The 69,851-nt window shown below is 45.3% G+C and overlaps 6 protein-coding genes across 15 annotated transcripts; 5 read left to right on the forward strand and 1 right to left on the reverse strand.

The window, feature by feature from the left end:
- The first annotated feature begins 3,000 nt into the window (after window positions 1-3,000).
- LOC136538287 (B3 domain-containing protein Os03g0619600-like) lies at window positions 3,001-7,411 on the forward strand. 7 transcript variants are annotated; one of them, XM_066530270.1, is made up of 9 exons: window positions 3,001-3,582; window positions 3,711-3,993; window positions 4,370-4,509; window positions 5,025-5,445; window positions 5,535-5,740; window positions 5,976-6,087; window positions 6,223-6,330; window positions 6,412-6,644; window positions 6,989-7,411. In XM_066530270.1, the coding sequence occupies exons 3-9, from the start codon at window positions 4,375-4,377 to the stop codon at window positions 7,238-7,240; spliced, it is 1,467 nt and encodes a 488-aa protein (XP_066386367.1). In that variant the 5' UTR covers window positions 3,001-3,582; window positions 3,711-3,993; window positions 4,370-4,374; the 3' UTR covers window positions 7,241-7,411. The 7 variants fall into 7 exon arrangements, with proteins under 7 accessions (XP_066386367.1, XP_066386368.1, XP_066386362.1 ...); XM_066530271.1 differs by having other exon boundaries at window positions 6,226-6,330; XM_066530265.1 differs by having other exon boundaries at window positions 3,001-3,249; window positions 3,360-3,582; window positions 5,976-6,330.
- A 3,292-nt stretch (window positions 7,412-10,703) lies between these two features.
- On the forward strand, window positions 10,704-13,908 carry LOC136538288 (B3 domain-containing protein Os03g0619800-like). The gene is made up of 7 exons (XM_066530272.1): window positions 10,704-10,846; window positions 11,357-11,442; window positions 11,819-12,255; window positions 12,341-12,516; window positions 12,659-13,016; window positions 13,095-13,327; window positions 13,456-13,908. Exons 1-7 carry the CDS (start codon window positions 10,844-10,846, stop codon window positions 13,702-13,704), a joined length of 1,542 nt encoding a protein of 513 aa, XP_066386369.1. The 5' UTR covers window positions 10,704-10,843; the 3' UTR covers window positions 13,705-13,908.
- A 1,133-nt stretch (window positions 13,909-15,041) lies between these two features.
- LOC136538289 (DELTA-urthionin-Uf1a-like) lies at window positions 15,042-16,051 on the forward strand. The gene is made up of 3 exons (XM_066530273.1): window positions 15,042-15,288; window positions 15,448-15,519; window positions 15,870-16,051. Exons 1-3 carry the CDS (start codon window positions 15,042-15,044, stop codon window positions 15,977-15,979), a joined length of 429 nt encoding a protein of 142 aa, XP_066386370.1. The 3' UTR covers window positions 15,980-16,051.
- A 23,759-nt stretch (window positions 16,052-39,810) lies between these two features.
- LOC136536256 (uncharacterized) lies at window positions 39,811-41,503 on the reverse strand. Its single transcript, XM_066528613.1, has 5 exons — window positions 41,326-41,503; window positions 40,966-41,141; window positions 40,573-40,803; window positions 40,375-40,485; window positions 39,811-40,236 (listed from the first exon to the last, which is right to left on the reverse strand). Exons 1-5 carry the CDS (start codon window positions 41,501-41,503, stop codon window positions 39,811-39,813), a joined length of 1,122 nt encoding a protein of 373 aa, XP_066384710.1.
- Window positions 41,504-51,412: 9,909 nt separating this feature from the next.
- Window positions 51,413-52,302, forward strand: LOC136540924 (B3 domain-containing protein Os03g0620400-like). Its single transcript, XM_066532964.1, has 2 exons — window positions 51,413-51,949; window positions 52,063-52,302. The coding sequence occupies exons 1-2, from the start codon at window positions 51,413-51,415 to the stop codon at window positions 52,300-52,302; spliced, it is 777 nt and encodes a 258-aa protein (XP_066389061.1).
- A 4,086-nt stretch (window positions 52,303-56,388) lies between these two features.
- LOC136538290 (B3 domain-containing protein Os03g0620400-like) lies at window positions 56,389-65,986 on the forward strand. Of its 4 annotated transcripts, none has more exons than XM_066530274.1 (6): window positions 56,389-56,653; window positions 63,092-63,219; window positions 63,569-64,025; window positions 64,195-64,412; window positions 64,698-65,357; window positions 65,461-65,986. In XM_066530274.1, the coding sequence occupies exons 2-6, from the start codon at window positions 63,097-63,099 to the stop codon at window positions 65,707-65,709; spliced, it is 1,707 nt and encodes a 568-aa protein (XP_066386371.1). In that variant the 5' UTR covers window positions 56,389-56,653; window positions 63,092-63,096; the 3' UTR covers window positions 65,710-65,986. The 4 variants fall into 4 exon arrangements, with proteins under 4 accessions (XP_066386371.1, XP_066386375.1, XP_066386372.1 ...); XM_066530278.1 differs by having other exon boundaries at window positions 64,237-64,412; XM_066530275.1 differs by lacking the exon at window positions 56,389-56,653 and adding an exon at window positions 56,839-56,966.
- Window positions 65,987-69,851: the final 3,865 nt, after the last annotated feature.

The following is a 69,851-nucleotide window of genomic DNA, read 5'->3' on the forward strand; positions in this document are numbered from 1 at the left end:
ATCAGGACACGTGGTCGTCTGCAGGCGACTGGACGCCGAGGTCCAGCGTCCGATCAACACGATCGGAGCGTCCGGTCGGCCCGAGTTTTGCCCAGTGAAGGGGTAACGGCTAGTTTAGCCCTTGGGGCTATAAATATAAGTGGCCTTCAGCCATGGCTGGTGTAGAGCACCTAAGGGGACTTAGTGTCCATGCTTGTGAGTGCTTGGGAGCCCTCCATCATAAATATACTTGATAGTGATCATTCGATTGTGTGAGTAAGCGATTCTAGTGCGATTGCATCGTAAGGTTGCATCGAGTGGCACTAGGTGATCGAGTTGCAAGCCGATGGTGCTTGTTACTCTTGGAGGTTGCCACCTCCTAGACGGCTTGGTGGTGGTCTCCGTTGAAGCGCGCAAGAAGCTTGTGCGGCGCTCCAGAGAAGTGCTTGTGAGGGGCATTGTGCTCGCCCCGCGGGAGCCACGAAGAGCAACTCTAGTAAAGCGTGTCATTGAGCTACCCTCACTTCCGGGGTAGGTTCTTGCGGCGCTCGACGTGCGGGCTTAGTGGGTGATACTAATTAGCCGCCGAACCACCAAGTGAGCGGTCGACACAACGGGGACTAGCGTGTTGGCAAACACATGAACCTCAGGAGAAAAATCATCGTGTCAACCTTGTTCTTCCCGTTGGTTTGCATCCCCATTACACAAGCTTGCAATTACTTTTATACATATTAAGCTTGTGTAGTTGCTCTTGTAATTAGATAGCTTGTGTAGCTTGCTAATTACCTTCTTGCTTGTGTAGCATAGAAGTAGCTCCCTTGCGTGGCCAATTTGGTTTTAGTAACCTTGTTAGTCACATTACTTAGTTTGTGTAGCTAAGTATTTGTGCTCTCTAATTAGGCATTGGTTGCCTTGATATTGAGCATTGCTAGTGAGCTTAGTTAGCTTTGTGCTTTTGCTTATTAGCATGTGTAGGAGCTCCCTTGTTGCTTAAAGTACTAGTGGCATAGGTTTGTATAACCTTGCTCCTAGAATTGTTTAGGAGAGCTCTAGCTAGCCCGGCACCTTTGTTGCATAATTAGTATCTTTGGAAGATGCTAGAGAACATATATAGAGGGGTGTTGTCTTGGCTAGACCAATAGTTTTAATTCCGTACTTGTTTCGGTTAGCCAACGTGATTAATTTTAGAAAAGACTATTCACCCCCCCTCTAGTCCACCATCTCGACCCTTCAATGTGTCTGTTGTCAGGCTAACTCTTTCACAGCTGTCTTTCAAAAATTTCCTAAGTTTTTCTCTCTCATCATCAAACACTTTCACATAGGCTCTAGTGATTGCTCTTCTAGATGGCAAAACAAAACGTGGGCATGCTTTTGACATAAACTTTCTAAGGCTAGAACGTTCAGATAATATAAAAGGTTGCTCATCTTCTATTATCATCTTAGCAAAACTCCTCCTTAACTCCTTAGGATTAAATTTCCAAATAGATAGAGTACCAACACTACTATTGCTAGGGCTAGGTTGTAGTTGTAAAGTACCTTGATTATCTACTACAGGTTTGTGAGGATTCTTCTTGCATATTTTCAAATGAGCCTTCATGGAGGACATACCATTTAACTTTGTGTCACAGTGGAGTTGCTTGCCGCAGTACTTGCACTTGGCTCTCTCCTCCCCATTATCAAGTTTGATCTTGCTGAAGTGTTTCCAAACATCTGATCTTGGAACCATGGGCTTCCTTTTCTTGCTTTCCTCATCTCCCACTCCCTCTCCATCCTTGGACTGCTGCTGCTCATCCTACTTGTCATTCTCCCCATTTACAACTTCATTCTCATTCACTTGAACATTCAGATGCACCACTGTTTCTTCAGTGTCCCCCATCTACAAGACATCAAAACAAAAACCAACCATCTAGGTACTTAGTCAGGGTATAAACTAACTAACTAATCAACTCACATTGTCACAAAGGAACCAACAGCCATCTAGATCTATTAGGCATTAAGCAAAAACAAGAACTAAAGACTTACATTGGAGGACTGCTCTATTCTTGCGGCCGTGGTTGAGGAGCTTGATGACGGTCGACGGTGGCGCCGTCGTTGCTTGCCGCCTGGCGCCCTGGCCTGCTGGGTGCGCCGCCAGCCGCCTGCCGCGCCTCCGAAGGGTTAGGGTTAGGAGCGAGAGTGCGAGGCTCTACGTGCGGACATGCGGTGCGACTCGATTCGATGCGGGGAAGTGAAGTGGTACGGGATGCGGGGTGCCGTGGTGGACTAGCGGTGGTGGGCTGGTGGGCAGTGGGCCGGTGCCTGGTGGGTTGGCGTTCAGCGCTCAACGGCTCAGCGCTCACGGCCTTAGCCTGCCTTACGAGAGTTTCTCGGTACTTCAGTTTGGTATGACATAGAAACCGAAGCTGAAGGCGAACACCGTCACACTACTAGAAACAAAACTGAACTGAAAAACCGAACTACCGACTATTCGGTTCGATTTCGATTCGGTTTGGTGTTCGGTTTTCGGTGAAAAAGCACCCAGGGTGATTGGCGTGGGGGGATTCATGGTGCTAGGGTTGAAATAAGGACCTGTTTAGCAGGGCTCCTCTCCGGCTCCGGCTCCGGCTCCTCCAGAGGAGCCCTGCCAAACATTTTTTTGAAGGAGCCGTTTTTCAGTAAAAAACAGAGGAGCCGGAGCCGTTTTGGAGGAGGCTCCTCCGGAGGAGCCCCTCAAGAGGAGCCGTGCCAAACAGGTCCTAAATAGGGTTCTAGAATTCCGGGTATACATAGCACTTTCGGCGGTGTTTGATTCGCTGACCAGTGGGGTCAGCAGGTGGTGTTACGATTGTTGGTGCTGTGAACCCGGTTTACGTCAGTATGCTCGTAGACCAGTGTCTGATCGAGCTATCCGTCCAGTGAACCAGTGCGACCTCTATTGCTGACTAGTGGGCCTGCAGTGCGGCCGTTGCCGCAAGTTACTGTATCACGGGCTGACTTTATGGACCGGTGGACCAGAGCGGCTTGGAGTCAATGGTTCATGAGAACTGGGTGTTGGAGCGAAAGAGGAGAGGGGGAGAGCGAGCGGCATGCGACACCAGGCTCGGCGGGCCTGGTGGAGCAGCGGACGGAGGGAAACGGGAGGCCGGCGGCCGGTAGCGTTGAAGGACGGCGGTGCGCCGCCGAACCTCACCGGATGGCTCGCCATGCGCCGATCTTGGTGGGCTTCGACCAGACTAGTGTAGGCGAGGAGGCGGAGCCGAGGAGGGGAGGTCTCGCTGCCAAAATCCACAGGTGTGATTGGAACGATTGGATTGGACCTGATGGATCAGACCTGATGGGATTGTATATTCGTAACTTTTGTCAGACCTGATGGGTCATATCATATTATTGCGCACGCGCAGGTAATCTGACGAAATATTCTGAAGCATAAATGTTCTTCTAGATTCCTGACTCCTGACTGAGCTCACATGAGCATTCATATTCTGAGCTTTTGGGTTCCTCCCACTTCTCTCCACACAAATGGCCAGTAGATGTGTGTTGTGTTTGCAAGGAGTGACTGCTGGCAAGTCAATAGGAACGATTGGATACAGGCATGTATTGCAAATTACCATTTAATTTCTACAGGTTGTTTCATCTGGGCCACAGTATAATACATTTCGTTTCTTTAGTGATGCGGAAACTGTTAACTAATTATAAGTACATGCTCCATTTCGTTATTATTTAAAAAAAAAGTATACTATACTCCTTTTCAGAGAGGACATGATGGCAGCTTCGTTCTGTGTGTGGATTCCCTGCAATAATTCACTGAACTGTCATTCCATCAAGTCTTCCTAAAAGAGGGTTGATCACCTCTGCATCCAGCACTTGCTTTTACTTCTGTATCCATGTAATGGTGATGCCTGGCTTCATGGCTTGTGCGCGTGTATATATGTGTGTGTATCACTAGCTCTGAGGCTATCAGCCTATCACCATTCTTCGCCGGAGCTTCTATGCAGAGGCAAGGGTGTTTTCTCTTCTCCTTCGAGCATCAATAATGTAAGAGAGTGAAGAGCAGCTTTGATTTGTTCAGTTCTTTGCATTATATTTTTGTTTGATTTTGAGCCTGCTTTTGTCTGGTACTGGTAGTAGCATAGGGAACCATTTCTCTTGAGCTGAATTTTAAAATGGATTATATTTTGGGTGCCCAATTGCAACATCTTAGTGTAATGCAATTGCTTTATTAAACTATGCATAGACAAGAGTTGCCACCTCTGTAATGATTTCCAGGGGAAAAAAACTCGTTTTTTATAGAGCAAACTATATTTTTGATGTAGTGTTAAGATTTTTTTTTACGCTGGAAATGAGCTAGTGTGCAGCAGAGCAGAGTCTTCTTTTTAATTGAATATGTTTCTAATACGAACTGCAATTCCAGCTGACATGGCTAGAAGTGGTCCTTCCCTAATGAAGAAACCTTGTGATCATTGCAAAAGATACTTGGACCATCCGGATGAGAAAAATCAAAGTATGAGCTGCTTCCTCAGGCGTATGACTGCCAGTCCTAAACATATCATGGTAATACTTCTCAAGTTTTATATCTTGCTTTCCATAACTTGCATTTCCCAATATTTTATACCAAAAATGTAAATTTCGATTTGGTAAATGGAGACTGGATTTAGTACTTTGATTAACTTGATTTGGGGTAGGCAGGAAGAACTGAAGGGTGCTAGGCTGCTAGCTACTTCCTGAACACTGGGAAGAGTGACACCCCTACGACCATATGGTCCTCATAGTGAGAAACATAATTTAAATCACAGAAGTTCTTAAATTATTTTTAGTGTTTCATTTGATATGTCCAAGGCTTAAAACAGTGACAGAAACTCTTGTATGCCGTGTTAAAATAGCCAAAGCTTCAATTTCCCTTTTCTAAAGACATCATAAATGTAGTTTGCTCCATAAGAAAACGATATCTGTTTACTGATACATATCCTGTGTTCCGGACAAACATATCTCAGATTACATTATTTGTTTTCGGTTGACCTGGCCAGGACTTGCTCTATTTACATCAATTCCTTTCAATGTTACTACAGATTGTGCCAAACAAATTTCTGAAGCATTTTGTAGGAAAGTTATCCCAAACTATCAAGTTAGAATCCCCTAATGGCAGCGTATATAATGTTGAAGTTATGGAATGTTATAATAAGATGGTTCTCAGACATGGGTGGGAGGAATTTGTTGGTGCCCATCATATTGAACAGAACGACTTCTTGCTGTTCCAGCACATTGAAAACTCTGTTTTCAAGGTTCTGATCTTTGATTCCGATGGTTGTGAGAAAATCATTTGTTGTGATGGCATAAAAAGCATCCCAAGTGTTGGAGAAACAAGAGTAGATTATGTTGATATTTCAAGCAGCTCTCAGTTTGATACCATAGGATCGTCAGGGAAACTTTCCAGTCGACATGAGGAAACTTTGAAGATGACTGTAACATCCTCGTCATCTGGTGGCTCAGGTTAACAGTTTTAACTTATAAGTTACTTTCATATTTGCCTCAAATTTTACCTTACTTATTCCTATTGCCTGTTGCGTCAATTTGCACAGGAGAAGACATTCCATCTGAAAATGAATCTTTTGAGTCAGATGATCTTCAGGCACCAGGGGCTGATTATATTGTATCACATCGAACTTATCTATCTCAAGAACAAAAGGAGAGAGTAACTTTGCTGATCCAGGAGATTCAACCAAAAACTACTGTTTACATTGCCGTCATGCGGAAGAGCCATGTTCATCCCCCAGCTCCTTCTGTTGTAAGTTCACTACTGTTGAATAGCATGTCACCGCTCCCAAAAATTATTTCCTTTTTGCTGATGTACATGCTGCCGTAGGTATAAGCTAAATTTAACCCTCTTCAAATTCTCATGAGCCTTCTGACTATATGTGGACAAATGACACTTTTTTCCCTTTTGTTTACTGTTGAAACTATTATTTTTTTAGTAGTCTTGGTTGTTTGTTTACATCACATCATGTTCCATCTGTAATCAGGATATTATAAAGGAATACGCATTTGCATATTTTCCACATGGAAACGCAAATGTCACACTTCAGAGACCAGGCAAGAGCAAGAAGTGGCATCCCAAATTCAACACAACAAAAGGTAGTGTGTACAGGCTTCAAGGGCAGTGGTTAGACTTTGTCCGTGACAATGATGTGCAGGAGGGAGATATCTGCGCCTTTTTACCGGAAAAGTTTGGGAGAAGTTTTACGTTTACAGTCTATCTAATTTGCGCAGCAGCTACTTGTTCCAGGAGTGAAACTGGTTTTCAAAGGGCTGGCCCATGCCCTGGTGGATCTAGTCCAAATATGGCTTCAGAAGTTTATACTAAGGAGCCAACGGATGGTATTATTGCAAAGTATTAGAAAATCAATTGCATTTTGGATTACTTATTATTCACTTCTTATACCCTAAAACTATCTGCAGGAGAGCATGTTTCATCGGAAAGTGACATGAATGAAAATTTGCGTGAATCTCTGGAGAGAGAAGATTCTGGTAGTCCATCTCAGCCTCTCTACATTTTACCATCCAATAGCGGTCTATCTAAATCCCAAAAGAAGATTGTTGAAGAAAGAGTGCAAGCCATCAAATCTGAAGTTCCCATTTATGTAGCAATCATGAGGCGGAGCAGCCTTGGGATGTCTCGGACACCTACACTAGTAAGTTCAATTCTCTTCTAAATTCATTCAGTTATTATTATTCATTCTTCTAAAGTTAGTTACTGCCACCTTAACCTGGTTTATTGATGTTGACATGATTGCTGTTGTATGAATGCCAAACTATATATGCACCTGCTTTCATATATGAAAAACTTTTTGTTACAACATGAGTAATGTCTTATTCCTCCCTGTAAAAGACTGCGTATATAAAGGCCAATAATATAAACTTAGAATTAGTTCATTTCAAATGTTCGCCTCGCTGTCATTGTTTTTCTAACTTTCTATATCTGTGACACATCAGGAATTAGGTTTGCTTTTCTAACTTTGTATACATAACACATCAGGAATTAGGTTCGCGATATGCTACTGCTGTAAATCTCCCAGCTGGAGGGCAAACTGTGGTGCTCTGGTGCGGGAGAAATATATGGAAGGCCAATATAGTGACAACTCGTCAAAGGCATTATCTTTCTAGAGGTTGGCACAAATTTGTTTGTGACAATGGTCTAGGTTTTGGTGATATCTGTCTGTTTGAACTGAAGAGGAAAGAGAGGAAGCTTACCATGATGGTCCATATCATTCCCAGGAAGGAGCTTTAGTTTGTAGTATAATCTAGAAGAAAATGGTGACCTTTTCTTTGTGCTGGCACCCTTGTGGTTTATTTTTGTTATTTTGTAGTACTTTGAAATAATCCATGGTTGTCGTCGAATTATCTGTGCAACTCTTTAATTTGATGCACGCCATCAGTATCCATCCAGACTGGTTCTAGTATTTTTTAAGCGATGCAGCATCTTTTGCTAGTTAATTCTTATGGTAAAAAGGAAAATTAATGCAATACTGTTTGTGTTCCATTAGTAGGCAACTGCAAGCGTTTTCCTTGCTGTGCAAATTTATGAGTGCACGGTACACTGAGACAAGAAAAAAGAATATTCAGGGTAGTAGCCTGTTTTCATTAGTGACTCAAGTTTTTTTTCACAACTAGATTGCAAATTAGTTAGGCTAATTTGGGGTAGTAACGTGTTTTCAAGACAAGATTGCTTGCTGATGATGTGGTAATAGTGAGCTTGCTGACCGGTACAACAGCATTCACAATGGTCAGTGATGCCACCGCTCACTGTCGGAATAACAGTAGTGTCTGCTTTTGCTTCACTTGCAGTAGCCTCCATATACAACTTCTCAGAGTTGAGATCCTTGAATAGATGCAGCCTCCACAAGCACTGCCGCGTCCGCGAGGTTGATGTCGGTGTCCATTTCAATGCCCAGCGTCAAAGAGTTAGGCCTCGTTCGCCAGTCTGAATCTTTGTTGAAACTGACTGAAAACACTATTTCAGCTAAATTGTTGTGAGAGAAAAATATTGTTCCAGCTAAAAAAATAAACCGAACAAACCGAATATGGAGTAAGCCGAACAGAGGCTATAGTGTGCGGCTCGATATTGGTGACACCGGGAACAGCATCAATGTTTGTTGCATATGCAACAACGTGGCTTTTGTGCTCCTTTAGTGGTCAAAGATGAACTCACAGTGTCACAGCAGCTCACAACCAAATTGGTACTTCCTCTGTCTTAAAATAGATGTCAATCTCATTTCCTATGAAGTCAAACACGTTTAACTTTGACCAAATATATATAAAAAATGTTAATATTTATAATAAATAATTAGTATTATTAGGTAGATCGTTGAATATACTTTCATAATAAACTTGTTTGGAGATATATGTTACATGCATTTTCTACAAATAAAATCAAAGTTGAGAAAGTTTGACCTACGTGATCCCATAACGACTGCTATTTTGGGAGAGAGAGAGTATTGCTATGATCCTAAGACGACCTCTGCTCCTCCTGCTCCTAAATAACTATCGTTTTCGTTTCTCGGGAAACAACTTTGACTAAATATATATATATAAAATAATATTTATGTTACAAAATTAATATCATTAGATAGATCGTTTAATCTAATTTTATAAATAATATTTTAGAGTACCATAAATATTATGAAAATAGTCTTGTACCAGTACCATAAATATTATTATGAGCAGATATACTAGCACTGGAACATGACTACAAAGCGATTTTTGTGCTTCTCGTCAGGGATTTTTTTTTTTTTTTTGTTTGCTCTTTTCCGACGTAGAGACAACAGACAAGCTTGCTGGACCCAACGGCGCACCGCAGCTCGTCTCCTTGAGCCCTTCCTTACCACCCGCGGACCCGCCTTGGCGCCGCCTCCCTTAGACCCTTAGTCCCTTACGCTAAGCCCTTGCAAATGCCCCCCTGGCTTCTTGGAGGGAGATTCCGGGATTAGGGCCAATTTGAGCATGGTATGTATACGCGATTTCTCCACTCTCTGTCATGCTGTGATAGAAGGTGGTTTCTTAATGGAGGTTGGCCCAATTTTGCTCGTGGCAATGGCCTGCGCATCGGCGACATGTGTCTACTCGAACTGAAGACAAACGACAGTAAGCTTACCATGGTAATTCATATCATTCGCAAGGAGCAGTTTTAGGTTGCCGTATACGGAAGTGTGCCCCCCCCCCCCCCCGGCTGGCACCCTGGGTTTGTTGTGCCTGTTTTGTAATATGTAGTTGATCCATGGTTGTGGCTGATCTCTGGAAGGATTAGAGATCAATCTGTAACATCTGTTGGTAGGTATCTGTTGTTGACAACATATATTAGCGTGCAGTATAATATATGATCCTTTATTATGCTGAAATGCCGCCTTGCCTTGTACTTATATGTACATGTAGCACAGTTTTTTTTTTTTAATGTGTAGCACAGTTTTGTTTGCTTTTCAAGTTTGATTGCATGACAGTAGGTTGAACATGCAGCTTGAGTTTCAGCCGCAGTAGGTCGCCTACCCACACAAAACAGAAAGTGAAGACAGAGGAGCTGCAACATGTTTGAAAGCAAACCTATTTTTAGGCAAACAAATGTTATTAAGTTCTCAAAGCGGTTTTCACAATCCTCCTTTTCTTTTCTTGATCTGCTCTTTAAATTTATCAGTTACAACAAAGATACACTCCTACGTCCTAAGGCTTCTCTTGGTGACACCCAACCACCATACGTGCAGCACACAGCACCGATTTCGATTCTGTAGTCCGTCAGTGGTTGCCACGCACTTCCACCATCTTAAATTAAAGATGTTTTGATTTTTATAGATATATTGCTTTTACTATACATCTAGACAGGTAGATATTAAAAATTACATATTTATATACTGAAATACTTGTCAAATCCGATTAGTCCTTTGTTTGCATTGACAACACTCTGGATTTGCATGGCGTTCGAATGCAGTCTTTGGTCTTGTTTCTGCTCTACATCACTACATGTTTGCTCCTCCACACAATCCAGGTTTGTTAATTAGTATGTCATCTTTGGATTTGTGGTAGGCTCCACCAGACACAAAGAAAACATACAACCTGCAATAATACTAATCGAAGCAGCAGAGCAAATCACATGACCTTTTTACCTAGGCCTCGGCACCCACCCTAGCCACGTCGGCTGCCTCATTAGCCATGCATGTTTGTTTGGGTTTGTTTGGTTTATAAGCCATAGCTGAAAATACTATTGATTGATTTGGTGTGAGAGAAAAATACTGTTCGTTGACTGATAAGCCATGGCTTATAAGACAAATACGACTAAACGAACAGGTTAACGCCGAGATGTGACCCTGGACGTCAAAGGTCATGGCGTCTAGGTTGAGATCCATTCCTACAAATCTGTCCCTGAGGAGCTTAATAAATATAAAAAACATAAACAAGTCGATGTCTGGATTTGTGCCCTTTTGTTTTCTTTCCAAATGTAGTCCAGAGGACGCGGAATCGGACCGGCGCTAGTCAGCACTGTAGTGCCAGGCTCTCAGGTGAAAACCGGGCGTCCGGGTGGGTCCCACCTGGCCCGATGCGGAAACGAGAAAGGTCAAAGGTCTAATCGGTCGGTCCTGGTGGCGGTGGTTCGTCCGAAGTCGAATCCAACGGCGCGCCGCAGCTCCTCCGCCCCTCCTCTCCCGCCGCCTATATTCCTCCTTCCGTTCGTTCGTTCGTTAGCCCTTGCACAAGCGCGGGCGGCCCTCCGATCGGCCGGAACCCGGCGGCCCCCTGGAGATTATTACTGGATTGGGATCGGTCTGAGCTGCGGAGGCCGGCGCAGGCGCGCCCCCTTCTCGTTTCTTGGTGTGGCAGGCAAGGTGGTGGTGACCGGCCGGTGAATATGGTATGTATTGCATGCATCATACCGTCCTCTTGCGATTTCCTGTTCTTCTACTTCCCGGCTGGCAATGCAATGCGCCCACAGAAGTGTAGTTTCAATGCAATGTAATCTGGACTGCTCCCGTCGCGCAACGAGATTAATTAATAGTTAGTTTTTTTTAGAAAAAAATTAATTAATAGTTAAGGGTGATACCGTTTCCTTCGGTTTTGGTGTTCCTGTCCTCACTCAGGATGCGATTCGCGTTCGGGCGATTCGGATATTAATCAAATGCTATCAATTCCTCCCGTCGATGCCATTGCTCCCTAATGTATGAACCTTCTGCGCTGCTCTGCTGTTTGTAGGCGTCCTAATACTCTTTGAGGAATCAACTGATGTGACACCCACCTAGTCACCTAGATAGATAATCTTTTCAGCAAAGATGGGGGTTTCGCTAGAACAATTTGATTATTTGTGTTAGTTGCTGGCGTAATTGATAATTTGATGATGACAGCAAACGTTTTTGTGTTTGTGCAGAACATTGTGTGTGAAGTCTGTGGAGATATTGGTTACAGACAACTTCTGCTATGTTGCAGAGACTGCAAGCGTTATGCTGTGCACCAGTATGTCTCCTTTTATACTAATTATGCTTTATTTTATTACATTCCATTTTATGTTGCGCTTATTAATGGGTGTAAAAAACAGCATTTTCCCCCTTATATGACAAACCATGGTATCATCTTAGAGGTTAGGTCTACTTTTTACCCCGGAATTTTACATCATAAATTTTTTCCCAATCAATTTCAAAGTCGAGTAGACACAGACTATATGAATATATCCCTATCTTCACATTCTATTGAATTAGAAATGGATATTTGCAAATCATGTAATACCTAAATGGAAAACTCAAGTGCCTTCTGTAGTATGTACTGTAATTATGTTGTTAAAGCTTATTAATTTATGGTCGGCCTTTTCTTATTATGATTCGTCATTGTGTAGATACTGTTTGGACAACGTTGTCTTTGATGCATCGTTAATAGAATGGTTCTGTTATGAATGCCTACAAAGGCGTGGTGAAGTTACTTGTGTCAGATCTCTAGAGCAGGTGTCAAGTGAAAGGCCACTGAATCATGCACAGTTTGGTTCTCCAGTACACCATCTAACTACCAAGAGGGTGGAGTCAGTAAGGGATGCAGGGCCATATTCATCCAATGGTGGTTGTGAGGAACTATTTTCCTGCCCTGGCATAGAAACCATCCCAAGTGTGCGAGAAAGAAGTGTAGATCCCATTAATATTTCCAGCATTTCTCAACATGATAGGACAGAAGCATCTGCAAGCAGTGAAAGATCCACGGAGTGTCAAAAGGCTAGCTCCTGTCGACGTGGGAAAACTGTGAAGATGAGTATGGAGTCCTCATCATCATCTGAGGAGTCAGGTTATAGCATTATTCTAGTTGCTTGCATATTTACCTCGAATCGTACATCACTTGTTACTAAACTCTGTTGCGAAATTTTGTACAGGAGAAGACATTCTCTCTGAAAACGTATCCTTGGAATATGTTTTGGCATATAGATGTTATCTATCTAAAGCACAAAAGAAGAGAGTAATGGAGCTTATTCAGGAAATTCAACCTGAATTCACAGTTTTTATATCAATAATGCGGAAGGGCAATGTGCAACCCCCGGGTCCTTTTCTGGTAACTCCACTACTATTGAATAGGAAACTCATTTATATCAACATGAACTGTTTGTAGATAATAGTAACAATGTATGGGAGATTTACCTATGAGATTCCGGTTGTCATTAATCTTCTGAGCATCATGTTCCATTTGCTATCAGGGAATTACCAGGGATTATGCAAGTGCACATTTCCCAGATGAAAGCACAAATGTCACTCTTGAGGCGCCTGGCAAGAGCAAGAAGTGGCATCCCAAATTCTACAAAAGAGCTGAAAGTAGAAACTACATGCTTATAGGACAGTGGCTAGACTTTGTCCGTGAGAATCATGTGCAGGAGGGAGATATCTGCCTCCTTGTACCGACAAAAGATGAGATAAGGTGCACATTTATGGTCTATGTTCTTCATGAAACAACTTATTCTAGAGGTGGGGCTGGCTTTCAAATGGCTGGCCCATGCCCTGGTGCATCTAGTGCAAAGATGGCTTCAGAAATCCATATCGAGGAGGAACCTACTGCTGGTATTAGTGCAAAACATAAAAAAAACTATTAGCTCTCTAGATTATTCCATTTCTTATATGGTCTACAACTGTCTGCAGGAGAACATGTTTCCTCGGCAAGTGATACGCAAGAAATTCCTCATGAACCTGTAGAGGGCGGAGACTCTGATGATCCATTTGTTCCTCCATACATTGTACCATGCAAGAGTCCTCTATCTAAATCCCAGAAGAGAATCATCGAGGAGCGAGTGCAAGCTATCCGATCTGAAATTCCTATTTGTGTGGCAGTAATGAAGAACAACAACGTCGGTGTTGCTCAACGTTGGATGCTAGTAAGCCCAATTCTTTTTTTGTTTGGTCTTAAGTTGTTGTTTTTTTATCCTTAAGCTTGCTGTTCCTGTCATCTTAACCTTATTTTGTTTTGTAGCGTGTTGCTAACTACTGATCCATAATGCTTCAGGAATTAGGTTCACGATATGGTTCGGTATATCTCCCGACTAAAGGGCAAACCATATGGCTCCAGTGTGGGGGGAAGACATGGAAGGCAAAAATGATGTTTCATAATGGTAGAAGGTGGTTTCTTAACGGAGGTTGGCCCAATTTTGCTCGTGGAAATGGCCTGCGCGTCGGCGACGTCTGCCTATTCGAACTGAAGAAGGAGAGTAAGCTTACCATGGCAGTCCATATCATTCGCAGGGAGAAGTTTTAGGTTGCCGTATATGAAAGTGTGGCCCCCTGTTCTTTCGGCTGGCGCCAGGGCCTTATTGTGCTTATTTTTTACTATATCAAGTTAATCCATGGTTGAGGCTGATATCTCTGTAAGGATTAGAGGCCAATCTGTAACATTTTTTTTTTTTGAAAAAAACACCAGTCTGTAACATCTATTGGTACCTATCTGTTGACATTAGCATGTGGTATATAGATAAGGAATGGCGTGGTTATTATCATATATGCCGAAATGTCGCATTGCTTTTACTAATGTACATTTAGCAGACAGTTTTGTTTGATTTTCATTGCATGCCAATACACTGATAAATCAGTGTATCTTGCCTTGTTGTAATCGTTTGGGGAGCACCCAACCAAAACTGTAGTTACGATCACGCTGAGGGTAGCTCTGATCAAAATCCGACAACAGCAGGCTCTTTCAAGTGCAGTACAATTGTTCCCGACGATTGAACATGCAGCTAGCTAGAATTTCAGAGCTACCCTTGGCACTTACAAAAAGTGAAGATGGTTGTGTTTGAAAGCAACTCATTTTTAGGCAAACAAATATGATCAAGTTCTGAAAGTGGTTTCCACAATTAATCCTCGTTTTTTTTATTGAATCTGCTCTTTCAATTTGGCAATTACGATAAAATATAGTACTCCTATATATGTCCTACAGTCATGTCCTACATACCTAGTTCTGAGGGGTTGAGACATTGGTTTCCATTTACTAACAGAATACCCTTATGTTGTAATAATGGGATAAAAAACTTGTTTAGTACACACAGTAAAGATAATACAACGTACATATGTTGTTTAGTGAAGTGTGTGCTGTCTCTTCATTGCGCTGCCGTGAGCGCTCCTCTTGGTGACACCCAACCACCTTACGTGCCGCACGATCAAGGGGTTGAGAGGCACACGTACGTACACAGCACCCATTTCGATTCGATCTGCGTCTCATCAAATCCATAATCAATTTACAGTCATCCCTCCCATCCATACGCGCGCGCGTGCCCTACTGCGGGTTCAGGCACGTACACAGCACCCATTTCTGCAGTCCCTCAGCGATTGCCACCCAGTCCTGTTGCCACCTGCGTACCACGCATCTATTCTATCGAGCAAATTAAATGACAATACATCGACCAACTACTCCTACTACTAATAATAATCTGATGATGCATTTTTTTTTTATCAGCGGAACCATACATACTAGGTAGCATCCCGGCTCTATATAAATGGATCCAAGCTAGGCTTCACCTAAGCAGTCAGCAAGCTTTTCGCTCCACTCACCATCAGTCCATCACATTACTCACATACGCCGGCCAGCCGCATCCATCATCCATGGATAAGACTAAGAGCTTGGTTATCATGGTGCTTGTCCTGGGTCTAGTTCTGGAGCAGCAGAGCCAACTAGTGCATGCTAACAGCTGCTGCCCATCCAGGACTGCAAGAAGAATGTACAATGCATGCCGCGTTCATCAGGGCGCTTCCAGGGAAACGTGTGCAAGGCTCGCACGCTGCAAAATTGTTCAGGGGAAATGTAAAGACCTTCATTACATTGTTGACCAGTCCCCCTACTCGGACTCTGGTAAATTACCAAAATTCGATTCTTTTAATTTCTATATAGCTCTCTGTGTTTCATGCATGCATATATATTTGCCGTAAGTAAATATGGGAAATAATACATACTCCTATATATAATTCCGTTTTCATGCATATGGATCATTGTTGTTGTTTTGTGTTGCAGAGGTAGCGAATGTTGTGCTTGAATTCTGCAAGTCGGAATGCACATCGTCTGTGTGCAACAACATCAAGACTGGTATGGCAAAGCCTTTCATTTCATTCACAGGGCAAAAACACTATATAAATGGAGTACTTAACTGTTGCACCTGACATGCATCCTAACTCGGCAATTAATTGGACGTAGCTGCAGGTTTTTGTCGTTCCCTACTCGTCCTAAAGAAAATGTAAAAGAATATTTATGAAAACATATATTCCATGAAGAATTTAGTGATACTTATTTGGTATGTACATAAATATTTATTGATACTTTTTATTAAAAAAAATTGGTCAAGCATAAAATAGTTTGATTTGATATTATGTTAAATTATATTTTTTTCCGGACTGAGAGAGAAGTACAATTGATATCTTTATTTCTTTTATTATCAGCTGTCCTCCAAGAAGATGCTAATGATGATGCCGTGGACCGCTGCGGCGAAGCATGCCACGGCTTCTGCACCAACACCAAGCACGTTGACACTGCCACCAATGTTTCTTAAGCAGCTTAAGACCGTCTCCAACGAGAAACTCATATGGGTATCTAAATTTAAAATGGGTAGCAAGAGATCCAAAATCAGCCTCCAACAGACACTACTGGAAACGGAATCTTTGTCGAGTGCAAACTGCTTTGGCGAGCGTAAAAAATCGGGCACTCGGCAAAGAATTACACTCCGCAAAAAGTTTTTTGCCGAGTGCCGGGCACTCGGTAAAAAAAAGCTCTCGGCAAAGGACTTATTTATCGAGTGCCAGACACTCGGCATAGGCTGTCCCGTGTAACGGTGTTCGACCACGTCCTTCTTTGCCGAGTGCCTGCTGTTAGGCACTCGGCAAAGAAGGTTTTTTTTTAAAAAATTCTTTGTCGAGTGTTCTAGATCTGGCACTCGGCAAATATTTTTTTTGGAAAATACTTTGCTGAGTGCCCCTGACACGGCGCTCGGCAAAGAATTTTTTTTAAATGTCTTTGCCGAGTGCCCCAGTGAAGGCACTCGGCAAAGAGAAATTTTTTTTAAAAAAAATTCAAAACCCTTTTTGCCGAGTGCTGGCACTCGGCAAAGACCCTCTTTGCCGAGTGCCATGTCTCGGCACTCGGCAAAGTTTTTTTTGTTTTTGGCCTCCAAATTTTTTATGCAACCCTTTTAAAGCACCAGAAACTCCTAGTTAGAATTTGGGGATTTTTTTTGGCTTTTTATATATTTAGTTACTTTATTTCGTTTACTTGAATTTTTTCGAAAAATATAAATTTGAACTGCACATGGTACGAATAATGGAATTTAATGATTCAAAAAATGATAGTCATGTTACTGAGTGTAGTGTGAGGCTGTATCCAGGAATGGACCCGAAATTTCGGAGATCTTGTTCACGAAACATGACCGCGAACTTGCGTACGAAGTGTTTTTAAATTCTATAAAAAGCAAACGAAGTCCGAAAATCATGAAACTTGTTGAGATATCGTGATATCATATGTGGAGGCTATGATAAAAATTTAAGAAGGTTTGGTGCACGTTGTCACGTACGATGCTTACAAAGCAGCTGACTACCAAAGCCTGTAAAAAACTCGTCACCGACATGCATCACGAGGTGCGCATCGAGACCATCATAACCTACTACGGGTCGAAGCTTGGAGAGAGAAAAACCAAGAAAGACATAAGAGAGATGCAGCTGACCCAGGAGCAGTACCTTGAGGTAAATGAAGAATATCAATATTAATTCATTTTGAGATTAAGTTGGTTTAATTTGATCTTCTTATATGTCCAATACTTGATGACGTGTAGATGATTCCCTAGTGGTGCCAAGCGTATCCTGAGTGCTGGGCGATGATGATGGAGAGGTGATTCACGGAGGAGTACCTCAAGATGCACAGGGATGCCCGGGATCATCGTTTGCAGATGCAAGGTCCAGCACACCATCGAGGCAGCCGTAGCCTCGCCGGATACAAACAAGCATGGGTACGCAAATTCATTTATCTATTGTGACGCTCAGTTCTGCCTGATTTCTAATCATCATGCTGTCTTTCTCGTAGTCGACGTCACATAGTGGCCAGACTTGCTCGGACTTCCAGGCATGGTGTATGACCCACAAGGGCAAGGCGACGTCCGACGTCTCCTTCAACCCGGAGGACCCACCCGAGGCATACACGAACCCGAGCGTCCACTCCCGTATCAGTGAGTACACTGAGGTGACGAGGTCGCTCCATGGGTCAAACCACGATCGAGCACCCAGGACTTCGATGGAGAGGCCGTCATGAGGGCGGGGCAAGGCAAGAAGCATGGGCGGTTCTGGCTTGGCGACGACGTCATCGACACGGCCTCTACTCCCTCTCTCTCCCAGATCCGAGCACGGAGCACGAGCGAGAGCTCGGCCATTCGCACACGGCCGACCGCTGCACAACACCGGGTCAACGCACTCAAGGTTATTCCTGTTTTACTCGTCATACATTGATCTTTACACACCTTAATTAGCTTTGCATTACTAAAACATTAGAGTGAAATATTGCAGGCCCGATTGGAACAAGAAATGAGACAATGTCAGGAGCTGGAGGTCGGGCACCAGATGATGGCGACCCAGCTGGAGGCCGAGCGGGCCGAGCAGTAGGCCCAGGCACAGAGGCTGACGGACATTACGGAGTTCCTACAAGGGCTTGGGCAACGTGTGGGCTTCTCTCTGCCAGCTGGGCTGTTGGTTCCACCTCCACCTCTGCGTCCTATAGCTCCAGCTACTCCTGTGAGTATGAAAGTTTTTTACTTTCGCTTGTGCTTTGCTTGTATGGCCTCTACCTTCCTAGATTAGCTATCCAAATAATCTTATTTCACATGTAATCTTTTCTTCTTTGTGCAGTCTCTATCTGATGGTGGTTCGAATAATCCACTTCATGCACCTTCGAATGATGGAGCTGGGCTTTCACCACAGTCGCAGTGGCCGAGATGAGTGCACATTGTATTTTTTTATTTGTTATTCACTTGGTGATGGACTTGTGATATACTTGTGATGCACTTGTGGACTTTGATGGACTTATAGATTTATTTGGATGGACTTGAGCACTTATTATTATATATGTGATATATATTGTGATGGATGTGATATGTGCGGATGGATGTGTGGATGAATGAGATATATATGTGATGGATGAGATATATGATTGAATGAATTTATTTGTCATGATGAAATGTAAAAAAAATTAAAAATTACCGTTTTGGGTCACTTTGCCGAGTGTTACACTCGGCAAAGGACCCCGTTGCCGAGTGTCATGGTCACAGCACTCGGCAAAGCTAGAAAAATGGGCGCTTGGAAAACCATTTTTCCAGCTTTGCCGAGTGCCATGACCATGGCACTTGGCAAATAATTTTTTTTTAAAAAAAATTCAAACTTTGCCGAGTGCCGGTAAGAGGGCACTCGGCAAAGAATTTTTTTTAAAAAAAATCAAACTTTGCCGAGTGCCGGTCAGAGGGCACTCGACAAAGAATTTTTTTTTAAAAAAAAAATCAAACTTTGCCGACGGCAATGGGGCACTCGGCAAAGATTTTTTTTTAAAAAAAATTCTAACTTTGCCGAGCGCCGGCCAGGGGGCACTCGGCAAAAAATTTTTTTTTTTAAAAAATATAAAAAATCTTTGCCGAGTGCCTGCAGGGTTGGCACTCGGCAAAGCCACCGTCCACGGGGCCGGCGCCGTGACGGTCGCTTTTCTTTGCCGAGTGCCCCCGGCGCTCTCGGCAAAGCCTTTGCCGAGTGCCCCCGGCTCTCTCGGCAAAGCCTTTGCCGAGTGCCCGTTAAAAGACACTCGGCAAAGAGGTCTTTGTCGATCAATTTTTTGCCGTGTGTTCTTTGCCGAGTGCCACACTCGGCAAAGACTTTGCCGAGTGTAATTTGGCCTTTGCCGAGTGCCTCAGGCATGCGGCAAAGAACCTAAATCCAGTAGTGAGAGTACCTATACAGGAGACTTATTTTGGGTTGCCTGAGAGGTACAACCTAAATATAGGCATCCTCTCTCTTGAAAACTCATTTATAGAAATGATTCTCTTTTGGGTCTTATTATTGAAGAAGATGCCGAATAAGTATTGAACATTTTGCCTGTAGCACTACCTAAAGAACGAATGAGTCTTGTATTTTAGGTGTTGTTGGAGATAGCCTTAGTTAGCCAATGGTGTACCTAGTACCGTGTAACAGTTGTGAGTTTTTCTCAAAAAAGTGTGTTCGTTCATCTCTAGAATTATGTAGTATATATATCTGGACAATAAAACGGCGTTGTTCGCTGTCAATATCTATTTCTCTTTAAGTCACCGTCGAGTAATATTTCTTGTGTTCACTACTACTCGATCAACTTAGTGTTGCTGCACAGCTGGTATTTGAGAAAAAAATGTGTTAAAGTTCATTGATAAATTTGGAGTCTCAGAATGAACTGTGGTGTGTGTGTGTATATATATATATATTATTTTTTATTAGTTTTCAATACTCCCTTAGTCCCAAAACATATGACCTTAACTCTTAAGGTGGCCTTGCGAACTGATCATAGATCAGATGGCTAGGTTTCTTATGGTGGAACCTATCCACCCGGATTTAAGTCTACGACTTGGCATGTGTGCTTACATTTTTCTGAATCTAATCCAGGATTTAATGACGCTATGCTTTTAGTAGTAGGTGACGTCCCCGTCGATAGCGAGGCGCCAGTGGTGACTTCGGGAATCTCGAGATCTACAATCCTTTGGATGTGCTCGTAGGGGTAGGGTTTACTACGTGTAATTATAGGGGTGAGTGTGCATGCGTGTTGTGGATGTCTGCATTATACTGTGTAATTAAAAAAACTCTTAAGGTGGCCTTAGGGCACCCACGATAATGGTATAAGCCAATTACTAACTCTAAGTCAACCTCTCAAATAGTGCTAGCTTTTTAGCAATGACTCATAGTATGGTTATAGGCCCACATGACATTCAATTCTCATGTGATCTTGAAATATATGTATGAGCATAGCTCTTGATCAAGAGCTAGCTTTTCTCTCTCTTCTATTAAAATATGAATAAAATACTTAGAGCTAGCTTATGAGTCAGCTATTGTGGGTGCCCTTAGTAACATGAGCTAGTTACTAGCTCTAATACAACTTCTTCAATAATATTAACTTTAGCACATAGCTCATAACATGAATAGCTCATATGACAGTCTCCTATAATCTTGAAATATGTGCATGAGATTAGCTCTAATCAAAAGATAGTTTTCTCTTTTCTATTAAAATACAAAATAATAATATGCTTAGAGCTAGCTCATAAGTCACTATTAGAGCAGTCCTCTTAGGATTCCAATTTTGTTCCAAAATACTTGACATTCTTGCTTTTCAATACACATTTCTCTTTTCCCAATACATCTCTACCTCTCTTTATCTCTTTCCTTTTCTGCGCATCACACTTTTTCACTCCATTTTGATTCACATGTCGAGACCTACTCCCTCCTTCCTATAAAAGGCGTCATTCTCGCTTCACGAGAAGTTAAATATTTTAGACTTTATCAAATATATAAAAAATATAATATTTATAGAACACTATTATTATTAGATGAATCGCTAAATTTATTTTCATAATTAATTTATTTAGAGATACAAATGTGCTAATGTTTCATACAAACTAGTGAAACGTAAGAAAATTTGATCAGCACGAATCTCAAAGCGACACTCTATTTCAGTACATCTCTACAATCTCTACCTTTCTTTATCTCTCTCCATTTTGTTTTCTGCGCGTCACACTTTTTCACTCAACCTTAATTCTTGTGTCCAGATCTACTCCCTCCGTTATATAAAAATTGTCATTCTCACTTTCCGAAAAGTTAAACATTTTAAACTTTGACTAATTATATTAAAAATATTAGTATTTATGCAATATAATTAGTATGATTAGCTCAATAACTGAATATATTTTTTAATAAATTTATTTGGAGATACAAATATTACTAATATTTCATACAAACATAGTTAAATTTAATAAAGTTTGACCAACACGAATCACGTAGCGACACTCTTTTTTGAGTATGCATCTATTGGTTTGGTCCCTATTGCTCTCATGTGACGCACCTACACGCTTGAAACTACTCCATCTGTCCTCGAAAGAATAGATTTCTAGACTAAAAATTTGTCGTATACTCCGTCTATCCCCGAATATAAGGCGTGATTGACTTGGTGCTGTCTTTAAAAATATATTTTGACCTATAATTTCTCTTATAATATATAATTTATTAGAACAAAAGTTTGATCATTAGAAAGTATTTCAAAATACAAATATCATGTAACTACTTTTGTAATATAAACTTTTGATATAATTAGGATAATTGTTAGTCAAAGATAACAAAGTTTGAATTTTGAAATATGCGCATGCCTTATATTCGGGGACGGAGGCAGTAATAAATCAACTTCTAGACACTACTCCAATGGTTGATGTAGTGCTTGCACTAACTTTTAATATATTATTGTAAATAGCAAAATTCATTGTTCTAACTTCTCGGTAAGTGGTGAGTGCAGTTAAGTTAAAGAAGCTTAATAAGGGGTAGTAAGGTCTTTTCTGTTGTTTGCTAATTTGTCCTGAACTTGCTATAAATCTATCATATTTACTCAAATGCAGTTGTCTGATATTTTATTTTCTTGTTAGACAATTTTTACAAAACATCACATGTATACTGCCAAAACATCACAAAATACAGCATAGAACATTATAAAATACATCATAAAACATCACATGTATTTTAGCAACCGTCTGAGAACATTACAGAACATTAAAATACATCATAAAACATAACAGAACATCACATGTGTATCACTTCAACATCGCAAAAACCACTATAGAACATCACATGTATACTACGTGAACATCACAAAATTATAGAATATCATGTACTACGTGAACATTACATGTATATTACATGAATATCACAAAATACATGACAGAACATGACTGGCAAACAAGTCACTTGCCACAGAGACAGACCCTAAATCTATCACTAGTGCTTAGACGTGAGCGTCTGGCCGTCCGAACACCGCATAGCCCACTCTGCCTTGCTGCTGCCACTCGCACCATTCGCTCTTGCCCGTGACACGCACCCCGCCCGCAATGCTTGTTCCCTCCTATCGCCTGCCCCGCTCGTTGCGTGCCATGCCAACGTGGATTTGCTGCCTCCACCATGCTTCATGCTCGGAATCGCGCCACTCGCCGTGGACGCGCGCCCATCCGCCTGGTTGTGGCCACTACCGAGGCCTATGACGGCAATGAACTTCGCACCGGCAACCTCCCCATCACTCTATGGCATTGAACTCCACGCCGGCATCGAGCTCTATGTCGACGAGCCTTTTGCAACAGGATGTTTCACGCATTTCAGATGTATGTTTCATGTGTTTCATCTTGATGTTGCAGGATCCAGTATTTCATATGTTGTAATGGCTACACACGCATGTTTCAAGTGTATGTTCCATATATTTCAGTTGTTTTAGACGTATGTTGTAAATATATGTTCTAAATATTTCAACTACTTTAGACGCATGTTTTATGTGTTTCATCTGGATGTTGTAATGACTATATAGGTATGTTTCAAGAGTGTAGTGCATATGTTGCAACTGTTGGACGAATGTTGCAGAGATGAGACGTTAGGACGGGGTAAGGGGCGTGTCCGAGACAGAGTGCGGCGGAGGACGGGGTGCAGCGGGGATGATGGCACCGCGGCGAGGGGAGGAGCACGACACGGCAGAGGAAGGAGCACGACAGGCTTGATGCTAGGGCGCAGCTAGGATATGATCGAGGTGCGGAATGGGTCGCGGATGGCCGAACACGGGCGCTGGCGCGAGATGGCTCACGAGCGGCCGAACACGATTGCTAGTGCGGGATCTGATGCGAGTGTGGGGTGTCCGATGCGACTCGAGTGCAGGCGTTGGAGCTGTGTCTGGACGGAGGCTAGCGTCGGGATGTCCTGGTGCTAGCCACGCCCTAAATCTATTCTTCTAGGACAGAGAGAGTACATGAGAAACTGTCAGCCGGATGCATTATTTAGAATATCAGCCCTGATCGATTCCTACCAAAAATATCATCGACCTGTTCGCTTGGCTTATAAGCCGTACTTTTTCAGCCAACGAACAATATTTTTCTCTCACAATAAATTAGCCAACAGTACTTTCAGCTATGGCTTATCAGCCAAGTGAACAGGGCACATACACACGTAACGCACCTACGATCAACTGCCCTTTTTTATTCAAATTATTTTATAACTGTTATTAAATATAAATATTTCTCTTTCAAAAAAATCGATGGCTCAGATTTATCTAAGAGTAATCGGAGTACTGTAGCAAGCAAACACATATAGGCATATTAGCTAGTTTGGTTTCAGCTTGTGGGCAAGGTGAGTGATTCATCTCCAATGCGCAATCTCTGGTCATTAATTTTCCCTTTGAAAGGTCCTAATATGGCTAGATGGGGTGAATAGCTTATTTAAAAACCTATAAATCAACTAGAGTAATTTGATTAGTATGATAAATAGTGAAATGGAAACTTGCTCTAGCTCTACAAAGGTTTCAAGCCATCTATTCAATAATTCTAGTTGCAATGATTACTAGGCACACAACTTGCAATGTTACTACCCACTAAGAGCTCTCAATCTTGCTACTCTAAAGAGCTCCACTAGATGAACTTAAAATAACAAAGCAAGCTCTTAATTCTAATCATACTAAAGAGCTTGCCACAACTAGTTTGCAAGAATATAAATAAATGAGTAGGGTGATTATACCGTCATGTAGAGGAGTGAACCAATCACAAGGTGAATATTAAATCAATCACCGGAAGAATATCAAATGGCAAGAGACAACCAATTTTCTCCCGAGGTTCACGTGCTTGCCAACACGCTACGTCCCTGTTGTGTCGACCAACACTTGATGGTTCAGCGGCTAAGAGGTGTTGACAAACCTCGTCCACACAATTTGGACACCGTAAGAACCTACCCACAAGTGAGGTAACTCAATGACATAAGCAATCCACTAGAGTTACCTTCTGGTGCTCCACCGAGGAAGGTATAAATCCCCTCACAATCATCGGAGATGGCCACGAACAATCACCAACTCATGCCAATCCTCCTTCGTTGTACCAAGCCATCTAGGTGGTGGCAACCACCAAGAGCAACAAGTGAATCCCACAGCAAAACGCGAACACCAAGTGCCTCTAGATGCAATCACTCAAACAATGCACTTAGATTCTCTCCCAATCTCACAATGATGATGAAACAATGATGGAGATGAGTGGGAGGGCTTTGGCTAAGCTCACAAGGTTGCTATGTCAATACAAATGTCTAAGAGCATGAGCTTGAGCCGGCCATGGGGCTTAAATAGAAGCCCCCACGAAATAGAGCCGTTGTATCCCTTCACTAGGCACAACTCGGGGTGACCGAACACTTCGGTCAGTTCAACTGGACGCAGGACCCTAGCGTCCGGTCGCCCAATGCTTGCCACATGTCATCGGCTTCAAACACCGATCACCCAATCTCAACGGTCAAGTGATGACCGGATGCGTCAGTTAGAAAGTGACCGGACATAGAACCCCAGCGTCCGGTCGTTTCCAGTAAGGTTCCAAATGCAAAATTTCATGACCGAACATGTCTGGTCATGCTCGACCGGACTCACTCGGTGTCCGATCACTCAATGTTTCCTCTGTGCGCCTCATGTCAGCATACGTCAGCACTAACTAGGACTCAAACCATGAGCGTCCGATCAGTTTACACGCTAGCGTCCGGTCATAAGACCGAGACCATGTGCTTACTGCTGTCACTGACCAGACTCTGAACTCAGCATTCGGTCACTGCACTACCAGCATCCGGCCACTCTGTGAACCCCTGTCTTTTCTGTATAGGGCGCTGGTGGCACCGTCGGACTGTCTACACTCTATGGGCGGACACTCCACTGGTGAAGTTTCTAACCCTTGCTCAAATGTGCCAACCACCAAGTGTATCACCTTGTGTACATGTGTTAGCATATTTTCACAAAACATTTCTAAGGGTGTTAGCACTCCACTAGATCCTAAATGCATATGCAATGAGTTAGAGCATCTAGTGGTAGTTTGATAACCACATTTCAATACGAGTTTTACCCCTCTTAATAGTATGGCTATCTAACCTAAATGTGATCACACTCGCTAAGTGTCTTGATCACCGAAACAAAATGGCTCCTACTATTTATACCTTTGCCTTGAGCCTTTTGTTTTTCTCTTTCTTCTTTTCAAGTTCAAGCATTTGATCATCACCATGCCATCACCATCGTCATGATCTTTGCCATTGCTTCATCACTTGGAGTAGTGCTACCTATCTCATAATCACATTGATAAACTAGCTTAGCACTTAGGGTTTCATCAATTAACCAAAACCAAACTAGAGCTTTCACCCTTTGAACGGCCTCCCTTATTAACCACCGTAATGACTGGTCTTCAGTTCCCCCATACACGCCTCTCACATTAATTATAGGTGAATCAATCGATCACAAGCACTCATGGACTTATGGTGTTGCTCCTTAACAACTCATAGGATATATATGTACGCACTCATCATGGAAGTTCATTAGATGCTTTTGACTTCTGGCCTCCTCCTCCCTGTCTATCTTTTCAGCTCATAGAATAGATAGAAATGCAACTATAAAGCTACGATCCTGGATTCCTAGTGGATGATCTTCAGGTTGTGGGGATATATAATCTGTTCCTCAATTGCTATTCGGTGATCATCTGTTGTATAGTATCTTGGGACGCTAGGAAAGCAAATCATGACATCTTCTACAGATTCCTATCTGTCCTTAAGTGAAAAGCAGGGCACAAAAAATCTCATATACATAGTAGTAGTGCTAGCTATACATGTTTATACTGAACATTCATTTTGTCATCAAGTTCTTTCAAAAAAGATGTATAATCTACACTTTGTTTATGCACTTGAGTGTGTCTGCATCGCTTGGGGGTGTATGTTCTTAGCCCCTTGATCTCTGGTACGAAGATATCCGACCACTCACTAATGTTGCTGAGCACACACTAGCGATGCCGACCATGAACTGTCATTGCCGACCACACCCTATGGCTAGAGGTATAAGAAGGGAGGGAAAACAGAGCATACACATATAGCAGAGTGCCAGCTTTGGCTAGAGCACTATATAGGAGATGGTAAATCTAAACTATCTCTTTACTGAGTTGTAGTGGCAAACTATATATATAACTCTATCCATCTAGTCCTAGTACAGCTGTCATACTGCTATAGTTACTAGATCTAACAGCAGGGTTGACTTTGGCACCTGCCCCTGCTGTGGCTATAGTGCGGCAGGTGAGCCATTCGGCTTCTGGCCCTACAGCTACTACAGTGCAACAGTAGGGAGCCCTTTTCTGCGTCGCCTTCACCTGCTGCACATTCACACAAGAGATGCAGAAGATTATCTAACAATTTTTCCCCTAATCCTTTTGCTACCCTTGAACCCCCTCCATGTCGATCATCTTCTTCAGCTCCATGAGTCAAAGACGGCCGAGTGGCTTGGTGAGGACGTCCGCGAGTTGCTGACCAATTTCGATGAACTCGATAATGATCTGCCCTCCATCAACATAGTCCCTGAGGAAGTGAAACCTCATGTCGATGTGCTTGCTCTAGTCATGGAGAACCAGATTCTTTGTGAGGGTGATGTCAGGCTGGTTGTCCACTATCAGTGCTGGTGGGTGAGCTTCCGCACCGGTCAGCTCACCCAGTAGCCGGCGTAGCCACACAACTTGGCACACCGCTGTGGCCATCGCTACGTACTTTGCCTCATACGTAGACAGCACCACCACCTTCTGTTTCAGTGACAACCATAAAATTATAGCTGACCCAAGGAAGATGAGCACGCTAGATGTGCTCCGATGTGCTCCATCGTCCGTCGATGTCCCCCGCCATGTCTGCATCGTTGAACATAGTGAGCTATAACCTGCTTTTGCCTGTCTTGGGGAAGACGATCCCTTGATCCACCATCCTCTTGATGTAGCATAGCAGCCGCTTCACCGTAGCCTAGTGATCCTCTCGAGGATCCTCCATGAAGCGGCTGACGTAGCCCACAGCGAACGCAATGTCCAGCCTCGTGTGGACTAGGTAGCATAGACCACCGATGATGCTCTAATAGAGTGTTGCATCCACCTTTGCCATGGTGCTGGCCTTCATCAACTTCAGCTGCTCCTCCATTAGAGTCACGCACGGCTTGCACTCAGCCATGCCACTCCACTCCAACAACTTAGAGGCATACGCACTCTAACCGAGCATGAGTGCCTCCTTCCCCTATTTCACCTCGATGCCGAGGTAGTAGGAGAGTGCGGCGAGATTGCTTATTCAAAAATGAGCTACTATCTCATGCTTGAAGCTGTCGATGTCCTTTGCACGTGCGCCGGTGATGATCAGGTCATCCACATACATGCCGATGACAAGCTCCTCCTTCCCCCATCGCCGTGTATAGAGAGCGTGTTCGATTGCGCACCTCATGAACCCAAGCTTGTCTAATGTGGCATCAAGCTTAGCGTTCCATGCTCGTGGGGCCTACCGTAGCCCGTAGAGCGCTTTGCGCAGTCGGAGCACCATGTGCTCTGCTCCCTTGATGACAAAACCCAGAGGTTGCCTAACAAAGACCGTCTCCACCAGCTCGCCATTGAGGAAGGCCGATTTTATGTCCAGATGATGGACGCGCCAGTCCTTTGCTGCTAACAGGGCTAGAAGCAAATGGACAGACTCCATGTGCGCTACTGGCGCAAAGACTTCCTCAAAGTCAATGCCCTCGCACTAAACAAAGCCTCGGGCCACGAGGCACACCTTGTGCTTGACAATGGCACCGTGCCCATCCTACTTGACCTTGTACACCCACTTTAGGCTGATCGGACAACATCCTGGAGTTGGATCGATGAGCTTCCAAGTCTCATTTTCCTTGATCGCCTTCATCTCCTCTAGCATCGCCTATCACTAGTTTCCATCGTGCTTGGCCAGTGCGAACATGGGTGGTTCCTCTACACTGATGAGCAGCAGCTCTTGGTCATTGAGCAGCCGACCCGCCAGGCCTGAGGGCCCTATGCCACCGACGATGTCATCTAGCCTACAAAACTGTACCTCCTCACCTTCGTGGAAGGCATCCACAAACTCAGTGATGTCACTTGGAGGTGAGGCGAACTCAATCGGCATTGATGGAGTGCCCTGTTCTGTCAAAGTGCTCAGCACAGCACCTGGAGTGCTTGGCACCCTGGTTGTAGTGCTCGGCACTACTCCTAGACAGCTCATCACCACTCTTGGAGTGGTCTGCACCCCTCCCGGAGTGCTCAGCATTTGTCTTTGAAAGCTCTAGTTTGGTTTTGGTGAATTGATGAAACCCTAAGTGCTAACCTAATTTATCGAGCGATTATGAGATAGGTAGCATATTCCAAGTGGTGAAGCAAATGAAGATCATGACATGATGATGGTGATGCCATGGTGATAATCAAGTGCTTGGACTTGAAAAGAAGAAAGAGAAAAACAAAAGGCTCAAGGCAAAGCTATAAATAGTAGGAGCTATTTTGTTTTGGTGTTCAAGACACTTAGAGAGTGTGATCACATTTAGGTTTGATAGCCGTACTATTAAGAGGGGTGAAACTCGTATCGGAATGCGGTTATCAAAGTGCCACTAGATGCTCTAACTCATTGCATATGCATTTAGGATCTAGTGGGGTGCTAACACCCTTGAAAATGTTTGTGAAAATGTGCTAACACATGTGCACAAGGTGATACACTTGGTGGTTGGCACATTTGAGCAAGGGTTAGAAACTTCATCGGCGGAGTGTCCGCCCATAGAGTGCGAACAGTCCAATGGTGCCACCAGCGCCCTAAACTTAGGTAAACATGGTCACTGTAAGTGACCGGACACTGGTCTTTGAAGGATCGGCGCGTCCGGTCAGTAGCAGCAGAAGAACTGCAGCATCGGTCGTCGACCAGATGCTGGCGCTGAAATGACCAGATGCTGGTTGGCTACATCTGGTCACACTGACATGGTAATGCATAGGGGAAACGCCAAGTGACTAGATGCTAGTTGAGTCTAGTCGAGCATGACCGGACGCGTCCAGTCGTGAAAAATCGTTTCTGAATGCTTACTTGAAATGACCGGACGCTGAGGTCCAGCGTTCGGTCACTTTGAGCTGCTATGTCCGGTCATCACTTGACCATTGGAATCGAGCGCTTAGTATTTGAAGAGAGGGGACACATGGCACGCATCGTGTGACTGAACGCCGAGGTCCAGTGTCCGATCGATATGACCAGAGCATCCGATCACCCCGTGTTGTGCCCAGTGAAGGGGTACAACGGCTCTATTTCATGGGGACTTCTATTTAAGCCCTATGACTGGCTCAAGCTCACTCTCTTGGCCATTTTGCATTGACATAGCAACCTTGTGAGCTTAGCCAAAGCCCTCCCACTCATCTCCATCATTGATTCATTATCTTTGTAAGATTGGGAGAGAATCCAAGTGCATTGCTTGAGTGTTTGCATCTAGAGGCACTTGGTGTTCATGTTTCGCTATAGGATTCACTTGTTACTCTTGGTGGTTGCCGCCACCTAGATGGCTTGGAGCAGCGAGGATCATCAAGCAGAGAGTGGTGATTGTCTCCGGCTCCGATTGTGGTGATTGTGAGGGGTTCTTGACCTTTCCCCGGCGGAGAGCCAAAAGGTACTCTAGTGGATTGCTCGTGGCTTGTGTGATCCTCATCTTGTGTTGGTTGTATGGCACCCTATTGAGGGTTTGGCATGTGATGCTAATTAGCTCATGAACCTCCAAGTGAGTGAATTGCCACAACGAGGACTAGCTTGTCGGCAAGCAAGTGAACCTCGGTAAAAAATCATTGTGTCATCATTTGATTCCTAGGTGATTAGTCTTCATTGGTATTCATTCTTGTGATTGATTGGCTCCTTCCTCGACATGGCGGTATAAACAAATTACTCACTCTCTTTATATTATCGCAAACTAGTTGTTAAGCTCTTAGTGTAGCTAGTTATGAGAGCTTGTTAGTTTGGTTAGTGTGGCTCTTTAGTTAGCCTTTGAGAGCACACTAACTTAGTGTAGTGACATAGCTATTGTGTGGATAGAAACTATATAAACTAGAATTATGGTAGGTGGCTTGCTATTTTAGTAGGCTAGCGCAACACTTGCTTTGCCTCATATTTGTCTAACTGGTTTGTTAAGTGTTGTTGTAGAATTTTTAATAGGCTATTCACCCCCTCGAGCCATTAGGACCTTTCAAGTGGTATCAGAGCTAAGGTCACCGTGATTTGAGGCTTAACATCCTTCGGTGTAAAAATGGCTCAAATCAACAACACCAAGAAGCCACCTCAATTTGATAGCACAAATTACCCGTATTAGAAATCAAAGATGACCACACATATTAAGTCAATCAATAGAAAACTGTGGAAGGTGGTAGAAACCAAAACTGAGATTGGTGATCTAGAGAATCCCACTGTGGCCGAAGAAGTGCTTCTCCAAAACAATGACATTGCTCTAAGTGCCATTCATGATATAATTGATGAGATAACATTTGAGCAAATCAAGAATATTGAGATGGCTCATGAGGCTTGGAAGAAGTTGGAACAATCATTTGAGGGCACTCAAGCTATGAAGGGTGCAAAGGCATACATTCTCAAAGAGAAGTTTGCCTCCTTCAAGATGAAGGAGGATGAGAGTATGCCGGAGATATTCCATAGGCTTCAAGTGCTTATCAATGATCTCAAAGCACTTGGAGAAGAGGTGAAGGACAAGGACTTCTCACATAAGTTCTTGAGATGCTTACCTTCAAGATTTGGCACATTGGTCACTATTCTAGTGAGGAGTGGTTTGGACACCATGACACCAAACCAAGTGTTGGGAGATATAATGACCGATGATACATAGAGATGACGATGAGAAGTAAGAAAAGAAGGAAAAGAAGGATGAGAAGAAGGATGAGAAGAAGAAGAGTGTGGCATTCAAGGCCACATCATCCAAGGGCAAGACAAAGCAAGAAACATCAAGTGAAGATGATGGCTCATGGGATGATGATGATGATGAGAAGATGGCTCTCTTTGTCATGAAATTTGGCAAGTTTGTGATGAAGAAAGGGTACCGTGCTAGAAGAAAGAAATATTTATCCAAGAACAAGGAAGAGTCAAGAAGGTGCTTCAAATGTGGAAGCAAAGATCATCTTGTTGCTCAATGTCCATACAATAGCGACAATGATGATGACAACAAGAAGAACAAGAAGAAGGACAAGAAGGAAAAGAAGAAGGACAAGATGACCTTCAAGAAGAAGAAGGGTGGTTCATATGTGATCACTTGGGATAGTGATGCTTCCTCAAGTGATGATGATGATAGTGATGATGACAAGACCACCAAGAAGAAGGGACTTGCAAGCATTCCAATCAATGAGAAGCATTCTCTCTTCGACACTCCATCATGCTTCATGGCTAAGGCCACTAAGGTATAAATTTGTGATGATGGAAGTGATAAGAACATGATAACAAAAATGAAAATGAAAATGATAGTGATAGTGATGATGATGAACCTACTAAAGATGAATTATTTGACATGCTAGAAGATGCTAAAGAACACTTTGATATTAAGAGAAGGAAATGCAAGAGCTTGAATAAGGAGGTAAAAGCCCTTAAGAAAGCCCTTGATGAGCTCAAAGCAACTCATGAGAGGCTAGAGGAAGCCCATGAGAAGCTTGGCAAGGCTCACAAGAAGCTTAAAAAAGCTCATTCCTCTTTGCTTAATGAGCAAAATAAAAAGAAGCATGTTGAAACTTGCAATATAGGTTTAACTTGTGATATAATTGATGAATCATTATCTATGCCTATCATTGTTGCTCCCAATAACCCTTCTTGTAGTACTTCTACTTCCATCTCATCTAGTAGTGATGGTCTCACTTGTGATGCCTCACTAATGGTTGAGAATGAGAACCTCAAGAAGGAGGTCAATAAGCTCACTCACACCTTGGCTAAGGCCTATGGTGGTGAGGACCGCTTGCTTTGTGCTTGGGTAGCCAAAGAGCTTCTCTCTACAAAGAGGGATTGGGCTATACCCCCAAGAAAGGCAAGGCGGCATTTGCTCCTCACAAGACTAGTTTTGTGAAGAACAATGGTCAGTTTTGCACTAGTTATAAGCAAGTTTATCATAAAGAGCATGAGTGCAAGAACAAAAGCAAAGATGCTAATGTATCCTCAATTAAGATTAATTCTTTCTATGTGCTTACTAAGGGTACAAATGGTGTGAAGGCTAAGTTCATTGGTAAACCATGGATGGGCTCAAAGAAGAAAGCCATTTGGGTACCAAAGAGCTTAGTAACTAACCTTCAAGGACCCAAGCAAGTTTGGGTACCTAAAAAGAATTAATCTTCTTTTGTAGGTCAATTACAAAGCCAGAGGAAGGCATTGGGTTCTTGATAGTGGGTGCACTCAACACATGACCGGTGATGCAAGAATGTTCAACTCAATCAACACCAATGGCAATAATGGTTATGATAGTATCACATTTGGTGATAATGGCAAAGACAAGGTCAAAGGGCCTGGTAAGATTGCAATATCCAATGACATGAGCATATCTAATGTGTTGCTAGTAGAGAGCTTGAATTTCAACTTGCTATCCATGCTGAATTATGTGATCTTGGATTCAAATGCATATTTAGGGTAGATGATGTAGAGATCATAAGTGTAGATGGCTCTAACTTGATCTTCAAAGGCTTTAGATATGAGAATCTATACTTGGTTGATTTCAATGCTAGTGAAGCTAGATTATCTACATGCTTGTTCACCAAGTCTAGCATAGGTTGGTTATGGCATAGAAGGCTTGGTCATGTTGGAATGAAACAATTGAATAGATTGGTTAAGCATGACTTGGTTAGAGGCTTGAAAGATGTTGTGTTTGAAAAGGATAAGCTTTGTAGCTCTCGTCAAGCCAAAAAACAAGTTGGAAACACCCATCCCAAGAAAAGTATGATGAGCACTAGTAAAGCATTTGAATTATTGCACATGGATTTGTTTAGGCCAACACAATACACTAGCATCGGTGGTAACAAATATGGCTTTGTGATACTAGATGATTATACTAGATACACAATGGTATTCTTTCTAGTGGACAAAAGTGATGTGTTTACAACATTCAAATCATTTGTCAAGGGCATTCACAATGAGTTTGAAACAACCATCAAGAGAGTTAGAAGTGACAATGGTAGTGAGTTCAAGAACACTAGAATTGATGAGTTATGTGATGAATTTGGAATTAGACATCAATTCTTGGCTAAGTACACTTCACAATCAAATGGTCTTATTGAGAGGAAAAATAGAACACTCATTGATATGACAAGGTCTATGCTTAGTGAGTACCATGTTAGTCAATTTTTTTGGGCCGAAGCTATCAACATGGCTTGCTATTATAGCAACCGTCTCTATTGTCATCCATTGAAAGAGAAGACACCATATAAGCTCTTGAATGGTAGAAAGCCCAACATTACATATTTTTAGGTCTTTGGTTGCAAATGCTATATGTTGAAGAAAGGCACTAGATTAGGCAAGTTTGAAAAGAAATGTGATGAAGGATTCCTACTTGGTTATTCAACCACTAGCAAAGCATATAGAGTTTGGAATTTGGATAGTGGTACTCTTGAGGAAGTTTATGATGCTGAATTTGATGAAACCAAGGGTTCACAAGAAGAGAATGAGAACTTGAAAGATGTTAGAGGCATTCAACTTTCAAATGCCATGAAGAACATGGATGTTGGTGAATTGAGGCCTAGGCAAGTGAATGATGATGAAGATGATCAAGTGCAAGTGCTCTCTAACTCAAATGTGCAAGATGATACAAATCAAGTTAGTACAAGTGGCTCTCATGATAATGAACAAGATCAAGTGGCTAGTACATCATCTCAACCCAATGATCAAGCAAGTGCAAGCAATAAAGCTCCAATCCTCCAACCAACCAATATTGCAAGGGATCATCCATTGGACACTATAATTGGTGATATTTCTAGAGGTGTGCAAACAAGATCAAGATTAGCTTCATTTTGTGAGCATTTCTCATTTGTGTCATCCATTGAACCAAAGAAGATAGATGAAGCATTGAAGGATATTGATTGGGTGAATGCTATGCATGAAGAATTGAATAACTTCACAAGAAATCAAGTATGGGAATTAGTAGAGAGACCAAATGGATATAATGTGATTGGAACCAAATGGGTCTTTAGAAACAAGAAAGATCAAGATGGAATAGTAGTAAGGAACAAAGCAAGATTGGTAGCACAAGGATATACACAAGTTAAAGGTCTTGACTTTGAAGAAACATATGCCCCGGTTGCTAGATTGGAAGCAATTAGAATCTTGCTAGCCTATGCTTGTGCCCAAAATATCAAGCTCTATCAAATAGATGTTAAGAGTGCATTTCTAAATGGTTACATCAATGAAGAAGTATTGTTGAGCAACCTCCTGGTTTTGAAGATGATAAGAAACCCGACCATGTGTACAAGTTGAAGAAGGCATTGTATGGCTTGAAGCAAGCACCTGGAGCATGGTATAAGAGATTGAGGGACTTTCTACTCTCTAAAGGGTTCATGATGGGCAAGGTTGACACAACTCTTTTCATCAAGAAGATTGGAAAAGATTTATTTATGTTGCAAATCTATGTTGATGACATCATATTTGGATCAACCAATCAAAACTTTTGTGATGAGTTTGGAAAGATGATGGCTAGTGAGTTTGAGATGTCCATGATTGGAGAGTTTAGTTACTTCCTTGGTCTTCAAATCAAGCAATTAAAGAATGGTACTTTTGTGAGTCAAGGCAAGTATATCAAGGACATGATCAAGAAGTTTGGCATGAGTGATAGTAAAGTCATTAGCACACCAATGAAAACAAATGACAACTTGGATAGTGATGCAAGTGGAAATATGGTGGATCAAAAATTATATCAGTCTATGATTGGAAGCCTACTCTATGTGGCCGCATCAATGCCATATGTCATGTTTAGTGTATGCATGTGTGCAAGATTTCAAGCCTCACCAAGAGAAAGTCATTTGAAGGCTACAAAGAGGATATTGAGGTACTTGAAGCATACACCAAATGTTGGTTTATGGTATCCCAAAGGAGTAAAGTTTGAGCTAGTTGGTTACTTCAACTCGGATTATGCGGGATGCAAGGTTGAAAGGAAGAGCACCTCGGGCACATGTCAATTGTTGGGAAGATCACTTGTTTCATGGTCATCAAAGAAGCAAAATAGTGTTGCATTATCAACCGCCGAAGCCGAATACATATCTGCCAGTAGTTGTTGTGCACAAATACTTTGGATGAAGGCCACTTTGAGTGACTTTAGAATCAAGTTCAAGAAAGTGCTATTGCTATGCGACAATGAGAGTGCAATCAAGTCGACCAACAATCCGGTTCAACATGCAAGAACAAAGCACATTGATGTCTGCCACCATTTCATAAGAGATCACCAACAAAAAGGAGACATTTGCATTGAGAGTGTAGACACCGAAGATCAACTTGCCGATATATTCACCAAGCCATTGGATGAGAAAAGATTTTGCAAGCTAAGGAATGAGTTGAACATATTGGATTTCTCAAATATGTGTTGATGCACCCCCACTCCTATGGCATGCCTCTTATTCGAGTAATCTAAGGTAAAAGTTGATTGGCATGGCCTACATCCTTGCTAAGGACTTGTTTAGTGTATCTAGACATCTTTCACATTTAATAGGCTCATTCATGAAAATCAAATAAATTTGATGATTATATGGTACCACTATTGCTTCTATGCTTATTTTGATCTAATGGTAGCATATGATATGTTTGTGGGCTTGTAAACCTAGTGTTTGATATAGAAAATAAGCTCTAAGTGTTTAACTCAACATGGTACAAGATAACCCTTATTTGGAGGTGTGAAGAAGCTTGTCCTTGGATCAAACCAAGTTAAATATCTTTGGCAAATGATCTAGATTGGACCAAATTTGGGAAAATGATCCTCACCCCATTGATTGACATTGATAATCTCAACCTATCTATAATTTAAGCCTTTGTGGTCATTGATGACAAATGGGGAGAAATAGTGCACAAAGATAGAGAAAAGACAACATAAAGGGGAGAGAAATAAAGATACAAGCACAAAGATAGTGAAAAGACAACACAAAGGGGAGAGAAATAAAGATACAAGTGATAGGAGGAGAACTTGACATAAGGGGAGAAATATGACAAAGGAAAGGGATCAATTAAAATTTTAAGCACACAAGTAGGGGGAGCAAGCTCATGAACTTGTATGGTGCATTTGAATATGCATTTCATATGTTTGCTTGCATGGCACAAGCTTTAAATTTCAATATTCATGCTTATGTGGTGTATGCTAGTTATAGGTTTGAATGATGAAATGAAAATCTAGCATGCATAAGTTTATCTAGTGATTTCATTTCCAAGTGTTTCCAAGTGATATCAAGATAACCATGGTGCTAAGGATGGTATAATGGTGCACTCTGATTGGTATCACGCTTCAAAGGTCCATATTTTATACCTTAGCATCATTTGGTAGACATTGTCTCCTATATTTCCTATCTAAGCATATGTGCAAGCTACAATCCAAACTCTTAGCACATATGTAGGGGGAGCAATTGCTACCATTTGGGGTTCATAAAACTTGTCTATATCCTTTTACACATGGTAAATATGCTTGGGCAAGTAACATGGATTCAATTGAATTTCAATTCATATCTTTGTGAAAGAGTTGTCATCAATTACCAAAAAGGGGAGATTGAAAGCTCTAGTTTGGTTTTGGTGAATTGATGAAACCCAAAGTGCTAACCTAGTTTACTGAGTGATCATGAGATAGGTAGCACATTACAAGTGGTGAAGCAAATGAAGATCATGACATGATGATGGTGATGATCAAGTGCTTGGACTTGAAAAGAAGAAAGAGAAAAACAAAAGGCTCAAGGCAAATGTATAAATAGTAGGAGCTATTTTGTTTTGGTGATCAAGACACTTAGAGAGTGTGATCACATTTAGGTTTGATAGCCATACTATTAAGAGGGGTGAAACTCATATCAGAATGCGGTTATCAAAGTGCCACTGGATGCTCTAACTCATTGTATATGCATTTAGGATCTAGTGGAGTGCTAACACCCTTGAAAATGTTTGTGAAAATATGCTAACACATGTGCATAAGGTGATACACTTGGTGGTTGGCACATTTGAGCAAGGGTTAGGAACTTCACCGGCGCCCTAAACTCAGGTGAATGTGGTCACTGTAAGTGACCGGATGCTGGTCTCTGAAGGATCGGCGTGTCCGGTCAGTAGCAACAGAAGAAGCGCAGCATCGGTCATCGACCGAATGCTAGCGCTAAAATGACCGAACACTAGCTAGCTACATCCGATCACACTGACATGGTCATGCACAGGGGAAATGCCAAGTGATCGGACACTAGGTGAGTCCGATCAAGCATGACCGGATGCGTCCGGTCATGAAAAATTGTTTCTGGATGCTTACTGAAAATGACCAGACGCTGAGGTCTAGCGTTCGGTCACTTTGAGCTGCTGTGTCCGGTCATCACTTGACCATTGGAATCGAGTGCTCAGTATTTGAAGAAAGGGGACACATGGCATGCATCGCATGACCGGACGCTGAGGTCCAACGTCCGGTCGATATGACCGGAGCATCCGGTCACCCCGTGTTGTGCCCAATGAAGGGGTACAACGGCTCTATTTCATGGGGACTTCTATTTAAGCCCCATGGCCGGCTCAAGCTCACTCTCTTGGCCATTTTGCATTGACATAGCAACCTTGTGAGCATAGCCAAAGCCCTCCCACTTATCTCCATCATTGATTCATCATCTTTGTGAGATTGGGAGAGAATCCAAGTGCATTGCTTGAGTGTTTGCATCTAGAGGCACTTGGTGTTTGTGTTTTGCTGCAGGATTTGCTTGTTACTCTTGGTAGTTGCCACCACCTAGACGGCATGGTGTAGCAAGGATCATCGAGCGGAGAGTGGTGATCGTCTCCGGCCCCGATCGTGGTGATTGTGAGGGGTTCTTGACCTTTCCCCGGTGGAGAGCCAAAAGGTACTCTAGTGGATTGCTCATGGCTTGTGTGATCCTCATCTTATGTTCATTGTGTGGCACCTTACTGAGGGTTTGGCGTGTGATGCCAATTAGCTCGTGAACCTCTAAGTGAGTGAATTGCCACAACGAGGACTAGCTTGCCAGCAAGCAAGTGAACCTCAATAAAAAATCATTGTGTCATCATTTGATTCCAAGGTGATTGGTCTTCATTGGTATTCATTCTTGTGATTGATTGGCTCCTTCCTCGACACGGTGGTACAAACAAATTGCTCACTCTCTTTACATTACCGCAAACTAGTTGTCAAGCTCTTTAATGTAGCTAGTTGTGAGAGCTTGTTAGTTTGGTTAGTGTGGCTCTTTAGTTAGCCTTTGAGAGCACACTAACTTAGTGTAGTGACATAGCTATTGTGTGGATAGAAACTATATAAACTAGAATTGTGGTAGGTGGCTTGCTATTTTAGTAGGCTAGCGCAACACTTGCTTCGCCTTATATTTGTGTAATTGGTTTGTTAAGTGTTGTTGTAGAATTTTTAATAGGCTATTCACCCCACCTCTAGCCATTAGGACCTTTCAGTCTTGCAGTGGCCGGCACTAATGCAAGACCCCTCGGTTCCACTATGGGAGTGCTCGGCACCCATCCTGGAGTGGTCGCCGCCACTGTAGGACCTCCTAGCTCCACTCCTGGAGTGCTCGGCTCCCCTCCCGAAGTGCTCGGCATCCCTCCTAGAGTGCTCGGCTTTGTCGCTGGAGTGCTCGGCACCCCTCCTAGAGTGCTCGGCTACCTCTTCCCTAGCATCTCCACCACCATGGATGACTAAGTGCTCGACGATGAAGGTGTTGGTGAAGCCGCCAGCTTCCCCCATGCTCAGACTGTTCTAGTCCCAAGCTGCCTTCTCATCGAACACGACATCATGTGAGACAAGTACCTTGTCTCCATGTGGGTTGAAGAGCCAGTATGCCTTGGTACCCTCCGCATAGCCCAGGAACACCATCGGTGTGCTCCTATCCTCCAGCTTAGAGAGGATCGGCTTTGTCTTCCTGACGTGGCCGATGTAGCCGAATGTCCGGAGGAAGGACACACTCGTCTTGCGCCCATGCCAAGCCTCGAATGGTGTCTTGCCCTTTAGGGCCTTGGTGGGAGCATGGTTGAGGATGAACACCACCATGGTCACTGCCTCACCCTAGAACCTTACTAGCATACTTTTGGCCTTCATCATAGATCGAGCCATGTCGACCACCATCTGGTTCTGTTGCTCCACCATGCCATTCTGCTATGGTGAGTATGGCATGGTGTGGTGTCGTACCACACCCTGATCCATGCAATACGCAGCGAACTCCACCGAAGTGAATTCGCTGCTACGATCAGTCCTCAGCACATGGAGCTTCTTGCCACTCTCGACCTCCGTGTGCATCTTGAACTTCTTGATCACCGCCACCGCTTTGTCCTTGCTTGTCAGGAGTTGCAGCCACATGTAGCGACTGCAATCATCCATGAGCAAGAGGAAGTACTGCCGACCACCATTTGTGGCTGGCATGATCTGCTCGAAGAGGTCACCGTGGATGAGCTCAAGAGCGTCCTTCGAGCGATACTTGGCCACCTTTGGGAATGACAGCCTCCTCTGCTTCTCGGCTCGGTAGCTTTCACATAGCTCGCCTCCGTGCTCGATGTGGGGTAGCCCTCGGACCATCTTCTCCAGCTGACCAAGCACAACGAAGTTAAGATGTATGAACTAGGCATGCCACAACCACAGCTCCTCTGTGTGCCTTACCGCCAGGCACAATGGCTACTCTATCTTCAGGTCAAGCAGGTACAACTAGTTCTAGGACCTCTTCACCTTGGTGAGAAGTCGCTGCTCCCTGTCCCTGATCCTAATTACTCCGTCCTTGATCAGTACCTGGCTACCACGCTCATCCAACTGGCTAATGCTGATGATGCTTGAACGTAGCTGTGGGATGTAATATACATCTATTAGCGCGTGGTGCTCCCTATTCTGGCACTTGAAGATGATGGTGTTGCGCCCTTAGATAGCCACCCTTGAGCCATCACCAAACTTCACTGTACCGGTAACATCATCGTTGAGCTCAGAGAAGGCTGCCTTGAAGCCTGTCATGTGGTTGCTGGCACCAGAGTCTAGATACCACCGCTGCTCCCACTCGCCGCCCATACGTCCAGGGTGAACTTGGGTGCGTGGTTCATCGAGGTTGATAGCCTTTAGGGCCTTCCCAGGTCCTTCCACCGTCGTCACCTCTTCCTTCTCCTCGGCCTAGATGTCTTGTAGTGCACAGAATGTCACTATCAGGATAGTGGCCTCATCATCATCAGCTTATGTCAGATGAGCCTCAGTCGTCTTCTCCTGCTTGCGATTTGGGCACTCCCGTGCCTAATGGCCTATCTTCTCGTAGCACCGGCAGGCGTTGGGGTCGACCTGCTTCTTCTTCTCTAAAGAAGTCTTGCCGTGGCGCTTGCCATCGCCACTGTGGCTGGAGGAGGCTACCTCGAAGTTCCTTCGAGCAGCCCACTCCTCCTCTATCAGAAGCAGTTTGCCACTGTCCTTCGTTGCTATCGCTTGTTCCAGGCGCTCATTCACCGCTCGTAGACGGCCTGTCACATCCTCAATGGTGAGGGTAGACAAGTTCAGCATCATCTCTATGGAGAGAGTGATCTAGATGTACGTTGCCGGCACAGAGTGGAGGTACTTGGAGATCTCCTCCTCTTCGTCGATGGTGATGCCGTGACTCTTTAGCTTGCTGATGAGTGTCTGTAGACGGAGGGAGAAATCCTCAACCGAACTTGAGGTTGGCGTACTTCTGCTTCAGAAGCTGGGTCATCGCCTTCTTTGCGTGGTCAGAACTGATGCACATCGCTGCAATAGCCTCCCACGCCTCCTTAGCAGAGCTCTTCGCCCCTAATGGCTCCCTGTACTTCTCCGGTATAGCAGCGAGGATAGCCTCCAATGCTGACATGTCATCTTTATTATCGGTGCCTTTGTCAATAGCATTTCAGAGCCGTCGGGCTCTGAGCTTGACCTTCATGGTCACGGACCACTCTCCATAGTTGGTGCAAGTCAGCGTCGGCCAACTGGTGCCGTTGACCTCCCGCACCGTGCGAACAATGACCTCCTATCGTGGCTGGGCAGCCACAACAGTGCCACTGTTGTCACCCATCTCTAAATCGTGTGTCATCGCCAGCGGTTAATCAGGCGACGTTTGGACGGCTCTAATACCACTTGTTAACCCCTCGATCTCCGGTACGGAGATATCCGACCACTCACTAGTGTTGCCGAGCACACACTAGCGATGCCGACCATGAACTGTCGTTGTCGATCACACACTATGGCTAGAGGTAGAAGAAGGGAGGGAGAACAGAGCATACACACACAACAGAGACACCAGCGTTGGCCAGAGCTCTGTATAGGAGATGGCAAATCTGAACTATCTCTTTACTCAGTTGCAGTGGCAAACTATATATACAACTCTATTCATCTAGTCCTAGTACAACTGTCATGCTGCTATAGTTACTAGATGTGATAGCAGGGCTAACTTTGGCGTCTGCCCCTGCGGCTGCTATAGTGCAACAGCAGGGAGACCTTTTCAGCGCCGCCTTCACCTGCTGCGCATTCACACAAAAGATGCAGAAGATTATCTAACATATGTGTGTTTATTCAACAGTGGTTTCAATTTCTTCATTTTTTCCTAGGCTCCACCCTTGTTGTGTCGTAAAGCGTCTGTGCAAAGTTAAGGTCAATCTTCTCTCCTATTCTAACTTCAAGAATATATATGGTGTCGCCAAGTCACTGAATATGAAGAGTATATTTGTTCATCTGTTGGCTGTAATTTCTATCTGACATATATCATGCAAATTGCAGTGAACATGGATGGACAAGTCTCCCAGGTGAAGAAATCTTGTGCTTGTTGCAAAATGTACAAGGACCATTTGCATGTAAAGATGACGTGTTTCCCCATGCCAATGTCCGCTAATTATAGACACGGCATGGTGAGCCTTTCATACGTTTAAATTTCTTTGTGCCCTGAACCCTTATACATTTTCATTATCTACCATTTTTCATTTGGAGATAGATTTCAATCTTCGAAGTAGTATATAGTTGCCTACCCTTTCCATAAACTTCACTGAATCTGTGCGCTACACGAAACTAAAAGATTCTAGAACCATGCATCGTGATTAATTGAGCAAGTGGGAAATCAATTACATTCCTGAATTTCAAACTTAGTTTTCATCACTGAATTGCAAAACAATACAACAGAAAAAAATACTTAGACAATGCTTGCTCTGTGATGCTTGAATTGCTCTGTATAAAGATATATAAACCATGCATTATATTTGTTTCACTGTTCTTGGTGCAGACAATGCCTGCCAGGTTCATGAACCAATTTGGAGGAGAGATCTCAGAGAGCGACATCGAATCTCCTGATGGTAGTGTTTATGCTGTCAAGGGCACTAAGTACACGAACAAGACACTCCCCCAGTGTGGATGGAAAGCATTTGTCGATGCCCATCCCATAGAGGAGAATGACTCGTTGCTGTTCCAGCACATTGAGAATGACCCGTTTTAAGGTTCTGATAATCGATCCTGATGGATGTGAGAAAGTCTTTCCATGCAATGGGATCAGAATCAGTTCTAGTAACATCCAAGAACGAGATACGGATTGCGTTGATGTTGCAGATAGGTCCCATGACTGTGCCGACAAATCATCAAGAGTTCGGAAAAGAGTCTCTAGTTGTCAGAGGGATCAGGGACGAAGCTAGGAAAAAATTTAGGAGGGGCTCAACAACGGCAATTAGCAAGAAAAGAGATTCAGCAAATCTCAGCCCCTTCTACCTGTACATCTACAGCTGAAATTTTAGACGACGGTTCTACGGGGCTTCGCTTGCTCGCGAGCGGTAGGGGGGCTGGAGCCCCCCTAGGCCCACCGCTGGCTCCATGCCTGAGAGGGACTGTCCAAGTCAACGTAGAAAAGCTGCAAGGATTGCCACAACATCATCCTCTTCGTCTGAGGAATCAGGTTATTATGTTATAATAATTGTTGGCTGCCATATACCTGCATGAAGATTATTTCTTTTTGTTAAATATGCCTGTGTGTAATGAGCTTTGGTTTGATTTATCTAAAAGATCTTTTATTTGTTTGTTTGTTTTTTCTTAGCGGCTTTTACACTATCAAAATGGTAGAGTTCTCCTATTGCAATAAGTAGCAATAAGAACATACTACCAATCGTAGCACATGAGAATCCTCACTAGGAAATATTTGGTTGGAAAAAGGCCATACTCCGTATTAAATATTGAATGCTAAACACTAGGAGAACCCCACATCACTGGAAGTTGCAAATTCTGGTTGTGTAGTAATTATATTGGTTATGTGCAGGACCAGATTCTGATGGCACCGCTAAATATGAATGATCTTCAGGTTTTGATGATGATCCTAAGACAAATGCGGTGCCTTATTATGTCTTATCATGTATGAGTATTCTATCTGATGAACAAGAGGAGCAAGTAGATGGACTTATCAAGCAAATCCAGCCTAAAACTACTGTATTTGTGGCACTAATGAAGCCCGGCAATGTCAAGCCATGAGGCCATAAACTTGTAAGCTACGGTCTTCTCTTTTGTCAATTAATTAAATTGGTCTAATCCAATCCTACAAATGTTCAGCTTGTTTTGGTCAGCTCTCACTCTCAGCTGTATGAACCTATTGTAGTCTATATTCGAGTCATGTTTACTCATCCATGTTGGGGTTTAGTCCCACATCGTGTAGCGATGGTGGGGGAGCACAACATATAAGGCGGAAGAAGCCCCCACCTATCAGACTAGTCTTTTGGGTTGAGTAAGGCCCAAAGGCCTAATATGTTGTCAGCTCCGGTGGACCTGTGACCTATTTTTGGGCCATCTAGGGGTATGCCCATGATGGTAGATTATCAGTAGACGGTGCGTGTAATCAGGAACCAGATGGTTACAGAGGCATAAGACACAAGATTTATACAGGTTCGGTCGTCGTGTTGGCGTAATACCTACGTCCTGTGTCTCATTATTCTGTATTGATTGAGGTTTTGATGGATTGTCTTCCCTGAGGGGGACCCCTGCCTCTCCTTATATAGTCTGGAGGAGGGTTACAAGTAAAGTATCCTATTTGGTACTATTACAATATCTAGTACAATTTGTAATCTTGCCGTGCACGCCTCGATCTTACGGGTCGGGCCACCTCGGATGGTGCGGCCCATGTACCATCTTGTGGTACCTGGGGGTGTATCCCCCATAGCTAGTCCCCAAGCGCCATGTATTCTGATGCGACACGCTATTTTAACCTTCTCCGAACAGTGATGCTTGAGTTCTTGACATCTCCGACCACCGTTGTCGCCGGAGAAGTAGGTTGTCCAAAGAATGTATGGTGCACTTAAGAAGAAAGAAAAAGATTTCCGTCCTGGAAAGTGTGCCCACTTGGGTTTCTGTGAAGAAACATAAGGGTGTCTTGAAGCGTAGCGTCTTTGATCGTCAGAGGTGTAGTGGTCGAAAAACAAGCATATTCACCGCAAGGTGAAGTGTGCCCACTTAGTCTCTGAGCCTGATAGTAGGTGACGTAGGCACGTGGTGCCAGGGTCCAAAAAGAATTCCCAGTTAAGTTGAGAATCCAATCGTTGTACAGGTGATACGAGCTACACCGGCAGGTGCATCATACCGATGTAGTCCCCGAGCTTGCTGGAAGGTGAGGTATGAGCCTTGTAGCAAGGTCTAAAGGAGAAAAAATATCCCAACTGTATGCGAGTTGCCAGTTGCATGTAGTCGAGACGCAAAGTCCCCGAGCCATGGTCGGAGAGTGGTCAAGGCAGTCCCCGAGCATAGGTCGAGGAGCGAGCGATGAAGTCCCCGAGCTGTGATTGAAGAGTGATCGAGGCAGTCCCCGAGCGTAAGTCGAGTAGCAAGCGATGAAGTCCCCGAGCATAGCTCGAAATTCCTACAATATAAATATGTAGAATGGTAGTACATGATGTATAAAATAACAAATTATGGAGAAAAATCAGCGGTGAAGAAATAGGGCATGACGCTCAGCAGTCACTTGTAAATGAGCATGATGTGATAAAGTAGTTGGTGCTTTGTAAACATCAGTGTTAATTTGTAGTTTGTGTTTATACTTAATATAAACTGCCCGACCAGTTAGTATGTAGCTGAGTCTCCAGCCCTAGCTAGCCCGTTAACCATAACACGGGGCGTGGAGCCAGTACACGTGTAGGAAGAACAAAGCGTCGCTAAGGAGCCGCTGCCGACTACCCATAACGCAGAGGGCAGACGCTCATGCACGTGTAGGGAGGAGCCAGAGACAGGGCCATTTCTGGAGACATTGAGCATCAACATGACTGGTCGAGGATTTGCATTAAGTATAGTTGTATGTTATATTTAAGATTGTATACATGGACAAACATTATTTGAAGAACAATCGTGACGAGAATGTTGTGGAGAAACATCGTAATGAAAATTATATTAAATATAAATATTAGAAGTGTACTTATCTTTGGATAGAAATCTGGTCGGCGGTGATGAAGTTGTCTGGTCCTTGAGCTTTCCGACTTGTCATCATGACGGTGGTCACGATTGTCGTAGCGCTGTTCTTCACAGCAATCATTGTTGCGATGTGGTCTGGTGGTCGAGGTGGTCGGAGCTCAGTAGAGCCGCTCGGGACGTGGTCGACGTGGTTCGTGGTCGATGTGGTCAGAGCTCGGTGGAGCCGCTCGAGATGTGGTCGACGTGGTTGGAGCTTAGCGGAGCCGCTCGGGACATGGTCGACGTGGTCCGTGGTCGACGTGGTCGGAGCTCGGTTAGCAGCTCGCTTGATGGCTAGAATAGAGTTGATCGCATGTTGGAGTAGAACGGATGTAGTCAGATAGAGTCCTGCAGCGTATAGCCCTGCACGCCCACCATGACCGTGATCCTGAGCCGGACTGCGATGTCGGTGATAGTGTGGCACTCCTCGGATACGGCCTTTGCACCACGAGACTGCACACGCTAGTGCTTGGCCATTGTTGCAGGTCCTCCAGACGACGCGTCAGAAACATAGTGATGAGCGAGGTAGATAGAGAGACGCGGCCGCCGGATCCAGATCAAGACCTTGCTGCTAGCTTGTACGTGAAAGCATGCAGTATGACTCCTAGCCGGTTGGATCTTGTAGATGCGTATGTGCTCTTGATTGCTAACTGGTTGATTAATCGCCTTGCGTGTATGGTGCATACATACGTGCAAGTTGGCTTGCACGTGTCACCAGCTTGCTTGTTTTGTATTGGCTAGCATCCTTCGTATATGCATATGATGTATATGTGCATACGCCTGTACATGCAAGTTAGCCTTGCATGTTGCTGTAGATCACAGGCCTGGCCAGCAAACATATCCGTGTCGATCTCTTGGAATTGGATCCCGAAGCCATGCATGTTTGCTTACCGTGCAGATGCGTACATACTGGAGCCCTGCATGCCCATCGTGAGCCCAATGGGATCTCGACGAAGCGCCACCATGTAGTTCAGCCGAGGAGAGGATCAGATGGACGTTGGTATGCAATGGAGGTCGCTGAGTTGTAGCCGTAGTAGATTGATTCCGTCGCCGAGTTGCCGCCGTACGGTGGAATCAAGGTCTGCCATCTAGTTCACCATGGATCAGCGCGCACACCCCCTACCAGAATTGGCCTAATTTTCGAGCTTGAAGTTTTTGGGCATATGACGTGGCGAAGGTGAGGAGTAAACTGCTTCAAACCCGGAGGGCTGTGGGTAGTATCATATTCCATACGGCGATAGCTTTCGTGGGATGCAAGATCGTTGGCTCTTTGGTTAATGTGATCGTGCATATTGCGTTCTCTGAGGGAATGGCGGAGATCGTTATTGCCGTCATGGCGATCTTGATTGCTACGCTGGTTGACCCTGCGACCATGGTTATCACAGCGATTGTCGCGGTTGTCTCATCGATTATCGTCTCGGTTGTTGCGGCGGTTGTCATCCCGACCACCATCATGACCACCGTTTCTGCCTTGATGGTTGTCTGATGGGTCGTTGTTGCGCGAGCCACGTTGGTTGGGTGACTGTGGGTGACTTGAGTACTGGCGACTGCGGCTTGATTCGACTGAGACAGACGGAGCCCGAGCTTGGTTTGCAATCTCTGCGGTCTAGGCCATAGCAGTCGTCAGGTAAGCTTGTATATCATCACGAACTGTCTGGATTTCCGGGGTATTGGGTAGTCATTGCATTGTTGCCATAGCAACAGCTACATTGGCGCTTGGGGTCCTAAAGACCTGCTTGTCCCCTACGCTATCAAAGGCATTGTTAAGATCGCGTGGCTGGACCCTTATGCGTCGTGCCTCCTCTTCTGCCTTGGCTTTGGCTTGTCGGCGATTAAACCGGTCAATATTGCGCGTTTCACGTGCTAGGCTTTCTTGTTCTGTTTCGCCAACTACCGGTGGTTGGTCATTATTGACAACATTGATCAAGTCTCATTGCCTTGGTGGGAAGGATGGGAATCATGGGAACCCTAGGGCGTGGTCTGTGATATCCAGATCGTATTCAACTCCTTCATTGTCATGATGCTGGAGCTCGGTGTGGACGGAGCCATTAGATGTGATGCCGGACGGGGAGCTTAAGCTGCTCTCTTGAACTGTGTGGACTGATCCTTCTTGATACTCCTCAATTCGGACCATGTTGACGAAGTTGCGCAGGCCATAGGGCTGAGCCTAGTAGTTCTCCATCGAGGCTTCGCACTCGGAGAGCTGAAGACCCGTCGTGGGGGCTGGTCGGTGATGAACGGAGCACCCTTCAGGAGTAGACGTGACCACGAGATCCATACCAAGTCGTGCAGGACGACTGGCCTGAGCTGGTCAGGTAGATCTATTATGGGTAGTGGTTACCTGCTCATTAGGCTAATTTTGAATCAAACTTACTAGAGCTAGGGTTTCAGCAAGCTTGGTGCCGACCCGATCGATGGAGTCGAGCAGGTCGGTGTTGTCGATCTGCCTCCCTTTGTAGCGAGGAAGCGGATGACGGGTTATCGGCGTGGCTGAAGATGATGCTAGTGTGGCCAGAGCCAGATCCACTGTGGTCGAAGCCATAGCCGATGTAGGTGAAGCAGTGGTCGACGTAGATTGAATCCGCGCCTCCTCTGTGGTCATGGCGATGAAGTTGTCGGAGCCAGTGGTCTAGGTGATCTGGCCGATGGTGAACGTGAGGCCATTTGGCGTAGCCATGGAATTGGGGATGATGACCATCTTGTTCGTTTGGAGAGCAGTACGTACACCCCCTACCTGGCGCGCCACTGTCAACGAAATATGGTCGACAGTCTACCTAGGGGTATGCCCAAGGTAGTAGATTATCGATAGACAGATGCACAAGCTACAAACAAGATAGTGACGCAAGACAGACACGAGGTTTTATCTAGGTTTGGCCGCCGTGAAGGCGTAATACCTACGTCCTGCGTCTGATTGTATTGCTGTATGTCAATGAGATGTTTTTTGAGAGGGGTCCCCTGCCCGCCTTATATAGTCTGGGGGGCAGGGTTATAGATCTGGAAACTAATCCTAACCAGTTACAATTGCCATAGGTGGCCGGATAAGGATTCCTATTCTAACCGACCAGGATCTTGCTTGATTTCCAAGTCTGCCTTGATTCCTTGCGCGGGACTTCGAGCAGATCGGCCAGGCCGCGCGTCGTCTTCTAGTGGGCTAGACCTCCTGGTCTGGGCCGGCCCAAGCCTAGCCGTAAGGGTATAGGGGTTAATACCCCCACAGCACAGGCTCATGGTAACAAGCCGGGCCGGTAGTAAGCCAGCTCCAAGATCGTAAACTCGGTGGTCACCACCGGTTCCAACAACTGGTATCGTGAGTCCTTGTCAAAAAAAGCTAAACCCAATAAACAATCTCGAGCGTCATACATATGGCGGGGGCACCCCGATGTGTGACTAAGGGGGAGATTGTTGGGGTCTAGTCCCACATCGTGTAGCAATGGTGGGGGAGCACAACATATAAGACATGAGAACCCCAACCTATCAAGCTAGTCTTTTTGGTTGGGAAGGCCCAAGGCCTTATATGTTGTAGCTCCGGTGGACTTGGGACCTGTGGGAGCGCATGCTCGTGGTAACGAGCCGGGCCGGCTATAAGTCAGCTCTAAGATCATGAACTCGGTGGTCACCACCGGTTCCAACAATTAGTATCAGAGCCCATGGTTAAAAAAGCTAAACCCAATAAAAAAATCTCGAGCGTCACATATGGCGGGGGCACCCCGATGTGTGACTAAGGGGGAGATTGTTGGGGTTTAGTCCCACATCATGTAGCGATGGTGGGGGAGCACAACATATAAGGCGGAAGGACCCTCACCTATCAGGCTAGTCTTTTGGGTTGAGTAAGGCCCAAAGGCCTTATATGTTGTAGCTCCGGTGGACCTGGGACCTATGGGAGTGTAGGCCCGTGGTAACGAGCCGGGCCGGCTGTAAGCCAGCTCTAAGATCACAAACTTGGTGGTTATCACCGGTTCCAACAATTGGTATCAGAGCCGGTACCTGAGGTCAGAAAAAGCTAAACCCGATAAAAAATCTTGAGCGTCACATATGGCGGGGGCACCCCGATGTGTGACTAAGGACTAAACCCCAACAATCTTCCCCTTAGTAACACATCGGGGTGCCCCGCCATATGTGACGCTCGAGATTTTTTTATCGGGTTTAGCTTTTCTGACCATGGGCTCATGATACCAATTGTTGGAACTGGTGGTGACCATCGAGTTTACGATCTTGGAGCTAGCTTACAGCCGACCCGGCTCGTTACCACAAGCCTACGCTCCCATAGGTCCCAGGTCCACCGGAGCTACAACATATAAAGCCTTTGGGCCTTACTCAACCCAAAAGACTAGCCTAATAGGTGGGGGTTCTCCGTCTTATATGTTGTGCTCCCCCACCATCGCTACACGATGTGGGACTAAATCCTAACAATCTCTCCCTTAGTCACACATCGGGGTGCCCCCGCCATATGTGTGACGCTCGAGATTTTTTATTGGGTTTAGCTTTCTTTTTGGACCATGGGTTCCGATACTAATTGTTGGAACTGGTGGTGACCACCAAGTTCACGATCTTGGAGCTAGCTTACAGTCGGCCTAGCTCGTTACCACGAGCCTGCGCTCCCACAGGTCCCAGGGTTTAGTTCCACATCGTGTAGCGATGGTGGGGGAATACAACATATAAGGCGGAAGAAATCCCCACCTATCAGGCTAGTCTTTTGGGTTGAGTAAGGCCCAAAGGCCTTATATGTTATCAGCTCCGGTGGACCTATGACCTGTGGGAGCATAGGCTCGTGGTAACGAGCCGGGCCGGCTGTAAGCCAGCTCTAAGATCATAAACTCGGTGGTCACCACCGGTTTCAACAATTGGTATCGTGAGCCCATGTAAAAAAAAACTAAACCCGATAAGAAAATCTTGAGCGTCACATTTGGCGGAGGCACCCCGATGTGTGACTAACGGGGAGATTGTTGGAGTTTAGTCCCACATCGTGTAGCGATGGTAGAGGAGCACAACATATAAGGCGGAGAACACTCACCTATCATGCTAGCCTTTTGGGTTGAGTAAGGCCCAAAGACCTTATATATTGTAGCTCTGGTGGACCTGGGACCTGTGGGAGCGCAGGCTCGTGGTAACAAACTGGGCCGGTTGTAAGCCAGCTCCAAGATCGTGAACTCGGTGGTCACCACCGGTTCCAACAATCCATCCCATTCCCATCTGGAATTAGGTAATTCCTCGTGCTTATGCAGCCGCGCACTTCCCACACAAAAATCAAGTCGTGACGCTTCAGCGGCCAGGCAGGAGCAAGAAGTGGCATCTCAGGCTTAACGTCAGAAAAGATAAAAGTTGCCACATGTTGATGGGGCCTTGGTCACACTTTGTGCAAGACAACCATGTGCAGGAAGGTGACATCTGCATCTTTCAGCCATTGAAGACTGCTGGCGTAAGGTTCACTCTGATGGTTCATCTGATTCATCAGTCAAAGGTTGGTACATTATTACATGATGAAAAAAATGGAAACAGTCCTAGTCCAGCAGGAGGAACAAGCTCCAATAGAGGCAGAACAATGAGGTCAAAGGCAAATGATCTTAAGATTGTTCACTCAAGTGATGGCAATGCAAAGGCGGAGGTGACGCCGATAGCGCGTGTTAAGGAGGAACCGGCACATCAGGGACCTTCTAATTCAAAAGGTCATTGGACTGATGATGAGTCAGGCGATTCTGATGGACCTTCTGAAGCAGGTCTTTACATTCTGTCAGCCCATGCTCATTTGGCTGATGAGCAGAGGAACAAAGTTGAAGATATAGTTGGCAGCATTCAGTCTCAAGTTCCCATTTACGTGGCAGTGATGAACAAGACCAGTGTTGCTGTCACCGGCACCTGCGTCTTAGTAAGCAGCTCAAGAACACCCCCCCCCCCCCCCCCCCCCCCCCACCTTTTCCCTGTGGCTATTTATTAACAAATTGTATGTATGATGTATGTATGTATGCATGAATGAAACAGTACTTCGGCAAGCAATACACCAGCAAGTACCTTCCACACGGGGAGCACACCGTGACGCTCGTGAGGAACGGGAAGAGCGCGGCATGGAAGGTGAAGTTGCATGCGCACAAGCTCATTCAAGGCTGGCGTGGCTTTGTCCGCGACAACCGCCTCAAACTCGACGATATCTGCCTCTTCCACCTGACCAAGGACGACATCAAGATGCTTACAATGACGGTCTATATCATTCGCCATGTCTAACATTGTTAGTTTCTACCAGCTGGTTCGATCGTGGCATTAGGATAATAATAGAATGCTGCTTTCCAGAACTTCATGCTGCAATACTTCGTGTTGCCTTTGCTGTGAAATAACATTGTTAGTTTCTACCAGCTGGTTCGATCGTGGCATTAGGATAATAATAGAATGCTGCTTTCCAGAACTTCATGCTGCAATACTTCGTGTTGCCTTTGCTGTGAAATAAGAAAAGGACGAACCTTAATTTGTTGATGCACTGAACATCATCCTTACAATATTGTTATATATTTGGATCTGTAGGTCTCTTCCGAGATTTCTGGTTTAACTGCTAATAGGTTTAACTGTTGCAACCGAAATTCGTGAAATTTTGAACCCTGGAATTTCGTATTTTGAACCCTGAAATTTTAGGTAATTTCAGCGGTGGACGAAAGAAAAATCCAAAAATTTATAACACACTAATTCATGTGCTATATAACCCTAGAATCATATTTTCTATTGTGGCCACACCAAGTTAATTGTGCTATGTGCAGTGGACCAATGGAGACAGGACCTCACTTGTCCTCCACTGCGGCCCATACCTTCAAGAAGTGTGGAAGCTTTGTTTCCGGCTGGGAGCAGTTCAATGTAGCTCAGCAAATTCAGCAATCAATTTTCGACAACATAGCTGAATGGTGCGAAGCTGCCCATATATTGTTATATTTGGATTTGTAAGTCGTTTGTTACAATATTTGGACTTGTAAACCATCACGACGATGGAAGAATCTAGATAGAACATTATGTATTTTTATTTCAGATTTTTTTCATGTGTAAATTGGGGATGTACTATGTCAAAATTTAATATAAGTCCCCCTTCCCTTCGCAAAAAAAAAAAAACATCTCAAAATAAAAGTTATCAATTACAAAGTTGTATATATATCTCTTTAAATTCTACGATGTTAATATAAAGTTTATCTTCATCCAATCTAATATAACAATGTTATGATTTTTTTGTGCAAAGAAGCCTATTACTAAATGTTCAAGCCACGAACTAGCAGTAGTGATAGGTTGTGTGCCTATCACTGCCTATTGAAGCCATGAACCAGCAGTGATAGTTCACCTATCACCGTCGGATGAAACCATGAACTGACAGTGATACTATATCACTGCTGGGTCCAAAGCAACCGACAGTGTGATAGTCCGGCAGTGATTATCAGTTATGGTATAGTGGGTGGTCTTTATCTGTCCCAAGAAAAGTACATTCAAAACCTTCTTTGATCATTCCTCTCTCACTGATCACCACACCATCGAGACGTCCATGGAGCTTAATCTTCATCTTCACCCCACTGATGGTGAACCTCTTATTGATCCCATACTGATCCCACTCGGTATCATCATATTGTTGGGAGTCTTCTCTATTTGTGTGTGACTCGTCCTAACATCTCATATGGTGTGCACATTCTAAGTTAGTTTGTCTCCTCTCCCACTCAGCTCCACTATAGTCATCTCATTCATGTCTTGGGTTATTTTGGTGGGACCATTTCTCATCATATGTTCTTTCCATGTTCCAACTCTTTCTAGCTCCAAGCATATTCTGATGCTACTTAGGCTAGTGACTCCTATCGTCGCTCTCTTTCTGTCTACTGTATGTTTCTTGGTGATTCTCTTATTGCTTGGAAGACTAAGAAGCAAACAACTATTTCTCATTCTAGTGCAGAGGTTGAGTTGTGAGCTACGGCTCTTGCTACTATAGAGGTTACTTGGCTACAATGGTTACTTGAGGATCTTGGTATTTGTGTTTCTGTCGACACCTCTTTTGTTTGACAGCACTGGTGCTCTTAGCATTGCATGTGACCCAGTCAAACATGAGCCTACTACCCCATATTGGTGTTGATGCCTCTTATACTCGGGCACATGTACAAGATGATGTTATTGAACTTCGCTTTGTGTCTTTGTGCCCCCAGTGCTTTAGTTGGCAGATTTCTTCACGAAAGCTATTTCTTTTTGTCCAAACTCAGTATTTGCGACCCCCTGAGTTTGAGAGGGAGGGGGCTGTTAGATATATGTGTGTTCTTATATTTTCATGTTTGTTATAAGGGTCATGTACATATTTGGGCTTTAGACCTTCTCAGTACAACCACTATTCCAACATATCGTATGCACGTAATTTTAGAAACTTAGGCATTTTTCATGTTTAATTTGATCCAAAATATATTAATAAATTCGTGACAACAAACATGTGCACGTGTGAACTACCAGTGGCAACTATGATGAACATATTGATCATGTTTAATAGCACAAAAATCTTACTGGACATAGAAATAATAAGATTATAAATATACCTAGCGGAGGGACACATGATCAAGGCACCGGTGGCTCCATACGCACTAGTCGACATATATAGTGTGCTCGACATCGCAGACTACAGTCGATGCAGGACAATGTTCGCAATGCAGTGTCCCTCGAACGTCCACCAGGAAGAAAACGGAGTCGTTGATCAAATCGGCAACGAGCAGTCGCATTAGACGCTCCCAAAAACCTAACCGCCCAGCACACCCGAGCAGGTGTCACAGACGCAGGCGTGGTTCCGAAGGCCTGCTCTTCTAATTCTTCGTGCGCGCAGAGAATCAGAACGGGGAAAACTCGGGAGCAGCTCAACAAAGAAGAGAGGGTGTCGTATATCGCGATGGAAGGCAAACACTCATTCTTATAACGTGGAAGGTGGAAAGTGAAGTGTAGAAGATGAATCTAAATGTCATGAAACGCTCATCAATTACTAGTAACCGCTGCTATGAACATGGGAGTTATCAGTAACTATAGTCATAATCATAGGAGTTACTATTAACTGGAGCCATAATCATAGAAGTTACTAGTAACAACAGCCATAACCATGGCCGTTACAAGTTTAGCCATAAACTACATTCAATCTATCATTTTATTGCATCTAGCATTTAATATTGTCTTAGAATTTATATAATTTAATTGAATAATATATAGGTCAGGCCCACATCTTATCTTATACTCTTATAAAGATAAACTCCACTAGAGATTTCTCTCAACTTGCAAGCTATCCACATCAACAAGCTAAATCCCAATAGAGATTTCTCTCAACATGCAAGCTATCCACATTAACAATCCACTAGAACTTGGAATTATAGCCAACTAGCACATGTAATTATGATAGTTATCTCTTCATCCACTAACATGCATTTAGCTGTCCACATCAATATGTCAAACCATTCACCAAAATTAATTTAATATAGTTTTATTCATATAGCTATAAATATAAATAATCTAATTTCTTTTTAAATTATCTGAATCCCAGCAGCAACGTGCGGGGTATTCTCCTAGTTAAATCCAACACATAACGCACCTAAGATCATTTTATAACCGCTGTTAAATATAAATATTTCTCTTTTAAGAAAATTGATGGCTCTGATTTAATTATGCGATGCCTTAACTCCTAGAGTGTGTGCAAGATCTAAGATACAAATATACTCCATCCATCCTAAATTACTTGATCTTATAGAATTCAAATTTTATTCTAAAATACGACATTCTCACTTTCCAACATACTTTTCTTTTTTTTTTCTCGTACACATTTTTCTTTTCCCAATATCTTTCTCTCCTTACATGTCCTCCCATATTAATTTTCCCTTGCATTGCGGCCTCCCATATTAACTACCGTAAGTAATTTTCGGTCTTCAGTTCCCCCTCATCTCTTCTATCTATCTACAATTAAAACATAATATACGGATTGTAAACGTTACCCGGCAGCACCAAAATCACCCTGCGATTCATGACAACCCGGTGTATAAAGGAAATTTTCCGCGACCTCTCCCACGTAAAGAAAAAAAATCGCGTGAAAAAAAAAATGCTGGCAGAAAAATCACACGGGAAAAAATTATTCCCACACGTGAATGGAAGGCAAGCGCCAATCTGGGAGTCAAAGGAAGTAACGGAATCACTAAGAATTAGGAAGTAAAGGAAATAATGACGGCCATTACGGAAGTGGAAGGAGAGGAAAAATAGGAAGAAAAGAAAAGAAAGGCCACGCCAAGGGACGCTACGGGAGAAAAAAAAAGGGAAATCCCTTCATCGGCAGCACAACTCCCGGCTGCCGTCTTGGCCACTGCCCCACAGATCCTACTATCGTGCTTCTTACCCAGGTCGCGTTTGTTGAGGCCTGCTAGCTGGCGCGTCCGAATCTGCAACAAGAGCGGCGGCGCAGATCTGATTCGTGGTCATCCTGGAGGCTCGCATGGCACTTGTTGTCTTCCAGTGACGAGCGTTCCTCTTTCGCTCCATATCGCACGGCCAGATCGACGCCCAGACGGATTTCGGTAGTGGCCGGACGACAACGTGGAAGCAGCAAGTGACGGTCAGTTTCTCCTCACACCGTCATGCGTGCTTTGTTTGATCTTGGCCGGTGCTTGGTTAGATCTTTGTTCGATTCATTTTTTAGCTTTTGATTTGACATGATCAAGCACTTGGCCGCTCCATTACAATACAACTGATCACCGAACTCTCACCAGTCGACCACACATAGAACGCACGCGTGGGAGTTCATCAAACGCTTTCGACTTCTGGCCTCCTGTCTATCTTTTGTCTCCACATAATAGATAGAAATGCAACTATGAAGCTGCGATCCTAGCCAGTGTGAGGAATGTTTGCAAAGCTTGGTTGATACTTAGGTATTGCTCTGCACCATTCATTTGACATTTCATTTCCTCGGGTTGTGGGGATATATAACAAATGTTAAAATTCGGTGCTCATCTCTTGTGTTGTATCTTGGGACTGCTAGTTGCCAGGAAAGCAAATCATGACATCTTCTGCAGGATTCCTATCCGTTCTTCAGTGAAAAGTACATTCTAGTGTTGGGGGGGGGGGGGGGGGGGGGGCGGAGAACACTCGATTCGATTGTTCTCCGTTCATCTTCCTCCTCGCCCCCGCTATTGCTGCGCTAGGGTTTTATCAGAGCTCTGGCGAAACCCTAGCGTGGCTGCGGCGGCCTCCTTCTTTCTCTCCCCCTCCTCCTTCCGTGGCGAGCTCCGGTCATGAGCGCCCCCACCTCTGCTGCTGCCAGGACCTGAAGGCAGCCCTCCCACCGCCTGGCCAGCCTACCTCCCCCGAGCTCCTATGGCCGGCCTGCCTCCCCCGCCTCAGATTTGAAGAAGAAAACAAATCGAGTGTTGAGAGGGAAAGAAACACTCGAGTGCGAGATAGCATTACCGAAAAAATCTCATATACATAGTAGTAGTGCTAAACTGCAATATAAGTTTATGCTGAACATTCATTTTGTCATCTTTTATCTTTCTTTCTGGGCTCCGCCCTTGTTGTGCGTAAAGCATATATCCTAAGTTAAGGGTGTTGGCCCACAGGATCACCGGCTCAGGTGAGTCGACCACTCACCAGTCTTGCCGACCACGACAAACGTTGTCCGACCACACACTATGGCTAGAGGTAGAAGAAGTGAGGGAGAACAGAACATACACACACAATAGAGACACCAGCGCTGACCGGAGCTCTGTATAGGAGATGGCAAATCTGAACTCACTTTACTGAGTTGCAGTGGCAAACTATATATACAACTCTATCTATCTAGTCCTAGTACAGCTACCATGCTGCTACAGTGCTAGATGAGATATCAAGGCTGACTCTAGCGCCTACCCCTGCTGTGGCTATAGTGCGGCAGGTGAGCCGTTCGGCGCCTGCCCCTGCAGCGGCTACAGTACCACAGCAGGGTACCTTTTCGGCGCCGCCTTCCCCTACCGTGTGTTCACATAAGAGAGCAGTAGATTATCTAACAATTCTTCTCCTAATCCTACTGCTAACCTTTGAACCCTCTCCATGTCGATCATCTCCTTCAGCTCCGTGAGCCGAAGACGGCCGAGCGGCTTGGTGAGAACGTCCGTGAGTTACTGACCAGTTTCGACGAACTCAATGATGATCTGCCCTCCATCGACAGTCCCTGAGGAAGTGGTACTTTACGTCGATGTGCTTGCTCCGGTCGTGGAGAACCGGATTCTTCGCGAGGGCAATGATGGGCTGGTTGTCCACCATCAGTGCTAGTGGGTGTGCTTCCACACCGGGCAGCTCGCCCAGCAGCCGGCGCAGCCACACAACTTGGCACACCGCTGTGGCTGCCGCTACGTACTCTGCCTCACACGTAGATAGCGCCACCACCTTCTGTTTCAGCGATAGCCATGTGATCGGAGCCGACCCGAGGAAGACGAGCATGCCAAAGGTGCTCCGCCGTCCATCGATGTCTCCTGCCATGTCTGTGTCGCTGAACACAGTGAGCTGCAGCCTACTTCCGTCGGTTTTAGGAAAGACGATCCCCTGATCTACCGTTCCCTTGATGTAGCTCAGTAGCCACTTCACTGTAGCCTAGTGATCCTCTCTGGGATCCTCCATGAAGCAGCTGACGTAGCCCACGGTGAACGCAATGTCTGGCCTCGTATGGACTAGGTAGCGCAGACCATCAACGATGCTCTGGTAGAGTGTTGCATCCACCTTCGCCGCGGTACTGGCCTTCGTCAGCTTTAGCCGCTCCTCCATCGGAGTCAATTATGGATTGCACTCCGCCATGCCGCTTCGCTCTAACAGCTTTGAGGCATACGCGCTCTGACCGAGCATGAGTGCCTCTTTCCCCTGTCTCACCTCGATGCCGAGGTAGTAGGAGAGCGCCCCGAGATTGCTCATTCGAAAACGAGCCGCCATCTTGCTCTTGAAGCTATTGATGTCCTCCGCACACGCACCGGTGACGATCAAGTCATCCACATACACGCCGACGACGAGCTCCTCCTTCCCCATCGCCATGTGTAGAGCGTGTGCTCGGTTGCGCACCTCGTGAACCCAAGCTCGCCCAGCGTGGCGTCAAACTTGGCATTCCATGCTCGTGGGGCCTGCCGCAGCCCGTAGAGCGCCTTGCGCTATCGGAGCACCCTGTGCTCCGCTCCCTTGATGGCAAAACCCAGAGGTTGTCCGACGAAGACCGTCTCTGCCAACTCGCCGTTGAGGAAGGCCAATTTTACGTCCAAATGATGGACGTGCCAGTCCTTCGCTGCTGCCAAGGCTAGTAGCAAACGGACAGACTTCATGCGCGCTACTGGCGTAAAGACTTCCTCAAAGTCGATGCTCTCGCGCTGGACAAAGCCTCAGGCGATGAGTCACGCCTTGTGCTTGACAATGGCGCTGTGCTCATCCCGCTTAACCTTGTACACCCACTTCAGGCCGATCGGACGACATCCTGGAAGTGGATCGATCAGCTCCCAAGTCTCATTTTCCTCGATCGCCTTCATCTCCTCTAGCATCGCCTGTTGCCAATCTCCATCGCGCTCAACCAGCGAGAACGTGGGTGGTTCCTCTGCACTGACGAGCAGTAGCTCTGGGTCATTGAGCAGTCGACCCGCCAGGCCTGATGGCCCTATGCTGCCAATGATGTCATCCAGCCTACAGAACCGCACCTCCTCACTGTCGTGGAAGGCATCCACAAACTCAGTGATGTCACTTGGAGGTGAGGCAAACTCGATCAGTGTTGATGGAGTTTCCTGTTCCGCCGTAGTGATCGGCACATCACCTGGAGTGCTCGGCACCCTGGATGCAGTGCTCAGCACTACTCCTGAACCGCTCGTCACCACTCCTACAATGGTCTACGCCCCTCCCGGAGTGCTCAGCACCTGTCTTGCAGTGGTCGGCACCAATGCAAGACCCCTCGGCTCCGCTACGGGAGTGTTCGACACCTGTCCTGGAGTGCTCGGCACCTCCCCAGGAGTGCTCGGCTCTGTCGCTAGAGTGCTCGGCACCCCTCCTGAAGTGCTCGGCACCCCTTCCCCAACGTCTCCACCATCATGGATGACCAAGTGCTATACGATGAAGGTGCCGGTGAAGCCGCCAGCTTCCCCTGTGCTCGGATTGTTCCAGTCCTAGGCCGCCTTCTCATCGAACACTACGTCGCATGAGACAAGCACCTTGTCTCCATGTGGGTCATAGAGCCGATACGCCTTGTTACCCTCCGCGTAGCCCAGGAACACCATCGGTGTGCTCCTGCCCTCCAGCTTGGTTAGGACCGGCTTCGTCTTCTAACATGGCCGATGCAGCCGAATGTCCGGAGGAAGGACACGCTCGGCTTATGTCCATGCCAAGCCTCGAACGGCATCTTGCCCTTTAGGGCCTTGGTGGGAGCGCGGTTGAGGATGAACACCGTCGTGGTCACCGCCTCACCCTAGAACCTTGCCGGTATGCCCTTGGCCTTCATCATGGATCGAGCCATGCCAACCATCGTCTGGTCCCATCGCTCCACCACGCCATTCTGCTATGGCGAGTATGGCGCAGTGTGGTGTTGCACCACACCCTGATCCATGTAGTACGCAACGAACTCCACCAAAGTGAATTCACCGCCGCGATCAGTTCTCAGCACGCGAAGCTTCTTGCCGCTCTTGACCTCCGCACGCATCTTGAACTTCTTGATCGCTGCTGCCGCTTCGTTCTTGCTCGTCAGGAGTTGCGGCCACATGTAGCGGCTGCAATTATCCACGAGCAGGAGAAAGTACCACCGACCACCGTTTGTGGCTGGCGTGATTGGCCCACAGAGATCGTCGTGGACGAGCTCGAGAGCGTCCACCGCGCAATACTTGGCCGCCTTTAGGAACGACAGCCTCCTCTGCTTCCTGGCCACGCAGCTATCACACAGCTCGCCTCCATGCTCGATGTGGGGTAGCCCTCAGACCATCTTCTCCAGCCGACCAAGTGCGTCAAAGCTGAGATGTTCGAATCGGGCATGCCATAGCCACGGTTCCTCGGTGTTCCTTGCTGTCAAGCATACCGGCTGCTCCACCTTCAAGTCGAGCAGGTACAACTGGTTCTGGGACCTCTTTACCTTGGCAAGAAGTCGTTGCTCCCGATCTCTGATCTTGAGGACTCCATCCTTGATCAGTACCTTACTACCGCGCTCATCCAGCTGGCCAATGCCGATGATACTTGAACGCAGCTGCGGGATGTAATATACATCCGTTAGCGCGTAGTGCTCGCTGTTCTAGCACCTAAAGATGATGGTGACGTGCCCTTGGATTGCCACCCTTGAGATGTCACCGAACTTCACCGTGCCGGTCACATCGTCGTCGAGCTCGAAGAAGGCTGCCGTGGAGCCCGTCATGTGGTTGCTAGCACCGGAGTTTAGATACCACCGCTGCTCCTACTCATCGCCCACACATCCGAGGTGGACTTGGGCGCGCGGTTCGTCGAGGTTGACAGCCTTCAGGGTCTTCCTAGGCCCTTTCACCAGCATCACCTCTCCCTTCTCCTCGGCCTCGGCGTTGTGCAGTGCACAGAACATCGCCATCAGGATAGTGGCCTCATCATCATCGTCAGCTTGTGCTAGATGAGCCTCAGCCTTCTTCCCCTGCTTATGATTTGGGCACTCCCTTGCCCAATGGCCCATCTTTCCACAGCACCGACAAGCATTGGGGTCGACCTGCTTCTTCATCTCCGAAGAAGCCTTGCCGCAGCGCTTGCAATCGCCACCGTGGCTGGAGAAGGCTACCCCGGAGTTCCTCCGAGCAGCCCACCCCTCCTCTGTCAATAGCAGTTTGCCACTATCCTTCATTGCCGTCGCCTGCTCCAGGCGCTCGTCCACCGTCCACAGACGGCCTGTCACATCCTCAATGGTGAGGGTGGACAAGTCCAGCATCGTCTCTATAGAGAGAGCGATCTGGATGTACTTTGCCGGCACAGAGTGGAGGTACTTGGAGACCGCCTCCTCTTCGTCGATGGTGACGTCGTAGCTCTTTAGCTTGCTGATGAGCGTCTGCAGGCGGAGGGAGAAATCCTCCACCGATTCACCATCCTTGAACTTGAGGTTGTCATACTCCTGCTTCAGAAGCTATGCCATCGCCTTCTTTGTGCGGTTGGAACCGACGCGCATCGCCGTAATAGCCTCCCACGTCTCCTTAGCATAGCTTTTCGCCCCCAACGGCTCCCTGTACTCCGTCGGTACAACAGCGAGGATAGATTCCAACGCTGGCATGTCATCTTCTTCATTGTCGGTGCCCTTGTCAACAGCATTCCAGAGTCGTCGGGCTCTAAGCTTGACCATCATGGTCACCGACCACTCTTCATAGTTGGTGCGAGTCAGCGTCGGCCAACTGGTGCCATTGACCTCCCGCACCATGCGAACAATGACCTCCTGTCGTGGTTGCGCAGCCACAATAGTGCCTATGCTGTCGCCCATCTCCAAACCGTCCATCATCGCTAGCGGTTAGTCCGGCGATGGCACTTGTATGGCTCTGATACCACTTGTTGGCCCACAGGATCAACGGCTCAGGTGAGTCGACCACTCACCAGTCTTGTCGACCACGACAAACGTTGTCCGACCACACACTATGGCTCGAGGTAGAAAAAGTGAGGGGGGACAGAGCATACACACATAGCAGAGACACCAGCGTTGGCCGGAGCTCTGTATAGGAGATGGCAAATCTGAACTCACTTTACTGAGTTGCAGTGGCAAACTATATATACAACTCTATCCATATAGTCCTAGTACAGCTGCCATGCTGCTACAGTGACTAGATGAGATAGCAGGGCTGACTTTAGCGCCTGCCCCTGCTGTGGCTACAGTGCGGCAGGTGAGCCGTTCGGCGCCTGCCCCTCCAGCGGCTACAGTACCACAGCAGGGTACTTTTTCGGCGCCGCCTTCCCCTGTCGTGTGTTCACACAAATCTTCTCTCCTGTTCTAACTTGAATGTGGTGTCGCCAAGTTATACTGAATATTTGTTCATTTGTTGACTCTAATTTCTATCTGACATCCTGCAAATTGCAGTGAACATGGCTGGACAAGGCTCCCAGGTGAAGAAATCTTGTGCTTGTTGCGAAAGTTACATGGATCATTTGCGTGGAAAGATGACGTCTTTCCTCATGCTCATGTCTGCTAGTTATAGGCACAGCATGGTGAGTCTTCCTATAAGTTTAATATCTTTGCCCTGATGCATTTTCATTATCTACCATGTTTCATTTGGAGATAGATTTCAATCTTCGTAGTAGTATATAGTTGCCTACCCTTTCCATAAATTTCACTGAATCTGTGTGCTACACAGAACTGAAAGATTCTAGAACCATACATCGTGATTAATTGAGCAAGTGAAATCAATAACATTCCTGAATTTCAAACCTACTTTTCATCAGTGAATTGCAAAACAATGCAACAGAAAACATAATTAGACAACGCTTGCTCTCTGATGCTTGGATTGCTCTGTATAAAGATATATACATTATATTTGTTTCACTGTTCTTGGTGCAGATAATGCCTGCCAGGTTCATGAACCAATTTGGAGGAGAGATCTCGGAGAGCATCGACATCGAATCCCCTGACGGTAGTGTTTATGTTGTCAAGGGCACCAAGTACATGAACAAGATGCTCCCCCAGTGTGGATGGAAAGCATTTGTCGATGCCCATCGCATAGAGGAGAATGACTCGTTGCTGTTCCAGCACATTGAGAAGACCCGTTTTAAGGTTCTGATAATCGATCCTGATGGATGTGAGAAAGTATTTCCCTGCGATGGGATCAGAATCAGTTCTAGTAACATCCAAGAACGAGACACAGATTGTGTTGATGTTTCAGATAGGTCCCATGACCGTGCCGACAAATCATCAAGAGTTCGGAAAAGAGTCTCTAGCTGTCAGAGGGATTGTCCAAGTCAACGTAGAAAAGCTGCAAGGATTACCACAACATCAGCCTCTTCGTCTGAGGAATCAGGTTATTATGTTATAATAATTGTTGGCTGCCTTATACCTGCATGAAGATATTTTCTTTTTGTTAAATATGCCTGTGTGCAATGAGCTTTGGTTTGATTTATCTAAAAGGTCTTTTTATTTGTTTGTTTGTTTTTTCCTAGCGGCTTTTAGTAATTATTAGTTATGTACAGGACCAGATTCTGAGAGCACTGCTGAATATGAATGCTCTTCAGGTTTTGATGTTGATCCTAAGACAAATGCGGCACCTGATTATGTCTTATCATGTATGACTATTCTATCTGAAGAACAAGAGGAGGAAGTAGATGGACTTATCAAGGAAATCCTGCCTGAAACTACTGTATTTGTGGCTGTCATGAAACCAAGCAATGTCAAACGATACTCTAGTCTCGTAAGCTGCGCTCTTCTCTTTTGTCAATTTTTTTAAAGAGAATAAACTCTGCTTTTAAGAAAGCAACATACGGTACAATACTGGGATTACCAGTTTGAAAAGCAGAACACAAAGAAGCCTAGGAACACTGAATTCTTCTCTTTTGTCAATTAAAAACTGGTCTTCTCTTTTGTTGGTCAGAACTAACCGAGCTGTTCTAACTTTATGTACGAGCTTTTCTAATTTAGTCCTGCGCATTGCAGTCATATTTATTTGCTGATCCATCCCATTCCCATCTGGAATCAGGTAATTCCTCACCGCTATGCAGCCACGCACTTCCCACACACAAGTCAAGTGGTGACGCTTCAGCGGCCAGGCAAGAACAAGAAGTGGCATACCAAGCTTCAGGTTAGGAAAGACAGAGTTTCCCACGTGTTCAGTGGGCCTTGGTCAAACTTCGTGCAAGACAACCATTTGCAGGAAGGCGACATCTGCATCTTTCAGCCATTGAAGACTGCTGGCATAAGGTTCACTATGATGGTTCATCTGATTCGTCAGTCAAAGGTTGGTGCATTACATGAACATGGAAACAGTCCTAGTCCAGGATCAGGAGGAGGAACAAGCTCCAGCAGAGGAAGAACAACGAGGGCAAAGGCAAACGAGCCTAAGATTGTGCACTCAGGTGAAGGCAGCAGAGCAAAGGCGAAGGTGACACCGGTAGCGCGTGTTAAGGAGGAACACGCCGATCAGGCGCCTTCACCTTGTAATTGTCATTTGACTGATGATGAGTCAGGCGATTCTGGTAGACCTTCTAAACCAGGTCTCTACATTCTGGCATCCCATGCTCATTTGGGTGATGAGCAGAGGAAGAAAGTGGAAGACGTAGTTGGCAGCATCAAGTCTCAAGTTCCCATTTACGTGGCAGTGATGAACAAGTCCAATGTTGCTTCCACCGGCTGCGTCTTAGTAAGCAGCTCAAAAACCCTTTATTTCTCCGGTGCCAATTTCAGTTACTACAATACTTATTAACATAATAACATTGTATATATATATGTATATCATGGAACAGTACTTTGGCAAACAATATGCCAGCAAGCACCTTCCATACGGGGAGCACACCGTGACGCTCGTGAGGAACGGCAAGAGCTCGGCATGGAAGGTGAAGATGCATGCGCAGATGTTCAGTAAAGGCTGGCGTGGCTTTGTCCGCGACAACCGCCTCAAACTCGACGATATCTGCCTCTTCGAGCTGACCAAGGACGACATCAAGATGCTTACAATGACGGTCTACATCATTCGCTATGTCAACCATTGTTAGTTTAGTTTCTACGTACCTGGTTCGATCGAGCATAGGATGATAGGATGCTGGGCTTTGCAGAACTTCCTGCTGGTAGTAGCTACTTCGTGTTGCCTTCGCTGTGAAATAAGAAAAGGACGAACCTTAATTTGAAGATGCACTGAACAACCTTTGGATCTGTAGGTCTCTTCAGAGATTTCAGGCTAAACTTTTACTTTCAAAAAAATAATTCAGGTTAAACTTCAACCTCCAAGGTCCCACGTTGCATGCTGTATTATGTCACCCTGGTTTGATGGCACCGTCCAACAATAAAGATATCTGTCAAACAACAAATGAAGACCGATTTGATGGAACACGTGGAGTTTGGGGAAAACTCTAGTATCACTTTATTGCTTGTCTTGATATATATACATATTATTGTGCTGGGCTTAATACACAAATATGGCCCGACACTCCCTCTAAAAATGAGTGATAGATATGTATCATTCGCTTCTTCCTTTATGCTAAATTATATTATTCAGTATGTCTAGCGCCCGGATGTCCGGAGGGGGCTAGCGTCCGGACGGGACACCTGTCGTGCCTGCTTCATGTGGAAGTCCGTGCCACTCCGTGTCCCGTGGCCGCAACGTGTCTCGAGCCACGCACTGTGGCCCACGCACGCTTCATGTCCCACGCTGCTTCGTGTCCCGCACCCGCACAGTGGCGACCCCTCTACACCCACACGCATATAGACGGGCCTAGCAGTTGCAGTAGGTCACTGCAACATACGTATGAAACACTTGCAACATATGTATGAAACACTAGGGAAATACGTGTGTAGCCATTGCAGAACATATGCAACATCCAGTTAAAACACTTCCAACATATGTGTGAAAATCTATGCAACATCCGGATGAAACATTTCCAAACATATGCGTGAAACATATACAACACCCAGATAAAACACGTGCAACATATGCTGGAACATCTGAAACATTTGGAGCAATACACTTGCAACATACGTGTATAGCCACTACAATATATGCAACATCCACATAAAACACTTACAGCTTGCAACATGGAAACACTTGCTGCAACATAAGACTAAAAACAGATGAAAAATTTGGAACATACTCTTTCAACATGTGCAATATCTCAATATACTTTTGCAACATCCGTATGAAGCACTTGTAACATACCTCTAAAACATTTGAAACAATTGAAGCATTTAGTTGCAACATATGTGCTTTCAGCGCAGTGCAACATCTACTTGCTGCTCGGGAGAATGGAGACTCGTCGGCGTGTGGAGTTCGCTAGAGGCGGCGGCGGCCCAGCGACGGCAGTTGCACGACGTGGAAGGGAGACATCGGCCACGCGACGCGATGGGAGGCATCGGCCTCGCGACGCGGCTGAGAGGCAGCGGCTGCATGACTGGGAGAGGGCAGCAGCACGCTAGGCCTGGCAGGGCCTGCGGCCGAGCGCGTCGTGTCGGCAGGCCCTGCGGCCGAGCGCTGCACCTCGAAAGCGGCTCACTGGCCTAGCATCGACGCACACGAGCGGCTGCCGTTGGGGCTCGCCTGCCTCCACGCCGCTGCGAGCTCGCCTCTGCTCGAACCACGTGCCGCGGAGCTCTCCTGCCTCCACGCCATCGCCCGGTGGCTCGCTGGTCTCGCTTTGTCATGCATGAGCGACTACCGCTGGGGCTCGCCTGCCTCCACGCCGACGCGAGCTCGCCTCTGCGCAGACCGCATGTCGTTGGGGCTTTCTTGCCTCTGCGCCACCACGCTGTGGCTCACCGGCACGACGCAGACCATCGGTGCTCGCTGCTCTGTGTTGGATGCGCACAAGTGAGCATATTGGGCAGAGAGAAAAGAGGGGCAAGGAAGCGAACAAATTGGATAGGAATGAGTGGATGAGCAGAGCGCTGCGCTCGGAGGCAGCAGACGAGCGAATAGGAGCGATAGGAACGAGCGGAGCGCGTGCCGTGGAGCTCTCCTGCCCCCACACCATCACCCACGTGGCTCGCTGACCTCGCTTCGTCGTGCACGAGCGATTGCCGCCAGGGCTCGCCTACCTCCGCATCGACGCGAGCTCGCCTTTGCGTAGACCGCATGCCGCTGGGGCTTTCTTGCCCCTGCGCCACCGTGCTGCGGCTCACCGGCACGCCGCAGACCATCAGTGCTCACTGCTCTGTGTTGGATGCGCACAAGGGAGCAGATTAGGAAGAGAGAAAAAGGGGGGCAAAGAAGCGAACGGATTGGATATGAATGAGTGGATGAGCAGGGTGCTACGCTCAGAGGCAGCAGGCGAGTGGATAAGAGCGATAGGAACAAGTGAATTGGAATGAGTGAATGAGCAAATCTGAGAAACGAAGGAGCGGGAGGTTATTGGGCTGGCAACGCGAGCCACCAACATAGCGTCTGGGTGGACGGATGCTCGCTTCCCAGCATTATCATATATTCTTTTATTCGTAAGTCCTAAGTCTTTTGTCAGCCATAATTCTTTTATGCTAGGCTATTTGGACAGCAAGAAATGACATCATCTTCAAAGGAATCGAAATGAACTTGCCAGAGTGCAGGCGTGTCTTCTTTAAAGAGCTTAAGCTTCTTCGGTACAGAATGAAGAAGAGCAGTTTTCTTCACGGATACAAAATCTGAAATAGTCAGCCTTTTGAAGCTGATCTTCTTTGTCTTTTTTTTTCTTAAATCTATCTCTCTCCCTGTTATTTACCTCTGTTCTTTCTGTATCTTTGTACTTTTCTGCAACTTTTTCAATGTTTAATAAATTATTACTGTAGGGGCCTAGCCCCAGACGGTCGACAACGTGGCCAAATAAGCAGCTAGAAGAAGAGTCCGAGTCATAGCCCCCTTGCGGCTTGGGCTGTGGCTTGTGGTTGATCTCCCTCTTGACCCGCTCTCGGCTTCGGATCGATAGGGGTTCAGCTCGCCCAGGACCTTTTCGAGCTCGCCCTTCATTTCTTCCTTCTCCCTGGACAGATCAGTTAGCGTCGTATAGTCGTGGGAAGTGGCAGATGGTGCTCCGGAGCGGCGAGCAGGGAATCGGCTACCCTGGTCTGCGCTGAAGCTGGGATTTCGGGTGCGGGTACGAGAGTCCGGCAGGCCTCGATGTTGGGGCTAAGATGGTGGCCGAGTGCGGCGGGGCTGTCTGCGGTACGGTCCGCCGCCCTCCCCGTCAGGTCGGAGGCGGGCGGAAGGAGCTGAAGTCAGCCCACCGTCCTCCGTCTCTGTGAGGGTTTGTGGTGGCTGCATGGTTCATCTGTTAATTATATATCAACGAGTGGGAAGTATGATGCGGCTGGGGGGTCGTCACGATTTTCGAATAATAATTCCCCCTGGAGGGGTGGTTTTTTTAGTTCTATGTGGGGGAAGGATGGTGTGGGTTGGGGACACCACGATGTTCATTATAATAATCCTCCCTAGTGGGTAAGTTTTTTTTAGGTTTATGTGCATTGTTCCATCGATGTTTTAGGCATGTTCGTTTAAACTTATCAGCCATATCTTTTCAGCAAAATAACAGTATTTTCTCTCTCACAACGAATCAGTATCAGCATCAGCATCAGCCGTTTTTCCAGCCAGGCAAACAGGGCTAGCATCCCCTAGTGAGAAGCAATGTTTGGGTTGGGACGGTTACCGTGTTCGTTATAATAACCCCCCTGGGACAAGTTTTTTTTGTGGGTTTTATGAATTGTTCATCTATTAATTACACATCCCCTGTAGGAAGCAACGTGTGGATCGGGACCGTTACAGTGTTTGTTATAATAATCCCCACTCCACAGTTGTGGCAGGTCGTTGTTGGTTTCAATGCAATATTTATACCCGGGTGTATGACATTCAATGATGAGAACCTTCGCGCCATGATTTAAATTTAAAATTTTAAAGAAGAAGAGATCGTCTCCATGTTTTATGCTTATGGTCACATGATTCTTTGCTTCGTTGGAAGCATAAAACTCTATATTTTAAAGCGCAAATTTATCAATTTTAAACATTTAAAAATATTCAAAATGGATCTTGAATCGTATATAAAAATGCCAGGAGTCCAACGGTGAAAACCGTTTTTGAATTGATGTTTCGTTGAAGAATTATCGTAAAAAAATGGAAAAGATTGAATTGGGTTGTATACATGCAGGGTTCTAGGTTGTGTCCGGTGAGATGTCCATCTCGTGG

This window comes from Miscanthus floridulus, chromosome 2, assembly GCF_019320115.1.
Source record: "Miscanthus floridulus cultivar M001 chromosome 2, ASM1932011v1, whole genome shotgun sequence".
Taxonomy (NCBI): Eukaryota; Viridiplantae; Streptophyta; class Magnoliopsida; order Poales; family Poaceae; genus Miscanthus; species Miscanthus floridulus.

Bases quoted from the DNA above. Each gene is read 5' to 3' on its own strand.
- LOC136538290 (XM_066530274.1), top strand. From the start codon at position 63,097: ATGGCTGGACAAGGCTCCCAGGTGAAGAAATCTTGTGCTTGTTGCGAA. The intron at 63,220-63,568 runs GTGAGTCTTCCT...TTCTTGGTGCAG, and splicing joins CTAGTTATAGGCACAGCATG to ATAATGCCTGCCAGGTTCAT. The intron at 64,026-64,194 runs GTTATTATGTTA...AGTTATGTACAG, and splicing joins CTCTTCGTCTGAGGAATCAG to GACCAGATTCTGAGAGCACT.
- LOC136536256 (XM_066528613.1), bottom strand. From the start codon at position 41,503: ATGTCAGCATTGGAGGCTATCCTCGCTGCTATACCGGAGAAGTACAGG. The intron at 41,142-41,325 runs GTTGAGGATTTC...AGGATGTGACAG, and splicing joins GTACGCCAACCTCAAGTTCG to GCCGTCTACGAGCGGTGAAT. The intron at 40,237-40,374 runs GTGAAGAGGTCC...GTGCTTGGTCAG, and splicing joins AGCAGCGACTTCTCACCAAG to CTGGAGAAGATGGTCCGAGG.
- LOC136538288 (XM_066530272.1), top strand. The intron at 12,256-12,340 runs GTTATAGCATTA...AATTTTGTACAG, and splicing joins ATCATCATCTGAGGAGTCAG to GAGAAGACATTCTCTCTGAA. The intron at 13,328-13,455 runs GTAAGCCCAATT...ATAATGCTTCAG, and splicing joins TTGCTCAACGTTGGATGCTA to GAATTAGGTTCACGATATGG.
- LOC136540924 (XM_066532964.1), top strand. From the start codon at position 51,413: ATGTTGATGGGGCCTTGGTCACACTTTGTGCAAGACAACCATGTGCAG. The intron at 51,950-52,062 runs GTAAGCAGCTCA...TGAATGAAACAG, and splicing joins TCACCGGCACCTGCGTCTTA to TACTTCGGCAAGCAATACAC.
- LOC136538287 (XM_066530264.1), top strand. From the start codon at position 4,375: ATGGCTAGAAGTGGTCCTTCCCTAATGAAGAAACCTTGTGATCATTGC. The intron at 5,741-5,975 runs GTAAGTTCACTA...ATCTGTAATCAG, and splicing joins ATCCCCCAGCTCCTTCTGTT to GATATTATAAAGGAATACGC. The intron at 6,645-6,988 runs GTAAGTTCAATT...ATAACACATCAG, and splicing joins TGTCTCGGACACCTACACTA to GAATTAGGTTCGCGATATGC.
- LOC136538289 (XM_066530273.1), top strand. From the start codon at position 15,042: ATGGATAAGACTAAGAGCTTGGTTATCATGGTGCTTGTCCTGGGTCTA. The intron at 15,289-15,447 runs GTAAATTACCAA...TTTGTGTTGCAG, and splicing joins GTCCCCCTACTCGGACTCTG to AGGTAGCGAATGTTGTGCTT. The intron at 15,520-15,869 runs GTATGGCAAAGC...TTTTATTATCAG, and splicing joins GTGCAACAACATCAAGACTG to CTGTCCTCCAAGAAGATGCT.